Source organism: Capra hircus, chromosome 19 (assembly GCF_001704415.2).
Source record: "Capra hircus breed San Clemente chromosome 19, ASM170441v1, whole genome shotgun sequence".
Taxonomy (NCBI): Eukaryota; Metazoa; Chordata; class Mammalia; order Artiodactyla; family Bovidae; genus Capra; species Capra hircus.
The window spans coordinates 32,563,049-32,623,921 of record NC_030826.1 but is presented as its reverse complement, the minus strand read 5'-3'; the positions used below and the strand labels follow the sequence as shown (position 1 = coordinate 32,623,921).

Below are 60,873 nucleotides of genomic sequence, written 5' to 3'. Positions count from 1 at the left end.
GAAGGCAAAATGTTCTCTGAGCCCCCAAATATCACACAAGTGTCCACAGTCTCGTGTCTCTACACCCGCCAGGAGAGAGGGCAGATTCTCAGAGCCCCCAAATGTCCGGAAATATGGACTGGTGAATTCCAGATCTATTGAATCAGAAACTCTGGGTTGGGGTCTGGCAATCTGGGTCTCAATAGACCCTCCAGGTGACCACTGAATAGGGGTTTATTTGCCTCTCTGGGGCAGAGAACCCCCCTGCTACCTGGGCTAAGGCCCAGAACCCAGTGGGCGTTTACAACCGGACCAGGGGTGGGGGGATCCCATACCAGGGTTTGAGGACAGCACCCTGCAGCAGGCTGAGCTCCAGGGGGATGAAGAGAAGAGGGCAGGAGCCTCTTTTGCTCCTCTTCTGCTCAGGGTGGGGACCATACCACCTGCTGACATCACAATGCCCATTTACTCTGGCCGTAGGCTCCTGGACCACCTGGGGCAGTGGAGAGAGGATGGCTGTCGGCCACGAGTAGAGGACCAACGGGGAAGTAGGGTCAAGGACACGGGGATGTTTGGGGGCGAAAATAAGCCCCGGGAGGGAGAGTCACCAGGCTCCTGAAGGTAGCATGGAGAAGCACAGAAACCTCTCAGGTAACTCGGGGGTAGGGTCCTGTCTCGCCTTGGAGCACCAGGGGTTCCAGAGAGAACAGTCAGGAATGAATGCGGAGCAAGGTCAGCCTGTCACAGCAGCAGGAGCCCTTCTGCTGGGCGTCGGAGCCTCTGTCTTCCTCCTCCCCTGCCGCCCACCCCTGGACTCTAACTCTACTGAGGTCTGGATTAACTTTGCAGGAACTTAGGCCTGTCTTTTAAAATGGTCAGGTGACTCCGCAAGGCAGCCAGGGCAACAAGTCTATTTGAACAGCAAAGAAACCAAAACAAACACACGAAATACACCTGCTTCCTCCTTAGGGGTGGGGGACAAGGCTCCTATAGGATTTCCTCCCCACCCACCAGGAGCTCAGCACCCAGGACATGCTACACCCGGATTGGGGGAGGCCTTGACGGTTAAGGACCTATAGGAACTCGGAGGGGAGAAGGTCGTGACAGCCACACAGACAGCAGGTTTTAGAAAAAGTGATGATGAATATTCCAGTTGCTTATTGAATAACAAAGAACAGGAGGAAAAAGCGTGAGTACGTAAACACAGCAGTCCGTAAGCATTCTGATCAGCGTGGACACAGTGTGGATGGGGGAGGGGAAGAGGCAGGGGGGCTGGGCTCAAACCCAGGCCCCCAAAGGCCACCTTGTCTGTGCCAGCAGCTGCGGATTTGCATGTGTTCGAGGTGTGAGGAGCTGCTGTGGGAGAAGCAGGAAGGGAGGGGAGGGGAAAGGATGAGGGGGCCAGAGTCCTGGGTTCAGTTCAGACTACCCCGTGTCCGGGAGAGGGTCACTGGCCAGCCTGGGGTCAGGGAGCCGGTTCTGTCTGCTTCACCCGCTGCGTCCCAAGGTCACAGTCTTCCTTCAGGCCTCCAACCAGCACTTCCCTCCTTCCTTTTCGGCTGAGTTAGTTTGGGGTGTCTTCTGAGTTCTCCCAGCTGGGGCCTGTGTAGAGTACAGGGACGCTTCCTCCCCAGTAATGAATGGTCGGGCCCACATGGCCTGGGTTGGAATGTAGGGCAGCCATTCCGGTGCCTTCTCTTTGCCCTCCTGGTGCTGCCATGAGGGGTCTGGAGCCCTGGGATCCCCCCTCCTCCCCTAGTCAGAGCGGGGGCCCTCGGTTGCTGTACTGGAATGGGTTATTGTGTGTGTGTCCTTGTGTCTGTGTGGGCATGTGTATATACGTGTTTGTGTGTGTGTTGGGGGCTTTCCAGGTGGATCAGTGGTAAAGACTCCACCTGCCAATACAGGAGACTCAGGAGATGTGAGTTTGATCTCTGGGTTGGGAAAATTCCCTGGAAGAGGAAATGGCAACCCGCTCCAGTATTCTTGCCTGGAGAATTCCACGGACAGAGGAGCCTGGTGGACTATAGTCCATGGGGTGGAAAGAATCAGACGTGACTGAGCGTACACAGATATTTGTGTTTGTGTGTGGATTTCTGTTGCCTCTATGTACTTGTGTGTGTCTGGTGGACTCCAGTCGCCCATGGACACGGCTGAGCATGCACACGTGCACGTCTGTATGTGTTTGTGTCTGTGTGTGCGTCTGTTGCCTCTGTGTACTTGTGTGTGTCTGTGTGTACATGTTCATGTGCATTTGTGTATATCTGTGTTCCTATGTGCATTTGTGTCTGTGCTTGTGTTTTTGTGTGCATCTGTGTATATGTGTGTGTGTGTACACACATGGGCCCAACCCCTGCACTTTCGAGCCCCTCAATGGTGGTGCCCCCTGTCCTTCCTTGTCAGGCTGTCAGTGGGGCCGTGGGGCTTGGTGGATGGGCGCCAGGCAGCTGGGCCTGGGGGAGTGAGGAAGGAATAGCAGCTGGTACAGGCCACTCCCTGGGGAGTTTTGGCAGAAAAAGGAGGAAAATAGAAGTCAGGGAAGCTTGGGGTCAAGGGAAGAATTTTCTAGAGGAGGGGAGACTTGGGAATGTTTGAAGCAGAGAGGGAGGGGCATTTGGAAAATGCTGGTGATTGGGGTGAAGAGTGAGGCCAGTGGGCGGGGCGGGTGAAAGGGGCCGAGCGTGGACAGTGGACGTCAGCACTGCTGTGGTCTGTCTCGGGCCAGTCACCATGCGCCCAGATTGCTTACACCCCCAGCATCCATGCTGTCGATGTCCCCAGTGAGCGGTGACCTGCAAAGGGCGCAGAGAGAAGATGCCAAACACCATGCCCAGGCCGGGAGCTGGTGTCTGCCTTTAACAGGCTCAGCATCTCCTGGGACAAAGACGTATCAGCCTCTCGCGCCTGAGGGCTTGCCTGGCCCATGGGTCTTCACTCCTCTGCCACCCTTACCCTCATCCCTGCCCCACCCCCACCCCTCCCTCTCTTCACTGGAGAAAAATGAGGCCAAGCGAGGTTGGTAATTTGCCCAAAGTCACACAGCTGGCAAACAACAGAACTAGGACAGAAACCGAGCGCCCTCTGACCCCAGTGTTCGCGCTCTGGGCGAGTGTACCGCGTTGGGTTCCCAGCCCCTCTGGGAACTCTGACTCCGTTGCCTGCTTGACCTCCTGTCGCTTTGCCCACTCCTGACACGGCCCTTCACTGTCCAGACCTCAGCCAGGCCATGTGCCAGTTCTGGCTTTCCCACCAACTCCCGGCCCCGGCTTCTTCCTCAGGACCTCAGGATCTTCTCCCCCCAGTTCCCGTTTTCCTCAGGCTACCAGGTCTCTGGGGATGGGACAGACAGGTGTGTGGGAAGTCAGGCTCTGAGGAGGGGGCTGATGACGGGCGTTTCCAGTCGGATGGGTCAGTGTCAGATCTGATGGTACCCGGTAAACTGCGTGGTGGGCAGTCCGCTGCAGAGAGAAGATGGGAAGTTGCTTCCACGGCTCATGGAGGCTGGTGCTGCAGGGAAAATGCCCAGAAATCAACAGAAAGGAAGGAAAGGTTTGCCAAGTTGCTGTGAGGGATGCTCACGAGAAGACTCTTGAGAGTCCCTTGGACTGCAAGGAGATCAAACAAGTCCATCCTAAAGGAAATCAACCCTGAATAGCCTTTGGAAGGACTGATGCTGAAGCTGAAGCTCCAATACTTTGGCCACCTGATGTGAAAAGCCAACTCATTGGAAATGACCCTGATGCTGGGAAAGACTGAGGGTAAGAGGAGAAGGGGGCAACAGAGGATGAGATGGTTGGATGGCATCACTGACTCAGTGATGAATTTGAGCAAGCTCTGGGAGATTCTGAAGGACAGAGAGTCCTGACATGCTGCAGTCCATGGGGTCACAAAGAGTCAGACTTGACTGAGCGACTGAACAACAACAAGCGAGTGGTCTAGGTTAGGCATCAGGAATATGCAGCAGGTCAGGCCAGCAGCCTGGGAAATACTTGGCCCATTTTGATTTTCACTTTTCATTGTTTATTTCTAACAAATAGTTATTTCACCATTGTAATTCTTAAAGTTTTTAGGAACATGCCAGAGAATGACTTTGTTCTGGTTTTTAGACTCTTGACTTTTGGTTGCAGAGAGACAGAAGCCAATTAGCTAATCACAGTCATAGGCTGTCAGCCAGGGCTTCTTGGAGGGGCCACCTGCAGGATGTCTCCAGCCTGTACTGTTCTCCAGCCACCCTGGAACCAGCATTTCACTCTTGCTCATGGAGACCCTGAGCCTCCCTGACTCTGTAGCACACTGGTTTTTCCACCACATCTGATCCTTTTTTTCTTCTTCCCAACTTCTTCAAACCAAGTCTCTTCTCTGATGCTAAAGAGAATCCCCTCTCCATATCTAGATGCACCTCCAACTGGTGGCCCTACAGCTGTGCTGACAGTGGGGGATGTAAGGGTCCCCCTGACTCTTCTCCACAGTCTCTCATCTCTCTTTTCACTTCCAAGTTTTGGTCCATTCCTGCCCACACACTCTGCTCCCTTTTCTGGCCCCTGCCATCGTTACATCCTTAAAACATTTTACCTTAATATGTGGTCTGCTGAGTCGCTTCAGTCGTGGACTCTTTGTGACCCCATAGACTGCAACCTGCCAGGCTCCTCTGTCCATGGGATTCTCCAGACAAAAATACTGGAGTGGGTTGCCATGCCTTCCTCCCCAGGATCTTCCTGATCAAGAGACTGAACCTACATCTCTTGAGGCTCCTGCATTTACAGGTGGGTCCTTTACCACTAGCACCACCTGGGAAGCCACTTTACATTAATACACTTTACAATCAGCTTGTGAGTTTCTATAGACACTTTCAACTTGGTTGAGATGACATTGAATCTACAGCCCAATGTAGGAGAACTGATTTTTTACAGTGAACATGGCATTTCTTTCCATTTATTCAGACTTCTAAACTAACACCCCAAAAAGATGTCCTTTTCATTATAGGGGCCTGGAATGCAAAATTAGGAAGTTAAGAAACACCTGGAGTAACTGGCAAATTTTGCCTTGGAGTACAGAATGAAGTAGGGCAAAGGCTAATAGAGTTTTGCCAAGAGAACACACTGGTTATAGCAAACATCCTCTTCCAACAACACAAGAGAAGACTCTACACATGGACATCACCAGATGACCAATACTGAAATCAGATTGATTATATTCTTTGCAGCCAAAGATGGAGAAGCTCTATACAGTCAGCAAAAACAAAACTGAAGCTGTCTATGGCTCAGATCATGAACTCCTTATTTCCAAATTCAGACTTAAATTGAAGAAAGTATGGAAAACCACTAGACCATTCAGGTATAACCTAAATCAAATCCCTTATGATTGTACAGTGAAGTGAGAAATAGATTTAAGGGATTAGATCTGATAGAGTGCCTGATGAACTATGGACAGAGGTTTGTGACATTGTACGGGAGACAGGGATCAAAACCATCCCCAAGAAAAAGAAATGCAAAAAAGCAAAATGGCTGTCTGAGGAGGCCTTACAAATAGCTGTGAAAAGAAGAGAAGCGAAAAGCAAAGGAGAAAAGGAAAGGTATACCCATTTGAAGCAGAGTTCCAAAGAATAGCAAGGAGAGATAAGAAAGCCTTCCTCAGTGATCAATGCAAAGAAATAGAGTAAAACAATAGAATGGGAAAGACTACAGATCTCTTTAAGAAAATTAGAGATACCAAGGGAACATTTCATGCAATGATGGGCTCAATAAAGCACAGAAATGGTATGGAGCTAACAGAAGCAGAAGATATTAAGAAGAGGTGGCAAGAATACACAGAAGAATTATACAAAAAAGATCTTCATGACCCAGATAATCACAATGGTGTGATCACCCACCCAGAGCCAGACATCCTGGAATGTGAAGTCAAGTGGGCCTTAGGAAGCATCGCTACGAACAAAGCTAGTAGAAGTGATGGAATTCCAGTTGATCTATTTCAAGTCCTAAAAGATGATGCTGTGAAAGTGCTGCACTCAATATGTCAGCAAATTTGGAAAACTCAGCAGTGGCCACAGGACTGGAAAAGATCAGTTTTCATTCCTATCCCAAAGAAAGGCAATGCCAAAGAATGCTCAAACTACTGCACAATTGCATTCATCTCACACACTAGCAAAGCAGTGCTCAAAATTCTCCAAGCCAGGCTTTAATAGTACTTGAACTGTGAACTTCCAGATGTTCAAGCTGGTTTTAGAAAAGGCAGAGGAACCAGACCTCAAATTGCCAACATCTGCTGGATCATGGAAAAAGCAAGAGAATTCCAGAAAAACATCTATTTCTGCTTTATTGACTATGCCAAATCCTTTGACTGTGTGGATCACAATAAACTGTGGAAAGTTCTGAAAGAGATAGGAATACCAGACCACCTGACCTGCCTCTTGAGAAATCTGTATGCAGGTCAGGAAGCAACAGTTAGAATTGGACATGGAACAACAGACTGGTTCCAAATAGGAAAAGGAGTATGTCAAGGCTGTATATTGTCACCCTGGTTATTTAACTTATATTCAGAGTACATCATGAAAAATGCTGGGCTGGATGAAGCAAAACCTGAATCAAAATTGCCAGGAGAAATATCAATAACCTCATATATGCAGATGACACCACCATTATGGAAGAAGGTAAAGAAGAACTAAAGAGCCTCTTGATGAAAGAGAAAAGGAGAGTGAAAAAGTTGGCTTAAAGTTCAACATTCAGAAAACTAAGATCATGGCATCCGGTTCCATCACTTCCTGGCAAATAGATGGGGAAACAGTGGAAACAGTGGCTGACTTTATTTTTGGGGGCTCCAAAATCACTGCAGATGGTGATTGCAGCCATGAAATTAAAAGATACTTACTCCTTGGAAGGAAAGTTATGACCAGCCTCGACAGCATATTAAAAAGCAGAGACATTGCTTTGCCAACAAAGGTCTGTCTAGTCAAGGCTATGGTTTATCCAGTGGTCATGTATGGATGTAAGAGTTGGACTATAAAGAAAGCTGAGCCCCGAAGAACTGATGCTTTTAAACTATGGTGTTGGAGAAGACTCTTGAGAGTCCCTTGGACTGCAAGGAGATCCAACTAGTCCATCCTAAAGGAGATCAGTCCTGGGTGTTCATTGGAAGGACTGATGTTGAAGCTGAAACTCCAATACTTTGGCCACCTGATATGAAGTGACTCATTTGAAAAGACCCTGATGGTGGGAAAGATTGAAGGCAGGAGGAGAAGGGGACCACAGAAGATGAGATGGTTGGATGACATCACTGACTCGGTGGACATGAGTTTGGGTAAACTTTGGGAGCTGGTGATGGACAGGGAGGCCTGGTGTGCTGTGGTCCATGGGGTCACAAAGAGTTGGATGCGACTGAACTGAGATATGTTTTTTTAATAATGTATAATTTTCTGCAGAGAGGACTTGCACATCTTTTGTTGGATTTATTTACTGACTTTGGCATTTTTGAAGTAATTGTAAACAGTAACATTGCAGACATTTGTCTCTGGCTGGTATTTAGAAGTAGTATGTTGTCTTTCCCTCCAACAAGCTTGCTAAACTCGACAATTCTAATAGTTTATTTGTAGATTCACTTGGGTATCTACAGATATAGTTAGAGTCTTCCCTCTGTGTCCTTGGGGGATTGTTCCTAGACCCTTTGAGGGTATCAAAGTCCATGGATGCTCAAATCCCTTATAGTTGGTCCCATATATGCGGGTTCAGCACCCATAGCTCCAAGGGGCAACTGTCTGCTAGTTACAAGCAGGTTTTAGAATCAAATTGACTTGCTTTTGAATTCTAACCTCAGCATTTGCCAACTGCAGGGCTTTGAGACAGTAGCTTGGTGTCTCTGAGGCTCATTACTCCCTTTACAGAATGGGGACACCATGTCACAGGTGAACAGTGGTAAGGAATGAATGGCGTGAAGTGTGTCCCTCTGGTGGCAGTGCTGGTCCTCCCGGGTCTCCATTTACATTATTTCCATCCCTGTCCCCACATCCGCCTTCCCCATGAACTCTGTAGCTCTCCCAGTTCTGGCTTTCACTCCCATCATTTTATGGAATCACCCTCATACACGCTCCTAGTGTCAGTGTCAACGGATTCATTTGGTCCTTGAGTTTCTTGATGCCTCTGTGGCCTTCACACGTCCATGTCTGTGACATCTTTTTTCTGACACTAAATGTGTAGCTTCTGACACCAGCTGATTCTCCCCTCCTCCACCACCAGCTGGGTGCCTACACGTGAATTCAATTCAGCTTCTGTCTACCTGGAGAGCATCAGACAGAGGGCTCAGTCTCACAAGACTGCCCCCATTTCAGTTCAAGTCCCAAGAGCCTCCTCTACTTCTCACTGGCTATAAATTTGGGGGTTCCCATCACCCCTTCCTCAGATTTGCTCATTTGCTAGAATAACTCACAGAACTCAGGAAATGCTTTACTGTTACTTTACAGGAAATGTTCACCAGGTTACTGTGGAGGATACAGTTCAGGAACAGCCAAATGGAACAGACAGAGTTTGGTGACATGCAGTTGGTCAGTTGCTCCGCTGTGTCTGACTCTTTGCGACCCCATGGACTGCAGCATGCCAGGCTTCCCTGTCCTTCACCATCTCCCAGAGCTTGCTCATACTCATGTCCATTGAGTTGATGATGCCATCCAACCATCTCATTCTCTGCCACCCCTTTCCCCACTCTGCCTTCAATCTTTTCCAGCATCAGGGTCTTTTCCAATGAATGGGCTCTTTGCATCAGGTGGTCAAAGTATTAGAGCTTCGGCTTCAGCATCATCCTTGCAATGAATATTCAGCATCATTTGCCAAAGGGACAAGTGAGATTTTACTTCCTCGGTCAGTACCTTTCTTTACAAATCCGCTCAGTCAGAGAGTCTGGCTGTATCCTCTCCTCGTTGCCCTTTGAAGCACTGGGTGAGGAGGGAGCCCTGGCAACAGCAGGGCCTCCAAGCAGAGCTGTGATGCGCCCAGGGCCGGCAGCTGCTGCAAGAGCCAAGAAATCTCGTCGTTTTCTTGCCTGCCCCTTGGCTTCAGAATAAAGTTTTAGAAACCACCCGTCAAGGGTGACCACACTGAGGTGGAAAAAGTGTTTCTGAAGCTGGAGTCAAAAATTTCCACTGACACCAGAGTTTGGCACAGCAGTTCTTAGTCCAGGCGACATTCACACACCATTTCTGTGACTTCCTGGAAGCCAACACGAACCTCTCAACCTTTCTCTGCTATCTGGTGGGGAGATGGCAGAGGACAGCTCTCCTGTGAACCAGCATCACCTTGTAGGCTTGTTGAACTCAGGTCCCGGCCCCATGCCAGAGTTTCCGATGCAGCAGGCCCGGGCGGATCAGAGGAAAAGCCTTGCCAACAAGCAGCCAGGTGATGCTGAGGCTGGTCCCCCGACCCCCTTGGTGACCTCTGGTCCGGGTCATACGCTCCTTGAGAGCAGGGAAGCGCCAGTGGGAGTCATCAATGTGTGCATGTCCCTTATGGATTGTATGCCATGCTCCTCTGTCCGTGGGATTTCCTAGGAAAGAATACTGGTTGCCATGTCCTCCTCCAAGGGATCTTCCAGACCCAGGGATCGAACCTGAGTCTCTTACATCTTCTGAATTGGCAGGCGGTTTCTTTACCGCTAGTGCCACCTGGGAAGCCCAGTGGGAGGCATCAATAAGTCCACTGAAATACGCCCTCTGTGCATCCTTTGGGGCTGAGGATGGGGTGAGAGCCGTGGTGAGGGTCAGGGCCCACAGGGTGGCCGTGCAGCTCTGTTGCTGCCCCTAAACTGCCTGGCAGCCCCGCTGGAGGTCCTGGGGCAAAACAGCTGTCCTCGGGTTCTGTCTGCATCATCTTGAAGCCTTCCTGACTTGCAGGGTTCCTCCTGAACTGTGACTGTCAGAAACTGTCAACAGTTCCAGTCAGGCCTACCTGTTGGCAGGGGCACTTTAGGCAGAGGGACGCTGTGACCCAAAGACACCTTCCTGGGACCCCCACGTAGCCCCAGGAAAAGTCAGCCCCTCGTCTCCCCACCCCAGAGCCAGAGAACACGGGGTGGGGCCGGGCCCATGGCTCCTTCAAAGCCAGGTGGATGCTGGCGGTCACAGCGAGCCTGGCACTTGCGGCTCCTGGTTGCAGGCGCTGCGTCCCTGCTGCATACACAGAGCCTCCTTTCTTCCTCCAGGAGAAGCCACTCTTTCATGGGCGGTGCAGTCGAAGGAAGTGGAAAGTCCCAGACAGAGCCTATGAGCCCCTCTGGGTCCCTTTGCCTCTTCTGGCCCCTCCCAAGGACAGGGAGGCGCGGCCTCTGCAGGTGGGCTGGGTCCTGCCCAGAAACAGGGTTTCTGGAGCCAAGGCCAGGATCGAGGGAGGGAAGGGGGAAGCCCCAGGCCTGGGCTCTGGGCTGGACCGCAGCCCCGGCCGGCCCTCCCGCCGTGGCCCAGGAGGGCCGCGCTGAGAAGCTGCTGATCTCCACCCCGCCGGCTCCACATTCCTGGATGCTGAGGGAGGGATCCCAGTGTTTATCCCGAACAATGTTTTCCTCTGTCTGAACCGACTGGGCGTTAAATTCTTCCAGATTTCTGGCTCCACGTCGTAACTCCAACGGGAGAGAAACAGGTTTACGGCAGTTGGCAAGGGTGGGAACGCAGGGTCGGTTCCTGTACCTCGTGTGTCTAGAATTTCCATGGGTGGATGGAAAGACTGCTGGCTGTTTGGTGGTGGTGGGGTGGGGGGGTAGGGGGGGCTCGCCCTGGCTCTGCACCCTGCCTTTCACATTTCCCACCCTAGAGGGCAAAGTGTGCTTTCTCTTCTGGAACCAGGCAGAAAGTGGGCAGAGTGCTGAAGGTCAGGGCTTGCTGTGCTTTCTTGGTTGCAATAAACTCAGAAGTTGGGCTCACGTGGAACTCATTTGGTGGGGTGCTGGGAAGCTGGCGTGCATCCTGGGTCCTGGGCTGCTGTGTGGGGAGGAGGTCAGAGCTGGAGAGAGAGAGAGGAAAAAAAACAACCCTACCTTCACAGAAATCTAGTGACATGAGGGCTAGACTGTTGGGTCAGAAAGACCCCAACATAGCTGGTTGGGTCTCAGAACCATGCTGGTCGGTGCCTGTGATGATCTGTGACTGTTACTGTCCTTTAACAGGATGTCCTTTAGCAGGATGATCACACAATAGGGCCACAGAGACCCTCTTCTCTTTATTAACGATATAGAGACCTTTGGGAAACCAGTGGGATCAATTCAAAGATAAAGGCACCCTTCCCTTTGAACACAATAACCTGGTTCCTGGTTTTTTCTCAGGGATGATTTGCTCTCTGCAGGGTCCTGGGTGAAGCCTCAGCCTTGGGGGCAGGTGCCCTTCAGCCTTTTGGATAGGAACAGCCTAGATCCATATCAGGCAGGGGGTAGATGGTGGCCTTGAAACCCCCAGTTTTCTTATCCTGTGCTCTCAGACTCTGAAAACCTACTCCTGAATCCCTTTCATGGTTTGTGTGTGTATGCGCGTGCATGAGTGCACACATGTGCTCATGCACACACAGTAGGAGAGAAAGGTGGCTGGCCAGCCACCCAGATCCAGAGCCCAAACAGCATTTATGTAGTAGAGGGGGTGGATGGGTAAAATAATTGCATGATAGAACTTGACTTTATAATCTGGCTGCTTTCACAAAGCCATTTTGATGCCAAAGTCATTTTTACTTGGTCTTAAACCACTAAAGCTACAGCTTTCTGAACCTCTCAAGGAACATGTGAAGAAAACACCCTGGCATCATCTCTGAGCCCCACCTCCACCCCTTCCCACCCCTCCCTGTCCCCTCTCTGCCTTGACCCCTCCAGCCACAGCAGTGTGTCCACAGCATCAAGATGGCCTTGTCCAAACTGGCTTTGTTAGACGATGGCCTCATTTCTGTGGTGTTTGATAGCCATGAATTATTTATGTACACATGCTCCCTTGTAGCAGGAGTTGCATTGTTCCCCAGAGATGGGAGCAGAGTAGAAGGAGGAACCGTGTACGGGAATTACCCCCATGGCTGGCAGAGTCCACGTCTCTGTTCAGTATCAGGAGTAGGATCCTTCCTTGGGAAGTCTGATATGGGCCTTGTATCAGTTACCTCTTGCTGTGTAACAAATAACCCCAAATTTAGTTTCTTAAAACACACATGTACTTCCCAGTCTCCATGGGTTGAGAATCTGAGTGGGACTTAACTGTGCCTCTGTCTCCAGGCCTCTCTGTGGGGGACAGTTGTGGTTTTGGCTGGGACTGTGGTCCCACCTGAGAGGCTAACTGGGGAGGGTCCCTGCCCAAGCTCACTCGCGTGGTTATTGGCAAGATCAAGTTCCTCACAGGTTGTGAAACTCAGGGCCTCAGTTTCTTGCTGGCTAGAAATGTCCCTAGCCATTAGCTTTCCCCTAGGGTGGCTTATAATAGGGTTTCCCTCTGATGTACAGAGACAAAGAGAGGCAGACACAGACAGAGACAGAGTGAGTTTGAGAAGGAAGCCAAGGTTTCTGTGTAATCCAATCGCCATTTAATGTCCCATCACTTTGATCACATTCTATCTGTTAGAAAGGAGACATTAGATGTGTGTGTGTGGGGTGGTTTCAGAGGATGTGAGTTCTGGGCAGAGGATATTTGGGGGCCTTCTGGGAGGCAGCCTGCCAAGGCTTCTGGGCCCAGTTCTGTTCAGTCTGTTCACCCTGTGGGCCCTGGCACCCCAGTGGTTCTGATAAGCCTGTGGCTGTGAGTGGCAGAGATAAACGAGTTTTACGGTCACCAGAGAGTAAGACACAATGTTCTGAAGACCACCCGGGGGCTGGTGATTCTGAGCTCCTGAACTGGTTACACTTGCCCTCCACTCACTCCTCTTGTCCCACCTCCACCCTCTGCTCTCTCTGGAATTCATCTAGTTCTTGTCTTGGGTGCCCATGTTACAGCATCATCTTGCTACCCACACACGCCCCAGTCACACATCAGAGAGGTATGTTCATGCCATTAGTTCAGGCTTCCTGATCTTCTCTACAAAAGCAGATAGTTTAGAACTTACTGATCATGACATCCTTCTCCCTGAATCAACTGGATTGGAGTAACATCCGTGGGACAGGGTGTTTCTCACGGAGAAAATGAAATTTGGAAGGACCGAGTAACCTGCTGAAGACTGGACCTAAGATGCAGAGCTGGGTCTCAGAACTCTCCTCCAGCCCACGTCCCCTTTAAGCTGCTCACATACCCAAGTCTCCAGATTGTTTCCAGCAGGAATCTGGCGAGACTTTTTGGCCCAGTTTGCTCATGAAGTCATCGCAGGCTGGAGCTGCAGTGGCCTGAGAAGAGAAACAGGGTCAGCTGGGACCAGGGGTGTTGAAGCTGAGGGTTGCCTAGAGGCATGCCTGGGGACATCGGGGGGTTGCACGGGGCATGTGTGTGCATGTGTGCATGTGTACATGTGTGTGTGTAGGTCATAGACCCCCCCCCCTTCACCTTGGGGATCAGGGCCGTGCGCATATATGTACATTTGGACTTGAGTGGCTGCAGATTGTCTGGGATGCCTCAGACCTGCTGGGCTCGGGTCACCTCCAGAGGGTGTCCTTTCTGCAAGCAGATGATATAAGCAGGGCTGCTGGGACCTAAGGAGTGGCATTGGTGTGGGGGTTGGGTGAGACTTGGGGACAGAAGTGTGTCCCCCTCCCGTAGCCCATCCTGTCATCTCCCCCTGCTCCAGCCTCTTCCTGGATGTCACAGTCCTGCATGACAGTCACCCAAGGAGGGTGAGGGCGGTCCAACCTGGGCTCCTACCTGCTTGACATAATGTGCCTCATGACAGAGCTGTCAAGGCCAGAGAAATCCTGTTACTGCCCCTAGTTTACAGACGAGGTCATCGAGCCTCAGGAAGTTTAAGTGTCCCACTGCAGGACACACAGCTGGGCAGCAGGTGGCCTGTCCTGCCCTCATACTCTTAATTGTACGTGCTGTGCTGTGCTTAGTTGCTCAGTCGTGTGTGACTCTTTGTAACCCCATGGCCTGTAGTCTGACAGGCTCCTGTCCATGGGGATTCTCCAGGAAAGAGTACTGGAGTGTGTTGCCATGCCCTCCTCCAGGGGAACTTGCCAACCCAGGGATCGAACCCAGGTCTCCTGCATTGCAGGCAGATTCTTTACCGTCTGAGCCACCAGGGAAGCCCACGAATACTGGAGTGGGTAGCCTATCCCTTCTTCAGGGAATCTTCCCGACCCAGGGGTCGAACCGGAGTCTCCTGGATTGCAGGCAGATTCTTTACCAACTGAGCTACCAGGAAAGCCCCTTAATTGTATACTTCACTCCAAACAACTGCTTCCTATGCACCTTTGTCCTGTTAGGCACATTCTCGTATGTTGCCTCCCGGAGATGTTGAAATAAAACATAGGTAGATGATAGAAGCACTGTGGGAGCGCCGAGGAGAGAGCTGGCTCTCATGCAGGGCTGCACGACGGTGGGTCTGCAAGGTTGGGCCTCTGTCAGGAGAGGATGTCCCCCCAACACATACCGTGGAGGGCCCGTTCCCGGAGAGTAAAAGCGCTCCGCGCACCCTTCCACTGTGCCAAGGAGAGACACATTAAAACCCTTGTTGAATTGGATTTCTGACTCAACAAAAACTCCTTTTGTCAGAACCTCAGAACTTCCTGGCACGTGACCCGCGCATATTTCCTATGTGGTAATGGATCGCTGTGGACTGTTTGTATATTGGTGCCTAGAAAAATTCATTAAAAATGAGTAACTCAGTATTTCTCTCCAATTTCAAAGACCCTTTTCTTGATCTTTGGGTACTCGATCTTTGCTATTTTCTCTTTTAACTGCAGGCAACAGTTTTCCTGCATATTCAGCTGTCCATTTCCCCTAGAGCACCCATGGTAGTTACATGATAGTGTATTTTACCAGTTTACCTTCCTCATTCTGTGTTTTTCAGAAACCTCTTGAAAAGAGCCACACCAGAGACTTTCAGATGCATGCACGCTGGAGAAACAGGAACCAGAGACGGTCAGAGTGAGGTGAGCAAACCTGGGGAGAGAGACCCCAATACCAAGTCATGCACAATGGGACAAAGGGCCCTGGTAGACCAGGCACAGATAAGATACTTGAGAGAAGAGGTGAGAGCAGGTATAAGGCCCCTGGGGGTGCTGATCGGCCTCCCAAAAGAAGAGTCAAAACAGTCCTGGAAGGAGAGATGAAGGGGCATCTGAATTTTTCATCGTTCTGAGGGAAGAAAAGACCACTCCATCCTCTAAGAGCAGGTGGGAGACTGCCTGGGGCCGCCTCTAGTAGCAGTGACATCCCTGTGTGTGGTGGGCATGCAGGGGATGGAGCACATGTTGGATCAGACAGGAAGGGAGACGCAGCTTCCGAGGAAAAGCGGGGTTGGAGTTCAGTCTGTTCAGGCCCTGTGGTTTTCTGTGTGAGACAGGGTTTCAGTGAAGCCTGAATCCTGGACTTGGTGGCTTCAAGCCAGTGTCTTGGGCTCATTTCTGGGCAGGGCTTCCCAGGTGGCACTAGTGGTATATCCTCCTCCCCTCCCTCCGCCGCTTTGCAGTAGACATAAGAGATGCAAGTTCGATTCCTGGGTTGGGAAGATCCCCTGGAGAAGGGCATGGCAACCCAGTCTTGTCTGGAGAATCCCGTGGACAGAGGAGCCTGGTGGTCTATGGGGTTGCAAAGAGTCAAACACGACTGAAGCGATTTGGCACGCATGTATGTATGTGTATATGTATATGTATATAAATATGCTGTGTAGTTCAGTCGTATAAGACTCTTTGAGGCCCTAGGGAGTGTAACTCATCAGGCTCCTCTGTCCATGGCATTTCCCAGGCAAGAATACTGGGGTGGGCTTCCAGTTCCTTCTCCAAGGGATCTTTCTGACTCAGGGATTGAACCCCTCTCTCCAGCATTGGCAGGCAGATTCTTTACCACTGTGCAACCAGGGAAGCCCATAGGTTATGTGTACGTTGGGATAACTGACATCTGAAGAAGGTGGCCACATTAGCTGTTTGCTTCCAGGCAGAGTCTCAAATGCAATCACCTTTTTTCTTTTTTTAAGAAAAAAACAAGATAGGGATTTTAATATGATTAAGTGAAGTCGCTCAGTCGTGTCCTACTCCTTGTGACCCCAAGGACTGTAGCCTACCAGGCTCCTCCGTCCATGGGATTTTCCAGGCAAGAGTACTGGAATGGGTTGCCATTTCCTTCTCCAGGAGATCTTCCCAACCCAGGAATCGAACTGGGGCCTCCTGCATTGCAGGCAGATTCTTTACCAACTGAGCTATGAGGGAAGCCTCTTCATATTTTATTCTTTTAATATGATTAAAGTGAAGTTAAAAAAAAAATCAGGTGAAACATGGCCTTATAAAAATCTTCTAATTAAGAAAAATATATAGGTAAACAGGCAAAAAAATCAAATTAATATTGTATAAGGATACATAAATAAAATTTTGCTCATCATTATTATCTAAAATATTAACTTTTGAAAAAGCATTATTTCTAGGATTTGCTTGATATTTATTATTTTTTCCTTAAAGATATTTTAAATGTAAGTAATATATGCCAGGTTGAAAATTCACAGTGTTCATTAAGAATGAAATGAAATTTGATTTCCCGCTTTCACTCTCTGGTCTCCAGGTCTGTGACTTGAAGGGTAATCAATGTTAGCTGTTAGCAAGTCACCATCTTTAAAGCAAACCCTGGGTTCCTGGTGCTTTGAGCACTGTAGAATCGCGTGGTGGGACCCACTGATTGCGGCCCACCCTGGAGATGCCTGTCTGTCCTCCCATTGTTCCAGTGGAGCAGGGCTCCCTCTCTCTGATTGATTGCACTCTGTGAAGCCACATGGTTTCATGGTCCCTTTACTCCTGAGCCAGCTGTCAGGCAGAGAGAAGGTCCCTGGGCACACACTGCTTCACGCCTTTCATGTCTGATTTCCTGAGTACGAAGGCAGGGCTGATTCCTGCTGCCTGTCTTTTCATCTTTCCCAGCCGTCTTGCCTGTTGGTGTACCCGGCCACCGAAAACGTCCACGGAAGGAAAAGGTTGAACAGTGTTCCTCTGATTGTGCCTGTTTGGCTCATTTTGGAAATTTTATTTAAAAATTTGAACCTTGATCTCTAGACAGTATTAGCCACGGGTGCTGTTTGTTGAATGAGTCTTCATATTACATTTAAATTGGGAATTTTACTATTTATCATTGAATAGTCCTCAGATAAATATGAAATTTAGATTTGTAGTTTTACCCAAGGCTCAGTTCTACTTCCTGCAGCCAAGTGTTTATTCTGCCAATTCAGCATCATGGTTCATAGGCAGAAACCCTGCAGCCTGTGTGAGCTGCACCCAGAGAGGAAGGTGGGCCCGAGTAGAGACGCACTTCACTCGGGACTTGAACTCCTCAAGGACTCAGCACAACCATCTATCTTCTCTTCTTGAACCTGTTTTGTGCTTTCCCACCCTGACCTGGGTTGAGTTGGGAAGCTTGTGATCTGGCTCCTCAACGAGCCAGGTGCTCCTTGAACCGAAGCTCCAGGCCTGGTGCGTGGTGACAGTGGACCCCCCATCTGCAGAGTGGCTGAGGGGACTGCTTCTGGTCTCTGCAGGAACTTCTCTTCTTTTATTTCTGGTGACTCAGATGACACGGGCTGGTTGTGTTTGATGTGTTATGCGCATGGGAGACACATGTGCTTTGTAGACCCTTGGCACTGTGAAGAGTAGACCCCTTCCCTCTACCCCCCAAAAGCAAGAGATGAACATGGAGAATCCACTGTGGGTTCTCAGGGAGGGTGGGGCCCACACCCCTTAGAAGTGCTGTGTTTGGGGCTCAGTATGGATTTGGTGAACACCTGTACCCGTGCTTGAACTGGTGTGCGTGGCAGTGGGCACTTCAAATCTGCTTCCACTTCTGGTGTCCCTCAAAGTCCGCGTGTAATCATTAGAGAACATGGATGTGCAGAAGCGTCTTCAAGAAGCAGCGTGTCCCCCTTCTCCCTCCTGCCACTGTGATAAGTCAGTGATGCCAGACCTGTGTCAGAAGATGGGCACTTCGATGAGGCTCCTGCCTCCTGCCCCAGGGTGGTGCCCACCCCCTCATCCCCTGCCCCGGAAAGAGGCATGGTCTCGATCAGGACGAGCTGATAGCTACCAAAGCTGCTCATCGTGTACAAGTAGGCTTTTTAGCAGAGCTCATAATGGGCTTGTTTCTCCTCTCTTGGAGTAGGCATGTATTTGAGGTTGAGAAGGTGACCAGCAAGTTGTCTCATAGGAAGGGGGCAGGGGAGGCAAGCTTGCCCCTCCCCACCCCTGTCCCCTCTGTCTTAGCTCTGGAATTCTCAGGGCTTCCCAGTATCATATCAGGATCTCCTGGGTGCCCCCTGGAGCCTGTCAGCTCCATAGTGTTGGGTGGGGGGATGGGGCAGTGTGAAGAGGTGGAGGGAGTCTTGGTAAGAGGGTGGTGGGCTCATGGTAAGTCTGTCGGGGGGCCCAGTGCTTCCCTAGGCCTGAAGTGCGGGGCGTCAGAGAGTGTTCTCAGCCTGTAAGACCAGGGTCCGCTCAGGATGAAAGTCAGCATGGGAACACCACGCGGCACCAGGCTGGTTCACGTCTTAGAGATAAGACCCCCAGGACACTTCTGCCCTAAGTGGAAGCTTCCTCTTCAGACCAAAATAAATGCAGAGTAACCAGAAGGCAGACAAGGAAACGGGCAGGCCAGGGAGGAGACCGGAGGTTGAGAAGGGTAAGTGCAGAGGTGGAAAGAAACTCTGCACCAGCTTCCTGCTGGGAAAAATATGGTTCTCCATCCGTGGGGGGTGGGGGTGGGGGTGGGAGGCCGAGGGGGTCAGACAAACTCCTTGGATGGCTCAGGGAGAAGAGGGAGATGAGATGCAAGCAAGACAAGATGCCTGCAGGCTGAAGCAGAGCAGGGGGCAGGCCAAGCAGAAGGAAGGAAGTGGGTCTACTTTCCAGGGAGCACTGGGCCCTCCATTTGGCTTGGCCCTTCCCAGGTGGTGCTAGTGGTAAAGAACCCACCTGCCAATACAGGAGACATAGAGATGTGGGTTCGATCCCTGGGTCAGGAAGATCCCCTGGAGGAGGGCATGGCAACCACTCCAAAATTCTTGCCTGGAGAAACCCTATTCTTGCCTGGGAAATCCCATGGACACAGGAGCTTGGCAGGCTATAGTCCTTGGGGTCACAAAGAGTCGGACATGACTGAGTGACTAACACTTTCACTTTTTTCACTTTTTCTTTTGCATTCTGTGGGGGCACAGCTTGGGAAACACTGGATTAAGACACTGTCCTGCCCATCAGGGGTGTGCCTACAGCACTATTTTCACAGTGTTTGTGGGGCAAACAATCTGAGTGTTTGGGGTGGATTTGTACCCACTGATTCATCAGTCTTGCCTGGAACCCATGAAATCCTTTTGCAGGATGGTTTCCTGAGATAAGAATGTGGCTGGTGGCCATGGACAGAGTGTGAACCAGTTCTGCATGAAAGCACCATCCTTAGCCCCCACTTTGAGACACTGGTTCTTTAATCTTCCTTATTCCAGTATTAGCAGGTGGTGGTGGGAATGCTCCACTGCCCTTAATTTAAAAAAAACTTTTTAAAAGATTTTTATTTTGATGTGGAATTTTTAAAAAGTCTTTATTGAATTTGCTCTGCGGTATTGCTTCTGTTTAATTTTTTTTGTTTTTTGTTTTTTTTTTTTGGCTGTGAGGCATGTTATAGTAAAGCTCTGACCTTGGAAATGATTTACTTTATAACTACAGTAAGATTGATGGTGGCCCTGTCGAGAGCTCCCTTCCCTGCCTTCCCCAGTGGCTCCTCAGTGGGGAGGGAAAAGGGGCAGAGAGTCTTGGAATTGCTCACCTGAGGGGCGTTTCCCGCCTGCACAAGCCAAGCCTTGTGTATGTTGCAGCTGAAAGATTTAGAATCGTCATTCAGCCTCTAACAGGGCTGCTAAGAGTAGGTCCTCCCACTGGCAGCAGCACCTGGGCGTGACTTCGACATGCACGTTCTCAGGCCCCCAGAGCCGGCGGCAGACCCTGCCTCCCTGGTGCGGACCCTGCTGGTGTGTTTTCCCAGCCCCACCCCCTAGGGTTCCCATGAAGTGGCACTGCCCTGGACCCATGGTTCTCAAAGCAGGGTCTCCTGGACACAGCTCTGGACTCACCCTCAAGCTTGTTCAGAGCCACTCAAATTCTTAGTCCCTGGGTGTTGACAGGAGGCAGTGGGCATGCTCCCTGGGCCTTCCCAATGCTCAAGGAATGAATCTATAAAGTCATCCATTCGCCGATGTGCATTTCCGGGACTTGGAAGTAGAGAGGAGCTGAAAAGGTCGCTAAGTGGTTAATAATAAAAGCTCACCAATCTTCCTTGCTGAAGATTTGAGTTGTGGCTCTGGACCTGGGCCCAGGGATGTTTTAACAACCCTCCAGGCGGATGGACCCCTGAGAGGTTTGAGAGTCCCTAGACTGCAGTTACCATTGGTCATGTTGGGCAGGAAGGCAGCCTTATTGCAGCCTCTGCCTGCCGGCCTGAGGTTGACTCCAGGCAGCTGCCCATCTCTGCTGCCCCTTCCCCTGATAGCAGGCCAAGGGTGCTGCCAGGGAGACGTATTCTGCCCAATGGCAGTAACGTGCTCACTTGGGCTCTGGTGGAGAAGTCGTGGTTTTGAAGTGGGGGCGTTTCTTTCTTCACCTTTTCCCTAGTCCAGCCTTGATGTAGCCCCCAAGCCAGCCTCGCACTGGGTCCTCAAAAGCTGGCAGGCAGAAGGTGGAGGCCTGGACCTGGCCTGCCCTCCCCGCATGCCCTGGGCTCAGCCTGTCTCTCCGGCTCCCAGAGGCTCCTCCTTGTCTCTGAGCCGACAGAGGCCCTTGAGCTCAGGCTCCCAGGGAGGCTGCTTGCCGCTTTCTTCCAGGACTCTCTGTGGGAGTCCAGGCTTACAGCTGTTTTTCTCCAAAGGTATCTAGGCCTTTGCTGTGAAGAATTCGGTAAACATGGAGAGGCTCGATGCAAGAAAGATGAAGATGGAAGAAGGTAAAGCTCAGGTCTTCACAGTGGGTGGGGTTGGCCGAGGTTGGGGCGTGGTGGGGGCGGGGGAGACGCTGAGGTGGCTGCTCTTGTCACACCGGTGCGAGGATCTGGTGGCTTGGAGAGACAGAAGGGGCAGGTCTCTGGGTAGTTTCATCTCTGTCCTGTACAGTGGATTCCCTAACCCGCAGGACCCTGGAGTTTTGTGTCTGCAGGCAAGGATGGGTGGTCACATCTGTGCCCGGAAGCTTGGATGCTCTTCTTCTAGAGCGAGGTGACGTCACGCATCCTGTCTCCCCCCAGGCACAGTGACACCCTTGCTGGGACCTGGAACCTTCCACGATGCTCTTCCTCATGGCCCTGTCTCCGAGGAGCTCTCATTTCCCCACAAGGGAGCCTGGGAATCACTTTAGAATCTGCCTTTTCTCTTGAGTTATAGTGCTTTTCACTGAATTCAGGCTGAACCTTTTAAGTCCCCTGCCTCTCCAACTCATATCAAAATGACCAAAGGACTATAAAATTCTGCGGGAGGGAAATTTGGAGGCCTTTCTTCTGGACCAAGTGAAGCTGCAAAGGAAAGAAAGAAGATCTGACCTGAAGGACTTGGTATTCACAGAGGGATGGGCTGCTTGGCAAACTAATGGGTGGATTTTCCAGTAAAGCTCCCCCCACCCCAGACACCCAAAACTTCTGGCCAGCAGCTAAAGTGAAAAGCTTATGTATGTGTGAGCCTGTGAGACTTGAGTTCAAACCCACCATGTGCTAGCTGAGCAGGATGGACAGCCTTGGGCTTGTCCTCTCTTAAAGGGAGATGACATCCATTATCAGGTGTAACAAGGATTAAGTGAAAAAGGCAGTGAGACTCAGCCAAGATGTTCATAGTTGCTGTTCACTGATTACTCTGTGCCAGGTACTGTGCTAGATAAAATCTTTACATATGTTGCTTCCTTTAATCCACAAGAAAGCTCTTTGGGGTTGGTCTTTTTCTAATCACTGCTTTACACACAAAGCAGCTGAAGTTAAGGAGGGTCAGAGACTTGCTCGAGATTCACAGATAAGAAGAGGGGGTGGAGAATGAATTTGAACTCAGATAGTCCAAGTGCAAAGCCCATGCTTTCAACCCCTGAGCTACACTGTTACAAGTCCTTGACTTACATTACTTTATTTCATCCTTCCTATAGCCTTATGGTAACCATTTTTACTGGTGAAATGACACAGGTTTATAGGTTAAACAATTTGATGTATGCAAAGATTTGAAACCAAGCCTGTTGGACTCCAAGGTCCCACTCTTGACAATTGTTTTCCTTAATTAATATACTCTGTGGAGTGTCATTCTGTCTCCCAACTTTACAGATTTTCCAGTAAAGCTCCCCCCACCTCAGACACCCAAAACTTCTGACCAGCAGCTAGAGTGAGAAGTTTATGGATGTGTGAGCCTGTTAGATTTGAGTTCAAGCCCACCATTTTATTCCCACTGAATACAGGGGGTGGAAGGGCTATCACGCCTGATGGGGAGAAATCCAGACTCTGATTCCTCTGATCCCTAAAGAATGGAACCATTGCCGCGAGTGCCTCTAAACTGCCTGTTTCTCTTTGCCAGTAGAACTCACTGAGAACATCGGGCTCCCAGTGAATCTGCTTGACAAACACGACCCGTGGCCAGCCTATGTCACATACACCTCCCCGATGGTGAAGAGACTCATAGAGAAGAGCAAGGCCAGAGAGCTGGAGTGCCTGCAAACGGTGGAGGAGAGTCGGCGGGGGGGCAAGCAGAGCAAGCCAGCCAGCCTCATCCAGCTGAAGAGGAGGAAGTCTTCCAAGTCCTCGGGCACTGCCACCTTCAAGGACCTGAGGTCCGAGACCATGCTGTCTGTGTGGGGCCCCCTCACCATGTCGGCCATGGGGCCCCCGGGGGTCCCAGAGCCCCTCCACCTGCACTCAGACTCCAGGGCGAGTCCCACCACCGGCTACAACAAGATCATCTTTGCCCGGGCGCCCACCATGAGGACGCTCCCTTACACGGCCGGGCGGCCGTCGGAAATGTTTTGCCTCTAGCCAGAGTCCCCGCAGCTGACCCCCGAGCTTGTATGGCAATTAAGCGCCGTTTGCCACACATTGTGTGGCGGCCCTTGCGTTGGAACTCGCCCCTGCTGGTGCAGAGGTTGGCTGAGATCAACCCCAAGGGATGGGGGCCATGGGTGGGCAGGTGCTCTCCCTTTGGCAGTGCAATTTAAGTGGGCCTGGGAATGCCAGGCTCCAGTTCCTGGTGTAGATGCTTAGGACCCAGCTGAGGACGAATCAGTTCTGGTCCAGGCAGCAGACAGAAACCACACCAGAGAGCAGGCCACTGAAAAGGCAGAAAGAGGGTTCAGAGGGCGTGGATGGAGAGGCACCTGCAGGAAGCAGCCTGGGGCATGCACCCAGGGAAGATGCAAATATATTAAGCTAGACGCTTGGTGATGGGCAGGTGGGCTGATCTCTGATTCCTGAGGTGGGCTAACGAATGCTTCTCAGCAGACGCTGGTGTCCTGAGCTCGGAGGACAGCCCTGTGGGGTGGCACCCCCGCCTCTTGGCTCATGGACGCACATGCTTGGTTCCAAGAGTGTTGGGGAAACCCAAGAGGGGCTCAGATGTTTCTGGAAGGAGTTGACACCGCCCAAGTGAATGAGTATTGCTGAGGACAGGAAGCCAGCAGGAACCAAATCTGGAGCAAGTCCCTTCTTCCTCCTCCAGTCTTGACGTTCCCTCTGGCTCTCCTGATAGGCAGAGCCTAACTGGGAGGGAAATAGAAATGTGGTTTGCAGCAACCTAAATCCTGCGTCTCGAAGCAGAGTGTGAAAGGATGGACTTAGAGCCAGGGAATTAAGCTTGAGTCCTTGCCCAGTGGGTTCTAAGAGATCCCACCTTGCTGTCCCATTTGGTTCCTGAACCTGTATTGGGAGGTTTCTTCCTTGGGGCGGGTGGGGGGGGGGGCTTACAAAGTGGCTATGGGGGTCCAAGTGTCCGCTGCTGAGAGATGGGGGATTCTGTCCCCTGGGCTTCTCTGAGGCTTGTGGAGCAGAGCTGGCGGGGAGACAGCTCCGGCTGGACCCCAGCTGTGCTTTGTCAGACAGCTGAAATCGGTCCACCCATGCTTGGGCTATTTCCAGCTGGCCTCAGAGCAAACGATGCTGTCCTCAGTCTGGAGGCAGACACACTATGTGTTTAGTCACAGAGGGGACCCAATGCAACAGGCAGACCACCCAGTCTCGGCTCTGGGGCTCCTGCACTGAGCGTAGCTTCACTGATCGCATCTCTCTTCTTTGCCTCACCCAAGTGTCTGTGCTTGTGTTAGTGAAACGGTTAATACTCACCCAGCTTCTCACAGAGACACAGAAGATGCAATGAGTTAGTTGTTGGAAAATGTGGAAGCTGCCGTGAGAATGTGCCCTCTCCACCCAGGAGCCCTGCAGAAACACTTGGCTGCACTCTGGCTGCAGTGAGCTGTGTAGAGAGTTGCACAAGTTAGGAGCTCCAGATCCATTCCTGGGTCCGCAGCTCTTGGCCAGAATGAATTCTTACAAAAATAATATGATTTACAGTGAATCTGAATGACTGTTTTCGGGTCCACAGAACATTTACAGACTTGGAAGCGAATGATGAATTCCTAACAAAAAATTTTCTTTTCTCTATCCCTTTATAGGAGTTTATAGCTAGAGTATACTTGGGAAGTGATGGATTATAGATTTTCATTGTGTCAGTGTTTGCAGGGGTTTGGGCTGATTTCTTTCCATTCCTTTGAAGGTAGAGTTGTTACATAGTGTTTTGTTTTGTTTTTGGTGGCTGTTGCTTTTTAAATTTCTAGGTGTTTCACAGTTTTTACAAATATATACTCTCTAAATGAATGGTTGTTTTATAGATAACATTGCTTAGATTAATTCTCAGTCTGTTATAACACACAAGCAGGAGCTAAGCACACCAGTACCTTACACTGTGATGAGAATGGTTTGTGTCTGTGGCTGCAGTCCAGACACGGTGGCTTCTGGGGCTGTTTTAAGAAAGAAAAACTCTTAATTGCTTTGAAAGGGAGGAGTCTGTTCAAGGCCAAACTGGGTTCATAGGTCCAGCCACTTCAAGGACTTGCCATGTTGGCTTGAGGACCAAGGGGGCTGCCTGGAAGGGGTTCTCCTGGGGAGGCAGCTGATGGACGGAGTAGCTGGACCAGTGATGAAGCCTCCGTCACTGGAGGAAGGAGGGTGACCCTGAGGTATCGAAGCAGCTGTTGCTTAAATTTGTCTCCAGGCCCAGATGCCTGACTAGAGGTGAGGGCCCTGGAGCTGAACTTGTGCTAAACTCGTGGAGGACTCTTGCTAAAATCCTGGGAGGCCCTGAAGTAATGACAAAAAGTGGGGGAGAGACTTCTTGATATCACAAGGCACCCACGTGCAGGTCCCCGCCCTGGGCGTGGACACGAAGCTGTGGGTCCGTAGAGCCCAGTAGATGCTTGGCGGGACTGGACTGGCTTTGTTCATGAAGCTGGGAGACTTCCCGGTGCTCCCAGGGCCTGCAAGCAGCCTTCCAGCTGCCTGGAGTCGGCCCAGCGGGTGGGGCTTGGAGAGGAATGTGGATTCTTCCGAGTGCAACCTCAGCCGCCTTCTGAGTGGAGGGCCTGGGGGAGCTCAGGTTCCTTTGGATGTGCTGGACTCACAGCACATGTGGAGTCCTTGGGAGTCCACAGCCCGTAGCTGCCGCCTCTTTATCTCCACAGCATCTAGAAAGTTCTGTTTGTCAGGGGAGCTGTTTCGTCTCCCCACTCTGGCTGGTGTGTATCTTTTGTTAGCCCTTCTGTGCTGCTCAGTAACTAAGGACCCCTCTGCCTCTGACACGTTGAGTAGCTGTTTTTGAGCAAATTCTCTGGCTCCCGTGCACGATATGGTTTTTGTCTGTTTGCAGATTTCACAGTTGGTGTTTAAACAGTTGACGTTTACCTTCAGCTGAGCCTGTGGTCCTTGCCATTCAGGGGTTGGGAGGGGTGGGGGTGGGGAAGGTGGGCTGTAAGGACAGACGATCTGGCAGTTCCTGGAGCTGGGGTGTGCCAGCCAGATGTTTGGGGGTGGCCCAGGGATCCTCCAATTGGAAAGGGAGGCCAGGGCGGGGCCTAAGGCCAGGCGCTTAGTGGAGCCGGGGACTTAACTGCCAGCGCGTGTGATTACGAATCCTTCTGGTCCATTAGGGGGCCTGAGGGCCTTGTGTGGGAGGCACAAAAGCCTCACAGTCCCCTTAGTCCTTTTTTTCAGGACAGAGATAAAATAATGGGCCCCCTGAGGTAGGGGTTTGGACCCCTGGGCTTTGATGGGGGCCCTGGGAGGGAGAGGGGACACAGCCCAGGAAACTCAACCAAGGGCCAGCCCCACGTCCCTGGAGATGGCAAGCCAGCGGCAGGAACCCCAGCCCTGCAGCCTCACTCTGCGTGTCCACAGAGGTGGTAGGAAAGACTGTAAAGTGCTCTGTGGGATGTGGGTGCGCCCGTGTGCCTGTCCTGCCCCTGTGGCTTTCTTCAGCTCTGTCTGAGTCAGTCACTCCTAGAAGCTTCTTGGAATCCCCACCCTTCTGGAGTGATGGGCGTGTGTGCAAAACCTGCACCTTATCAGTGATGAGACCGAATGGGAGCTGGAGGGGCAGTAAACAAGGGCCTGGGATTTACCAGGATCCAGTGTTGCTGAGCCTTGGCTGAAGCTCAGCTAATCAGGAAATCTTCCCTCTTCCTTTCTCACTACCCCCTTCCCCAGCCCCAACTCTCACCAGGGACGCAAAGCCTCAGCCACCTGCCTTCGTTCTAAGTTGCTTCAGTCCGACTCTTCGCGACCCCATGGACTATGGCCTGCCAGGCTCCTCTGTCCATGGGATTCTTCAGGCTAGAATACTGGAGTGGGTTGCTATGCCCTCCTCCAGGGGATCTTCCGACCCAGGGAGGGAACCCGTGTCTCTTACATCTCCTGCATTGGCAGGCGTGTTCTTTACCACTAGTGCCATCTGATTAGGTACTTGGAACTCACACTGTGCTGCCCTAAACCAGTGAGGCATGGCTGGGCACATGCAAGGGGCTCCCTCTGGGGCATTGGGATGGGCATGGGGGGCAGGCAGGGGATGTGGGAACATCCCAGTTTTAGGTGGAGCCCACCACTTCCCCCATATTCTGTGCCTTGGTCCCGACCACGATCCAGTTTCCACATGGGACAGGCAGGATAAACAGTGATGTGGAGATGAACTTGGACTCGGTGCCGAGAGCCCCATCTCTTCTCCCAGGCTCTCTGTTCCAGGGCAAAGAATTCCCTCCCCACCCAAGGCCTTTCTAGGAAGCTCCTAGTTGTGAGGGCCCAGGAAGGTTCCAGGTAACCCACTTCCCCTTCAGGTCCAGTCTCCAGCCACCCGGTAACCTCCGTCATTTTTGGTAGACAAGGCAGGCAGGAAGCTTCTGCATTTCAGACAAGTCAGAATGGTTCCTGTGGGTCCGCCTGTCGGGAGGGGTGTTGCAAAGAGACGAACTGGTCCCAGGGAAAGTGACCACTGGAAGGGCAATTGCCCTGTGGGCCCTGAGTGCACCAGGCCCTCTGTGCCCACTTCTGTGTGTTCCTGCTTGTCCAGGTCCATTCACTGCCTGGGGGCTTCTGTCTGTTGTCCTGGCTAGAAGGGAGCCCTTCTGGGACTGGACCCCAGCCCTCAGGTCCAAGTCCTGGCTACCTTCCCTGTACCCGGGTCCCCTTCCCCCCTATTCCTTCTCTTCCTCCTTGTTTTCATCACTGGCAGTCCTGCTGATGTGTCCTCATGAGGGCCAGGTGAGCTTGGCCTGTGGCTTTGACCCTCAGGGTCAGTGCTGGGTATCCTTTTGGAAGGCATCCACTCCTCCCTGTGAGTGGCTTTACCAGAAGCTAGTCCTTCATGGCGCATTCCTCAGGACCAACTCACCTGCCGCCGGACCAGCTGAGTTGGGAAGGAGGCTCTGAAAGTGTCATGAGAGCTGGACAAGGTCAGCCGTGCTCATGGTCATCTTCCCAGAACACGGCCCATGGCCTGGCACGTGACTGGAGCTCAATTACAAATAATTTACAACAGCAGTTCCCAACACCTGGAACAGAATGAACTGCGATGTATCTTTTGTAATGTCCAGAGGCTGGAGAAACCACTTGGCCAGGGTTGTGTGAAAGGTTTGAGGCAAGGGGCAGGCAGCTTTGCTGGAAAGCTCCTTCTGGTCCTGATGGTGTGATTCGAATAAAGGACCCAGGTGGTACCCTGGATGTGCCCTTCCCTGAAGGACATGGAGGAGCAGCAGGCACAGTCTCTCAAAATTCAACATCTAGTTACTCTGTCCTCTTAAAACGACCAGCCCATGCCCATCTGATGGAACTCCAAGTTAATGTGTTTTCTCCACCCTTTATCAGAAGGGATGTAAATTCACAGACCTAACACCATCTCCCTTTCCGACGTCGGCAGCCATCCAATGGGCACCCTACAAATATGTGCTGGGTGCTGGCTTGTGCCAGGGACCCCAAGGGGGCTCAGCGTGAGCGCGGCAGACACTCGGTCTTCCGTCTGGCGGTGCAGACCCTGGTCTGTCACCCTTGCATGTTACAGAGAAGCTTGGGGTTTGTGGAACGCTCTTGCTTGAAGCACCTGGTGTGTTCTCCCCAGGCTCATGACAAAGGGCTTAGGGAAGAGGCAGGATTAGTATCAGGACAGCTGCTTATGAAAAGGGGTGAGGTCATGTCGAATTTTTGGCCAAACTGAAGTTTGGCGGCCTGGTGAGTTTTTTGAACTTTGCCAAGCTGCCTTCAGTTTACACTTACCCGGCTGCCGTGTTTGTTTCTGTAGCACCATGGAGCTGTCCCCGGGCTCGGGAGCGAGCTTCGGGGTGTGGCGTCTCTCTCCCGGCCCGGCCCCTTGTAGCAGAACAGAGGCAGCACCCACATCTGCAGGCTGCTAGCCCTAGGATTCTTACCTCTAGCCTTCCTGGCTGGAGGGCTGGGGCTGGGCGAGGCAGCTTCAGATGTGGGGGGGCCCCTCCAGTGTCTGTACTTTCCCCACCGGGTGGTGGTCAGGTCCAAGCCCTTAGCATCTGGGCCCCTAGACATATGAGCCTCACCTGAACTTTCCCATGTCTCAAAACAAAGAGACCAGGTCTGGCTTTCCATGGTTTCTACCTGCCTTTCTGGGTTTTGGGGGACCCCTCTGTAGACCAGGGCGAGGGATGTCCTTTAACCAAGGGACGGGGCGTGGTCTCTGGCTCCACCTTGTCGTCGTCCTGGTCATACCTGCAGAGCCCTCCCTCTCTGCTTGCCTCTCTCCCTCCCTTTTCCTCCTTCCTTTCCATCTGATTTTCATTTTATTTTTTGTCACTGTAAAATGAAATGATGCTTGTTGTGACTCAGTCTCCCTGCGGTAGAAGTGACTGAGATGGCCTGGGCTGCACAAATTTTGGAGAAGCAGGCCCCTTTATGCTCAGATCCTGGGTCTGAGCCTCTGTCCTGAGGAGGTGAGACGTGCTCAGGTGCACCCTGGGAAGCTCGGAGCACTGTGTGCCACTTGAGGTCACCCTGGCCGTTCTCTCACTCCAGAGCCATTGCTCCGAAGTCCCAGGCCACTGCTCTCCCTCTTCTCCACTGGGTCCCCCTATGGTCTCCCAGGGCATGGCTCCCGCAGGTTGACACACATCAGTAAATCTGCCCTGAAGGCCTCGGGGTGGCAGAAACTCAACAGAATAAATTACAATTCTACTGGAAGTGTGTACTTTGGGAGGCCCACAGTCTAATTCTGAGTGGTGTTCCCTGGTGAGGACCAGCTCCACCTCCAACACGGATCTCAGGGCATCTCCGTTAACTCAGATTCCAGAACCAGTTCCCCCTGAATCCTTCATCTTCCCTTCCTGCATCAATAGCTTCCCTCTTGATCACAGAATGGCTGCTGGGGTACCAAGCGCCCCATTTCTAAGAGGAGGTTTAGTAGTTCTGAACTGGAGAAGGCAGTCCCAATGTTCAACAGAACACACTGCAATTAAGAGCTCAGAATGGTTAGCAGGGGGCTTTCGTCTAGTACTGTTTAGGGTCCTGCTGGCAGAATTCAGGCAAACTTTGCCTTCTGTTGTGCCAGAGTAGGGAGCTCCTGGCAGAACACACACTACCGCACCACCACCACCATTTCCACCTGCAAATCCATCACCATGACCGTGACCATCACCACCACCGACACCACCACCACCATCACCACCACCATCACCGTCATCATCTTCATCACCACCACCACCACCATCTCCATCACCACCACCTTCACCACCTCCATCAGGCCACGTCACCTCTGAACAAACTTATGAAAGTGCAGCCCTTATTTATTGAAAAATTACGAAACCAGCAAAGACACAGTCTCATTAAAGCTAAGCTAAGTCACTTCAGTTGTGTCCAACTCTGTGCGACCCCATAGACGGCAGCCCACCAGGCTCCCCCGTCCCTGGGATTCTCGAGGAAGGCCTATTGATAAATTAGAGAGAGGAAGACAAATACTGTAGAGTGTGTGAATGCTTAGTCACTCAGTCGTGTCCGACTCTTTTGGGACCCCATGGACTAGAGCCCACCAGACTCCTTTCTTCATGGACTTCTCCAGGCAAAATACTGGAGTGGGTTGCCATTCCCTTCTCCAGGAGATCTATCCAACCCAGAGATCGAACTCAGGTCTCCTGCATTGCAGGCAGATTCTTTACCACCTGAGCCATCAAGGAAGCCCTTGCTGCTAAGTCACTTCAGTCGTGTCCACCTCTGTGCAACCCCATAGATGGCAGCCCACCAGGCTACCCGTCCCTGGGATTCCCCAGGCAGGAACACTGGAGTGGGTTGCCATTTCCTTCTCCAATGCATGAAAGTAAAAAGTGAAAGTCAAGTCGCTCAGTCGTGCCCAACTCTTCGCAACCCCATGAACTACAGCCTACCAGGCTCCTCTGTCCATGGGATTTTCCAGGCAAGGGTACTGGAGTGGGGTGCCATTGGTAGAATCTAAGAATGCCGAACTCAGAAACGGGGAGAGTAGAGTGGTGGTTCCCTGGGGGCTGGGGGTGGGGGAGGAGTAGATATTAGTCCAAGGGTAAAACTTCCAGTTATAAGGTTGATGAGACCTAATGTACAGGATGCTGATTATAGCTGATAACACCATGCTAAATGTTTGAAGGAGGACTGAGGAATGCGTTCTGAGAAGCCCCAGTATGAGTGGGTGGGGTGAGGTGAGGGATCCAAGCAGAGGTTGGGAAGTGAGGGGGTGAGAGTGGGTCACCTCAGGACCCAAAAATGAAAGACCATTTCCCCCCTAAGAATGACCAACATCTACAGCAGGGTTTTAGGCAGGGAAATAGCGAGATCTATGAGAGGCTAAACTCTGGACTCCTGGCTCCCTGGCCCACTACCATGAACATTAGCTCACCAACCACCTTAAATATCAAGAGGCGAGGAAAAGGGGGATATGAGGCCCGCCTCTGAGGAGCAAAAAGTCTTATATATACATGAATTTTGTTCTCAAGTGAGAGCTATCCTCTCCCAAGTCATCCATGTGATGCTATGTCCTCAACCTGAGAAGCTATGCCCTGTTCAACAAGCTGGCTCTGCTTGGAGCCTTCTGAGCTCCACTCTCGTTGGCATTTTCTGATTCAGTTCACGGGCTGTAGCAAAACTCAGCTGCTCTAGGACCAGAGAATGAGGGAGGGTGTGTAAGAGTGGCTCCTTTAATCTCCCCCAATCATTCTGAAGATAAGGAGACAGAAGGTCAGAGAGGCCCAGTGATTTCGTGGAGGATTTGAAAGCAGTCCATCCTGGTCTTCCTGATCCACTGCTGACGTCTGCCATGGATCAGGGAAGGGGGCCTCTCCAGATAGCCCTGAGCACGCAGCTGGAATTTCCTTGTGGAGGGGGTGGGTGGACCACTATCTGCAATTCCTTTTCTTAAGAAAATCGCCAAATATAGTTTTAGCCAGAGATTTTGTTGAAACTTATTTTCCCAGCAGAGCACCCCAGGCAAGTCGTGTTTGGGTGCAAACCCTCCTTCCAAGGTGGTCCTAGTTTCTTGTGCTCCAGGAGAGTTTTTTGAAACATTTCCAAGCCCACCTGGTTCTCCTTTGCTGATTTCATCTTCATGTAGAATGAGTTAAAGACCAGCATACTTTACAAAAGACAGGGTGAAAACACCCATGGGGCAAACCACTGCCAGGACTTTTTAAAGGCAACATTCACGTCCCCTCCCCTGCCTGCACTCCAGGCACCAATAACTCTCCACCTGGAGCTTTCTCTCAATGCTCTGGAGGGGACAAGGAGTTAAGGTCCCGGGAAATGCCCTCAGTATGGCCAACAGGAGGGAGAAGACAAATGGCCCAGCTTCCTACCCCTCCCCCACTCCCCAGTTCGGACGTGTAAGTGAGGAGGTCCAAGCTGGTGACAGACGAGTATTTGAGTGGCCATCTGCTCAAGGACGCCCTGTGCCTCAGCCTGTGTTCTTCCTCTGCCCACTTCTCCACTCCCCTGTCTGTGTCTCCCGGGTTTACACCCCCCAGTAGGCTCCTTGTTCTCCAATCCTCATCTCAGAGTCTGCTTTTGGGGAACCCAAGCTAAGACATCATGCAGGCAACCCCTGGCTTATCCAGCCACCCAGGAATAAAGGAGTCCCTTTGCGGGGGAAGTTCTTTATTTTGTGTTTCACTCAGGGCACAAGGGCTCTTTGAAACGTGAAAAAAAAGCAAGGCGTGCATGTTTGTGGTCAAGAAACAAAAAAGACATCCACGGAATATGATGAGAAATCATTCTCTGCCCCCACCTCCCTGCCTGCGCCCTGCCGTTCCTCTGCCTGGAGGTGACCGCCATTAACGGTGGATGTGCATTCCTTGCATTTTCTCTGTGCGCTCTTAAACCCTGAAGTCAGGTCACGTCACATCTCCTCTCGGTAAGAGACCAGAATCCTTTGTACAACCAGCAAGCTCTTCTGGCCTCCTTTCTGTGCCTCTTCTCCACATTCTCCTTCCAGATGGCCGCTCTAGCCTGCCTGGACCGTCAGGCTTCCTTCTCTGCGCCCTCCTGGCTGAAACGCTCCGCCCCATCCTCACCCTTTCTCTCTGGCATCGTAGGAGTCTTGGCTCAAATACCCTCGTCTTGGTAAAGCTCCAGCCTGTCCCCTGCATCCCTCATATCTCTTCATTTTTTTCTCCATCACTTTCCGCCTGGTGGCCACCACCACCACCTACTTACTGCTTGTCATTCTCCCAGGAGGATACATGCTCAGGAGAGCAGAGGGTCTGTGTTGTGTTTACCACTGGGTCCCCGGCTCTTGGAACAGTTTCCATATCAGGTAGCTGCTTGGCAAAGCTTTGCTGAATGCGCACACTCCCCCCACCCCCACATGTTGTATGATACACAGTGTCCTGCTGGGTGCTTTTCCCACTTAGCCATCTTGGAGGTGTTTCTCTGGGCACATAGAATCACTGCATCCTTTTAAGCAGCTGCAGAATGTAATGTTGTGTGTGTCCACCATGAATATAGCTCTTTAGCCGGACATAGTGGACATTTGGTGGTTCCTGGACGTAGAGTTGCTGTGTCTCTGCTCACACGAGGGGCACATCAGCAAGGTGAATTCCCGGAGTGCAGCTGCCCTGGTTCATTCTTATCTGGACAGAAACTATTACCAAACTGACCTCAGAAAAGGTCACACCTATTCACACTCCCCCTACAGTTGTGAGAAGCCCTGTTTCCCCACTTCCTAATTGGCACATGTGTTAATAAATTTTTGGTCTTTACTGAAAGGCTTCCCTGATGGTTCAGATAGTGAAGGATCCACCTGCAATGCAGAGACCAAGGTTTGATCCCTGGGTTGGGAGGATCCTCTGGAGAAGGGAATGGCTAGTCCAAAATTCTTGCCTGGAGAATTCCGTGGGCAGAGGAGCGTGGAGGGCTACAGTCGATGCGATTGCAAAGAGGAGGACACAGCTGAGTGACTAACACTTTCACTTTTGACCTAATTAGTAAACATTTTACAGATTTTAATGTGCCTTTTCTTTCTTTGCATTTGTTTATTCACCATTTCTAACACACTCTCTCTGTGAACCATTTAAAAAATATATTTTACTGATTTAAAAAAACTGACTTGGCCTTTCACTTGTGGCTTTCAAGTCCTCTTTTTGTATTAGGCTCTTCAGTCCTTTGCTCATAACCCGTCTTTCCATTATTTCCCAACCTTTCCTTTGTATTTTGATTCCATTTTACTACTTTTGAAATGCATAAACTTTAAAATATTTATACAGTCAGCCTCATCAATATTTGTCTAATTCAGACCAAAAAAAATTTGTCTTAATTATAAAAGCTTTTTCCTCTCCTAATTGAATATGAAAAAATTACCTCAGGTCCTTTTCTAGTACTTTTATGGTTTTTCTGTTTTTAATTAATTTTAGTTTAAATTGTAATTAATTAATTTTAGTATCAAGGCAGGAAGGAGGATTTAGTTGAACTTTCCCTCTCTGGTGAGCCAGTTTCCCCAACATTTATTGAACAATCCATCTTTCCCTCAATGACTGGAAACTTGCCTTTCTTATACCTTAAATTACTCTACGTTTTCCAGTCTCTTTGGGGACTTTCTATTTCAGCTCATTGATCTGCCTGTCTGTTTGCCAGAGTCAGATTGCTTCCATTATGGCAGCTTTAACATCTCTTTTGTTGTCTGATAAGAGTAAGCCCAGAGAACCTTTCTGAAATTTCTTTCCTGATGACCACTGAGCCTCTTGGTGAGAATGAAAGTGATTTTCAGGTAGTACAATTGCCCTCTTTTCTCTTAGGTAGTGAGACTGGTGACTAGAAGGCAGGCTCCTTGACCCTTGTCACTGACAATCCTCTTGTTCCTGCCGAAAGGCTGAACTCCATAACAAGGTGAAGGCAGGGTGCCTGTATTCCCTCACCTCCAAGCAGTGATACCTGCCTGCCGTTTGAGGCGCTGAAGGTGTGCTGGGACTGGCTCACCTCCAGCAGGTGAGATGGGAACATCAGAACTTGAATTTGCCAACTCACGTAGTGGTCTGAAGGCCTACCCTTTCCGCTTCGGAAAGTGATACCAAAATAGAAGGGAAATGCAGTTCAGAAGGAAATTCCTCCTTCTTCACTCTTGGAAAAGGACTGGCGCAGATGATGCTGACAAATATTTAAGGACACTGAAAGCACAGAGCATGGGGCCGAGGCCTCGGGGCCGCCGCGGACCTAGAAGTGGTGCAGAGCTGCCGCCCCCACTCTGACAGCTCCCGTCCCTGGTCCCCAGCAGTGGGAGCTTGGTATGAAGTTAATGTTCGCAGTGGGTGAGGCGTGGGAAGCAAAACAGATACGAAGACATTTTTCCTTCTCGGCTTCTTTCTCTTAGACTATTCCTGGTTCCTCAGGAACAGGCTTCCATTGTGCATGCCCACCCTGGGCAGCTTGGCCAGGGTGCCATAGCCCGCCCCAGGAGACAGTGTGCCGAGCCCTGGGGGGCAGAGCTCGGCTCCAGAGTTGCAGCTACAAGACCACTCAGACCTCCCCTCCCAGCATGCCCTTTCTCCACCAGCGTCTGTCCTGCAGAATCACTCAAAACTCAGGAATAGTCCAGAGCTTGACGCTCAGAGATGAGCCCACTAGTGGATCCTCATACCCAACCGATGAGCAACATGTACAACTGGGCTCATCCAGTTCTCGAGGACCACACAGGTGTGTGTCTGAGATGGAGAAGGGTGGATGAGGATAACGGGGAGGGGGAGTGAAGGAGCTGCATTGTTGTTCATTCGCTCAGTTGTGTCTGACTCTTTGCGACCCCATGGACTGCAGCACGCCAGGCTTTACCATCTCTCGGAGTTTGGTCAATCTCATGTCCATCAAGTCGGTGATGCCATCCAACCATCTCATCCTCTGTTGTTCCCTTCTCCTCCTGCCTTCAATCTTTCCCAGCATCAGGGTCTTATCTAATGAGTCAGCTCTTCATATCAGGTGTCCAAAGTATTGAAGCTTCAGCTTCAGCATCAGTCCTTCCAATAAATATTCAGGATTGATTTCCTTTAGGACTGACTGGTTGGATCTCCTTTCAGTCTAAAGGACTCTCAAGAGTCTTCTCCAACACCACAGTTCAAAAGCATCAATTCTTCAGCGCTCAGCATTCTCTATAATCCAACTCTCACATCTGTACATAACTACTGGAAAAACCATAGCTTTGACTATACGGACCTTTGTCAGCAAAATGATGTCTCTGCTTTTTAATAAGCTTTGAGTACAGGTCAAGTGAGGGAAGGGCCCCTGCCTCTAGCCCACTGCCCAGTAAAGCCCTTACCCCCCTGTACTTCTGTGAGTGTTCAGCTCAATCAACAGGTGCTAGAGACTTTTGGTTTTTTGGTTTTAGAGTTACATTTGTACAAAACAATTTTTAAATTTTTTAAGAAGAAAGTGTGAACATAATATGTAAAGAAGTAATTACAAAACATTTTAATATAAATAGTGCAAGTTGTGGAAAAATTGTAAACCTGCCATCTAAAACTGATTACCCTTAAGAAAATTTCATGCTGGTTAACAGCTCCAGAGTGACTTGTTATAGGCTTTGGCTCATGCAGTGATGGAGGCCAAGAAGGCGCATGGTTTGCCCTCTGCAAGCTGAAGAATCAGGAAAGCCTGTACTCTAACTGTTGTTATTTAATTGCTCAGTCACGTCTGACTCTTTGTGGACTGCAGCACACAGGCTTTCCTGTCCTTCACTGTCTCCTGTCAATGCTTCTACTTTCCCCCTCTTTATTTGCCATGAAGTGATGGGACTGGATGCCATGATCTTAGTTTTTTGAATGTTGCGATTGAAGCCAGCTTTTTCACTCTCCTCTTTCACCCTTGTTAAGAGGCTCTTTAGTTCCTCTTCACTTTCTGAGTGGTGTAACTGAGTCCGAGTTAAAGATCTGGGAATTCGGGCACCAATGGTGTAAGAGCTGGTCTGCATCCCAAAGTCCAAGAACCAGGAGCATCAGTGCTAGAGGGCAGGGGAAGAGGAGTGTTTCAGCTCCAGCAGAGAGACAGAGAATTTGCCTTTCTCTGTCTTCTTATTCTATTCAGGCCCTCAGCAGGTTGGATGAGGCCCACCTGCACAGGTGGGGGTGATCTTTACTCCGTCCATGGATTCAAAGGCTAATCTCCTCCAGAGACACCCTTGCCACTGACACTCAGCAATGACATTTTACCAGCTCTCTGGGCATCCCTTAGCTCAGCCCAGCTGACGCTGTCACAGTTTATCCTCAAGGAGATCTGTCACAAGGGGAATTGTGGCATTATCTTCCCCGTGCCTGACAGACAGATATTGGCTGCCCTCAGCTACTGAAAAGAGTAAATGAAATGAGTTATGGAGTAGTAAGGACAGTTATGGTTGTTTTTGTTTACTGAGAGCTTCCCATGAGCCAGGCAGGGCTTAGTCACCTTGTATGACTTAAGATTTTACAAAACCAGAGAGGTAAGTACTCTTAATTGTTCCTATTGTCATAGATAAATCGCAGTTTAAATGCTAGGATTCAGCGAACCTAAAGAAATGCCTAGCTCCTAGAAAAATCTCAGTAAATGTGGCTGGAACAGCCACTCGTAGGGGCTCATAAGAGCTAACTGTATGAATACTTCCAATGCCAAGAACAGCTGGCCCCTTGCCGACTCCGCGACATTATGTTGGCAGCTTGAAATGGACCAGGGTGGGAGTGTTCACACCACAGAAATCAGCAGATACTACAAATCAGTTTTTTTTTTTTTTTCCTAAACAGCCCACTTCAGCACCATGACTACTTACTAAGATTATACTCCTATGACCTAGAAATCAACCTAGAATTGACCCCTACTAAAATCAATATGGGCTTCTTTCCTGGCTCAGATGGTAAAGAATCTGCCTGTAATGCAGGAGACCTGGGTTCGAGCCCTGGGTCGGGAAGATTCCCCTGGAGAAAACCAATACACTGAAAGAGGGGACTGGCCTAATTGGCTTAAGCGCTGGCAACATCTTTATCGTACTGATGATAAATTTCAATCAGGAAAGAATTTTACTCCTGTGGTCTTCAGCCTCAGGGGCAGGAGAACACCTTCGAGGGGTCTGTGCTCACGGGCAAATGGTTTGGGGAACCTCCAGGTACAGGTGTGATGTCAGGGACAGGTAAGTGGGTGTCACGGTGCCCTGGCACATGTTTTTCTGAACAGGTCCTTGAAAGCAAACATGCTGCCCGGGAGCCCACGTCCCTGCAGGAACTTAGGAAAGCCATTTGGAATGTCTATTCTTTTCCGTAAAGTAAGGGAATTTGATCTAGAAGGAGCTCCAGAAGCACCCAGCCCATCACTGCTCCCTCCATGCAGACTCTCTGTTCACAGAAAGTTCTGAAGACTGTGAATCATCGCCCAGGTGCAATCACCACGATTTTCATGATAACAGGTCTCCTTATTTTAGCACAAACCCAAGTATGTGTTGTAAGGAATAAAGCTGACTGGAGGTTTGGATGCAATGACTCAAGGGAAGAACGAGACAGACGGTGTGCACATCTTATCAAGCAAGCAAACTTCGCCCAGCACTTGGGGTGATCGCTGCCCCGCCTCCTGCTGCCTTGCAGTCCTTTGTTATCCTTTCCCCTGCCCACCTCCAGATTATGAGGTTCTTCAAGGGCAGGGCTCAAATTGTTTTCATGTCTTCATTCAACAAACATTCTTAAAAGCCTATTACGTGCTTCAAAGGGGATTAAAAGAAGACACGAAATTCTTCTGTTAGGAGCTCACTGGGAGGAGGAGTCAGAGAGAAGCTGGAGGCAGGATACGATGAGACAGACCCTGGCTGGGCAGGTGGAGCTTGAAGGTGCCGAAGATGCTGAGAAAGGGTGAGGTTAGTAGCGGGTGGTGACAGACAGGGCTAGAAGAATCTCTGAGGTGGGGGACTTGGGACTGAAACTGGCAGCCACGTGGCTGATGAGAGTTTACAAAGAGAGACAGCCCCCGTGCTCACAGGGAACTTGATGCGCTTGAAATAGTGCAAAAAGACCCCTGAGCCATGGCAGAAACGAAAGGCAGGAAGTTAGGAGCCTCCAGGGACTTCCCTGGTGGTCCAGTGGTTAAGAATCTGCCTTCCAATGCAGGGGATGCAGGTTCAGTCTCCTGTAGGGGAACTGAGATCCCACATGCTGCATAGCAATGAAGACCCGATGTAGCCAAATAAAATAAATGGGAAAAAAAAAAAAAACCAACCCCGAACAAACCCCACTCTCTTGCTTTAAAAAAAAAAACAATCTCCAAAGCTAAGATTGAGCTTGACATATACATACCACTCCCTGGAGAAGGAAATGACAACCCACTCCAATATTCTTGCCTGGAGAATTCCATGGACAGAGGAGCCTGGTGGGCTACAGTCCATAGGGTGGCACAGAGTTGGACCCAACTGAGTGTCTGAGCATGCAAACATAGATAATAGAACCTACTGTATATCGCAGGGAAACCTATCCAACACTCTGTAATGACCTACGTGGGAGAAAAATCTAAAAAAGAGTGGATATATGTGTATGTATAACTGATTCACTTTGTTGTATGCTTTAAATGAACACAACAGAGTGAATCAACTATATCCCCGTTAAAAAACAAAAGAACTCTTGAAAGCCAGGAAGGCAGCACATCCGAGTGGAGCCCAGGACACTGTGAGCTGAACTGAGCTGGCCGCCAGGCTGGGTGGAGCCCTGAAGGCTTAGGTCACCGTAAGCCCCATGGCTGAGCAAGGGTACAGGTGGGGTGCATCAGGTACTGTGCCCCCGACCTCTGGCCAGGCCGACTGCCTTGAGAGGCACATGCCATGCCTGGAGAAGGAGCTGTGAGCCTCCAGAGGGACTGTGGGCAGCTGGCCGCCCCACTTGGGATATAACCCAAGGCCTGGCATCCCTGAGCTTGGGGCCCTGGGCATACTCAAGCAAGCCAGACACCCAGGGAATAGCATTCCTCCTTGCACACCCCAGAATGGACGCTGGCTCTATAGAGTAGGTGCCTCTGAGTGGATGCCAGCTAGTCCAGCCCCTGACAGGTGGGAGTGAGCACCCCATCCTGAGGGCAATCAAAAATGCCAATCCGTGGAGGGTGTCCTGGAGGGGCTTCCTGCCTCAGACCAGTGTGCGGGTTCATGGAGATGGGGGTTGCTCCTAAGGCTGAAATTCTATCTCTCTGAGGAAGTGCATTCACTGTGACTGGAGATATTTGTAGACCCCAAGTCCATAAAGACAGCCCTGTAATGAGAGTGCTGGCAAGGTTGCCCGAAGCTCAGAAAGCCTCGCTAGGTTTCCCGTCAGGCCCTGCCTCACCCCGGGGCCCTGGAGCAGAGACATCTCACACAGGACATTCCATCACCTGTACGTAGGGCCCCTCCCCCAACCTCACAACAGGGCCCTCCTCCCCACCTCAGTCCCCTCAGCATGGAGCTCGATGCTTCCCAGAGAGAAAGCCCCGCTAAAGACTGGGGACAGAATGAGAATGGGTCCAGTATAGGCTTCCCAGGTGGCTCAGTGGTAAAGGAATCTGATTGCCAAGGCAGGGCACATGGGTTTGATCCCTGGCTTGGGAAGATCCCCTGAAGGAGGAAATGGCAACCCACTCCAGAATTCTGCCTGGGAAATCCCATGGACGGTAGCCCGCCAGGTTCCTCTGTCTGTGGGCTTGTGAAGAGTCGGATGAGACCGAGTGACTGAGCCCACAGCGCAGGCAGCACCCATGTCTGTCCTGGAGCCACTCTGCTTGCTGCACCCCATGCCCACCCGCGAGGACCTTAAGTCAGGACGACGGCCCAGGGCCTGCTTCTTGCACAGCACACCTCCGAGGCCGGGCCCTGCAGCCACCTGGTGAGCTCAGCCCTTCCTTTCCCAGGAGGGCCTTCCACAGAGGCAGCCACATCTGCACAACATCTCGGTGCTCATGGCCTCTTCGGGGAGGAAGAGCCGGTCCTCTTGGCTGGCTTGACTTCGAAGCGTTAATTCGGGACACACAAGACCCGCCAAGGGCATTCCTGCCAGAGATCATCTCCATCCAAACAGTCCTCGTTTTTGACGTCTGAGCGTCTTCCCTAGGGACAGATCTCCTCCAGAGTTAGTTTCCTGTTGGCCTGAAGTGCTCTTTCTCATTAGGAATGAACTGTAGACACACGTGTCGAATCCATGTGATTCAGAAAAGGCATCATAGGCAAGAGGAATATTTATATTTAAAAAATTAAAAAAACATTTACTGATGTATAGTTGATTGACAATGTTGTGTTAACTTCTGCTGCACAGTGAAGTGACTCAGTTATGCACACATATATTCTTTTCCATGATGGTTTATCACAGGATATTGAATGTAGTTCCCTGTATTTTACCATAGAAACTTTTTGTTGGATATTTGTATTTTGAGTAATTTTATATGCATGTCAAAATCAGCTAAATCAGTGGCATATATACATAAGTATATATGTAATTAGTATATTATGCTATATATAATATATTACAGTGTAATACTATATAATGCATATATATATAATTTATTATATGTGTGCTCAGTTGCTCAGTCATGTCTGACTCTTTGTGACCCCATGGATTGTAACCTACCAGGCTCCTCTGGCCATGGAATTTTTCAGGCAAGAATACTGGAGCCGGTTGCCATTTCCTCTTCCAGGGTTATAGTATTATCCTATGTTATATATGTGGTGGTGGTCAGTGGCTCAGTCATGTCTGACTCTCTGCAGTCCAATGGACAGTAGCCCACCAGGCTCCTCTGTCCATGGGGTTTTTCAGACAAGAATACTGGAGCGGGTTGCCATTTCCTCCACCAGGGGATCTTTCCGACCCAGGGATCAAACCCCTGTCTCCTGCGGCTCCTGTACTGGCAGGCAGATTCTTTATGACTGGTACCAACTGAGAAGCCCCCATACTACATATAATGTTATACACATTATATACCATTATATATAATACAGTATATTATAAATAATATATATTGATATTATATATAGAATATTTATTTTATCTACTCTTTGTAATCATAGAGACCTTTCTTCCCATGAAATGTTGTTGGGGTGAAATCAAGCAGGTGAAAGCTGGGTGGTCTGCTTGAAGGCAGGGAGAAGGCTGGGACCGAGGGGGAGGGAGGGGCTCTGGAGCTGTTCGGGCTCACCCCCTTTCCTGCAGGAGGCTGAGCACATGCTGGGAGCTCAGTAGGCAAACCACCAGTTCTAAGAAGCCCTACAATTACGATCCTCTAACATATGATTTAAAATCTTTCCCAAATGTAAATTGCTATTGTCAGGAGCTACAGTACCCCTCATCACCCCCTCCCCCCATATCCACACCAGGAATTTGGTTTAAAAAATTATTTTAAACTTTATATTGCTTTTTTTTTTTCTATGAGAGAACAAATAGGGTATTTTTATTTTTAAAAAATTATTTTATTTTGACCTTGCTAGGTCTTTGTTGCTGCACGTGGGCTTTCTTTAGTTGTGAGTGGCGGCTACCCTCTAGTTACAGTGTGCGGGCTTCTCACTGCGGTGGCTTCTCTTGTTGTGGAGCTCGGGCTGCAGAGCATGCAGTCTCAGTAGTTGTGGCTCCTGGGCCGAACGGCTCTGTGGCAAGAAGGATCTTCCCTGAACCCGTGTCCTCTGCATTGGCAGGCAGCTTCTTAACCACTGGGCCACCAGAGAAGTCCAGGCCTATTTTATTTTGCTTCGTTTTGGCCACACTGTGCAGAATGTGGGCTCTTATTTCCCCAACCTGGGATTGAACCTGTGTCCCTTGCTTTGGAGGCTCAGAGTGTTAACCACTGGACCGCCAAGGAAGCCCCAGGAATTTGGGTTTTCAGGCCAACTGTTTGCTCCTCCTGCAGAACAGGGGAGCCTGTTGGGCTACAGTCCACGGGGTTGCAGAGAGTTGGACATGACTGAACAGAACACAAGAGGATTGATGTTTTTACAGAGGCAGCACTGACCGAGGGCTTCCTTGTCAGCCCCCATCTCTCCATGTCAATGCACTGTTGGCTGCTTTGGACATTGAGGGGGCATCTTAGTGGTCTGGGTGGGGAGGAGGTGGGGGCGGGGAGGGCAGGAGAAGGAATTGGGTTGGGTAGGCTTCCCACAGTACTATACACAGGTGACGGATTGAGTAAAACAACAAAGACAAGTTTTTCAAGGAAAACAGCTAACTCATTTGGGACTAATTACGATGCCTAAGAGGGATTTTGAATCTTGGGAGGGTTGTCCTTAACTGAGCTCAAATGATATTCTCTGCTGACTGTTAATTTAGGCTTGTAGAGTCATTCTAACTTCAAGTTTAAAAGTCCTGCACGCAACAGCCAGCTGCCAAAATTCACTAATGAGGATCCCAGGGGCCTATGGAGGGTGTTGGGGTGAAAGCTTCAGGCTTGATTTATGGCTTCAGGGTAGTCGATAAATCTGGGCAAACTTGAGGAACCACCCACATTTGAGGGAACTTTTAAAAACCAAACTTTCTGGGATTTTTGCATCACCGCACAAAAATTTCCTATGACTTAGACAACCAAGAGGGAAAACAATACTGTTTTTCATAAGCAGTTGAATCTTTTGCTCGGGGAGCAGAATCATGCATATATGTCCACCTGCCTTTGCCAAGGTCAGGTGCAAGACCACTGAAGCTGCTACCTGGCAATGTGTGTGACTGTTGGCTGTGATGGAGGCAGACGGTCTTAACGCCCCAGTGGCTGAAAAGGAGCAACACTAAGACATCTGTCACCTTGGATAAACATTCCAGGCCATCCAGGGGCTCCCGGGCAGCCTGGGTGAATTTCAGAGGGAAGAAATATCCACCTTCAGGGACCCCCCCCCCCATTCCCAAAAATGGACCCTTGATACCTGTGCATATTCATGATTGGATAAGAAAGATATTCCCAGCCCTGCAGCTCCTTCCTCCTCCTCATTGACACTGAAGTCAGCCCTGGGTGGCCATTTTTTTGGGGTGCAGGGACCCCCTGCCCTGCCCTGCCCGACTCAGCAGGTTGGATTACATGTGCCCTGTCCCAGGAAGCACATGGCTGCTTCAACTGCACAATTGGGCTCAAAAGGTCAAGCTCCTCCCTTAGTTTGTACAGGACAAACCTGGCATGTTTATGAGCTGGTATGAAGAACTACACCCCCAAATGCCAATCCCACCGCCTCCCCCCCACCATGTTAAAGTAGATCTAATTTGCCAGTTCAGGTTTCAGCCCCCACCTTCCCAGCCCCATCCAACTCCAGGCATGCATATTTCCACCTAGATGTTTAGCTCCCTGCCCCCGACAGTTACAAACATTTTTGATCGCAGCCACCTCTGTAATAACAAGTTGAGTTCCACCTTTAGGGGGCACACAAGATCCATCTGGGGATGGGACATGCCTGAGGTGAGGCCTGGCATGAGCTGGGCCCCACCTGCCCCAATGCCCAGCCCATTTGCTGAGCGCACGCCCTGCTTCTGCTTTTCTTGAAGGCTGATCACCCCAAAGGTGGCCACCTGGTTCCTGCTCACATGCCCAACAGCTTGTTGGTTCTTCCTCCTTGAATAGGGTGACTAGTGAAAGAAAGACATTGATCTTTAGGCTAAAAGGCCCTGATTTTTAACTTTTTAAACACTGTGGTATAAAACATGTACATGAAGTTTACTATCTTAACCATTTTTTTTGGGGGGGGGGGTGATTCCCAGGTGGTGCTTCCCTGGTGGCTCAGACAGTAAAAAGTCTGCCTGCAGTGCTGGAGACCTGAGTTCGATCCCTGGGTTGGGAAGATCCCCTGGAGAAGGAAATGGCAATCCATGCTGGTGTTCTTGCCTGGAAAATTCCGTGGATGGAGGAGCCTGGCAGGCTACAGTCCATGGGGTCACAAAGAGTCAGACATTGACTGAGTGACTTTTACCAGGTGGTGCTAGTGGTAAAGAACCCGCCTGCCAATGCAGGGGGACTTAAAGAGACATGAGTTTGACCCTTGGGTCAGGAAGATCCCCTGGAGCAGGGCATGGCAACACTTTCCAGTATTCTTGCCTGGACAATCCCATGGACTGAGGAGCCTGGTGTGCTACAATCCATGGGGTTTCACAGAGTTGGACAAGACTGAAATGACTTAGCAAGTAGGCATGCACATTGTACTTAATCTAATAGATGCAAAATATGCTCATTTCATCATGGCAGCAACATAAATGTTTTCAATTTGATCTTTCACACCATTTCTGCACACTAAGCTCTAGACACCTGTGTGTGTTTTGCACTTAGCAGCATCTCGGCTTGGATGAGCCATGTTGCTCAGTGGCCATGTGTATTGGTCAGTTCAGACCTAAATCAAACCTTACAGCTCACCTCTGCGAAAACCTATTGTCCGAGGAACTGGCTAATTCCACCGCCCTTGGTGCTCAGGTGGGCCATAGCTTGGGCTGGCTGAGAATGGGGGATACACCAGCCTCGATATCAGGGTTCCGTGACCTTGGGAACCAGTCCTTGGTCGGCAGCCGCCTCCCCAACCCTATTCAGTGGCTCCCACATCAGAGCTTGTCTAGAGGGTCAGGGAAGAAGCATGTGCCCTGAGATGCACGTGGACCACTTTGGACAAGCAGAGCCAGCAGCAGCAGCTTTTAAAGGACCTGAAATGGACTCCAGGCTGTAGGAAGGGAGTGGAGCTCTGGAAGCTGGTCCAGTGGCCTGGACTGGAGGGACTGGGGATTCTGCACTAGTCCTCTGGGCTGACCTGCGGGCCTCCAGCATCAGGGCCAGACAGAGCATTCCTCCCAGGACTTGGCAGTGCCGCCCCCATGCAGCCACCTCTGGAGATGGCTGGAATGCCAGCAGCCCACGGGCCTCCTGTGTCAGCAAAAAGAGCCCTGGAGATGGGTGGCTGGATAAAAAGTCCTCTGTGTGCCATGGTGGGGGGGGGGCGGGGACAATGTCCACGACGGCCCACGCTTCCATTATGGGGACATTTCTCGCTCTGCTCTAGGCTCCTGAGAGAAGTGCAGATTTTCTGCAGAATTTGTGGCTTAGTGGGCTTCCATGTCTACTGTTTCCTTGGAGAGACTGATATTCAGAGCCTGGCCCTCTACTCCCCGTCCGCATCCCCCACAAGTCCTGGCAGGTGCAGAGCGTGTTTTGAGCTGGTGGAAGGAGTCCGTATATTTTGCATTGACCGGATGAAATATATTATGAATGAAATATATTATGATTCATTTCAGTTTTTATTTATTTTTATTTAAAATATTTTTTGGCCATGTGGCCTGTGGGATCTTAATTCTCTGACTGAGGATTGGACCCGTGCCCTCTTCAGTGGAAGATCAGAGTCTTAACCACTGGACCACCAGGGAAATCCCCATTTCACTTTTTAAAATGTTTATTTTTATTTTTTAGGGGTATAATTTTTTAAACTGCAGTACAGTTGATAACAACGTTGTGTTAATTTCTGCCATACAGCAAATTGATTCAGTTATACATGTATGTGTTCTTTTCCATTATGGTTTTTCTTAGGATATTGAACATAGGTCCCTGTGCTATACCGTAGGACCTTATTGCTTATCCATCCTATATGTAGTATGTAATAGTTTGCTTCTGCTAATGTGTTTGGATATAATCTTATTATACAGTCTCAACAACTCAGTACAGACTTCAATCATAGAAAGAAAAAGCTTGTGTTTAGTTTCACATCTTCAACATTTTTTAAACTTGGCATAATTTACGTTTTGATCTAGATGCCCACTTCCACTTTTTAAATGGGGCTGCTTGAAAGTTAAAAAGCAAAGCTGGGACTCACATCTTCTTTCTTCAGTGGGTGCTGGGTGTTATGACATCATAATGTCTGAGTTCCAGTATCACCTATCAGTTCAGCTCAGTTGCTCAGTTGTGTCTGACTCTTTGCGATCCCATGGACTGTAGCACGCCAGGCCTCCCTGTCCATCACCAACTCCCAGAATTTACTCAAACTCATGTATCACCCATGGGCCCTCACAAAACAAAAGACTTGGAGCAAATACTTTCTCTGGGCCTCCATGTCCTCTTTTGTGAAATAGGGGAGTTGAATTAGCTAACATCTGAGCCTCCTACAATTCTTTTCCACTTCTCTGCTACCCACTCCAGTATTGTTGCCTGGGAAATCTCATGGACAGAGGAACCTGGCAGGATATAGTCCCTGGGGTTGCGAAAAAGTCGGACATGACTGAGCGACTTACACTTTCTGCTACCCAAATAACGTGGGTGAACTGGGAAGCAGTGCCGGTCGGCCCAGCCTGTCTCAGTTCCTGCAGGAGGTTAGGGTCAAGCTCACCTCTCAGATCAAAGATTAAATAGCACAGTGTTGGTGAATGGATGTCAGGGGCATCTTGGGAGCTTTTATTTATTCATTAGCCAAAGCCTGCTGAATTCCCCGAGGACAGTTCTTCCTTTGGAAACCTGACCTCCCCGAGTCCCATCAAAAACCCACCCGGGAGAGGGGATGTATCTGAGAAACCCCACTGGCGGCCAGCCCGTGAACACCTGGACTGCTTCTCAGAAATGGATTTCAGGGCCGGGAGCAGAGGCATTAACCACCTCTTCCAGAAACACTCCTCCGGCAGTCTTTTAAGAGCTGGAGGTGGGGGTGGCTACCTCTGGGCTCTTGCTTATGCACGCAGACATTGAAATAAATATTTCAGATGAGCAGAGAGAAGGGCTAGAAGAAGCCCAGGTCGTCTGCACGTGTTTCTCAGTCCTCTCTGCCGACCCCTAGTCCACTGGCCGGTCATCACTTCCTTCCCTGCTGGTTGCTTCTTTGCCTTACATACCTTGACCTGTCTCTCCTTCTCCGGAGCAGAGTCTGGTCTGGTGTTGGGTGTTCCCTTGCTCTGGCCCCTCCCCCAGCCCAGGCTCCCTTCTCCTACAACCCCCAGATCCATCCAGCCCAGCCCTGCGTCCTGGCCCAGGATCCCCTCTGCTGGAAATGCCTTTTCCTCCAGTTTCAAGCCCTGGAATCCCACCCATCTCTGTGTTCTTAGCTTTTATGGCCTGGAATTCCCCCACAGTCATGACCCTTTACTGTGGGCTTAGTCTGTGCCAATTTGTTTCCTTCATCCTGCAGACAACCACACCCAGTGGGGCTGTCCCCCGGGGAGGGTAGGTGAGGGAGTTTGAACCCAGTCAGTTGGCTCTGGAATCCACACAAGTGGCCCCTGAGTGGACCACTTTCCCGTCTGCCATCTTCTCGGTCTGCTGGCTTTCCGAATAAAGTCGCTATTCCTGGCCTCAACGCCTCCTCCCCCGTCGTGCAGTAAGCAGAGTGACCTTGGTCTTGGTAACACACACAGTGTCCCCTTGCTCCTGCCTCACCCCGTACACATCTTTGTCCTGCTCTCCTCTTGTCAGAAGAACACTGGGTCAGATTGGATGAGGGCACAACCCCGTGAGCTTATTTTATCTCTACTCTCTCTTGGGTTCATCTCCAGACACATCACATGCGTAGGTGGCAGGAGGAGGAGGCCAGATGTGAATCTGGGGACACAACTCAGCCCACAGCAGCAGGATCGGGGTCAACTCTAGACTGCAGTGGTGTAGGTGATGCCTACCCTGATTCAGCCCTGAGTCCCTCCCGGTGCTAAATCCTGCTCAGCACTAGTAAGGAGACACTTGAGATTTTGACCAAGTCTGGGCCTTGAACCACAACAGCCTGAGGGTCACTGTGCATGGCAGGAGCATGAGTGACTTCATTTGCTTTTACCTGGATGTTTCGTGTGTCATCAATCAGAGCATCACTGTCACCCACTCTGCTTCCATCTAGAAGAGAGTCTCAGAAGGCCTGGGGGTCCTATGGGCTTTGCAGGAGGTCCTGGGATTAGGGAGAGAGGTTCAGGCAGAGCAGACAGCCTGCATGCGGGTCTCAGAAGTGAGGGGGTGTGGTCGGACGCCCTTGTGTGTGAGCACAGGGCAGTGAAGGCGGAAGAGTGACAGCTGACATCCCCAGGTGCAGCTGCCGCTTGGCTTTGGGATATTATAGACTTTGGCTCAAGGGGCTGGGTCTCTTGGCTTCTCATTGTATCAGTCAGTCAGTCAGTCAGTTCAGTCGATCAGTTTTGTCCGACTCTTTGCGACCCCATGAATCGCAGCACACCAGGCCTCCCTGTCCATCACCAACTCCCAGAGTTCACCCAGACTCATGCCCATCGAGTCAGTGATGCCATCCAGCCATCTCTTCCTCGGTCGTCCCCTTCTCCTCCTGCCCCCAATCCCTCCCAGCATCAGGGTCTTTTCCAATGAGTCAACTCTTCGTATGAGGTGTCCGAAGTACTGGAGCTTCAGCTTTAGCATCATTCCTTCCAGAGAAATCCCAGGGTTGATCTTCAGAATGGACTGGTTGGATCTCCTTGCAGTCCAAGGGACCCTCAAGAGTCTTCTCCAACACCACGGTTCAAAAGCATCAATTCTTCGGTGCTCAGCCTTCATCACAGTCCAACAATCACATCCATACATGACCACAGGAAAAACCATAGCCTTGACTAAACGGACCTTAGTCGGCAAAGTAATATCTCTGCTTTTGAATATACTATCTAGGTTGGTCATAACTTTTCTTCCAAGGAGTAAGTGTCTTTTAATTTCATGGCTGCAATCACCATCTGCGGTGATTTTGGAGCCCCCCAAAATAAAGTCTGACACTGTTTCTACTGTTTCCCCATCTATTTCCCATGAAGTGATGGGACCAGATACCATGATCTTCGTTTTCTGAATGTTGAGCTTTAAGCCAACTTTTTCACTCTCCTCTTTCACTTTCATCAAGAGGCTTCTTAGCTCCTCTTCACTTTCTGCCATAAGGGTGGTGTCATCTGCATATCTGAGGTTATTGATATTTCTCCCAGCAATCTTGATTCCAGCTTGTGTTTCTTCCAGTCCAGCGTTTCTCATGATGTACTCTGCATATAAGTTAAATAAGCAGAGTGACAATATACAGCCTTGACGTGTGGAAAGTCCAATCAGACTTTAAGATGCGGAGCTGGGCTGTGAAAGGGCAGAGGGCGGTGCTGATAAAGTGCTGATGAGCTCAGAGTAGATCCAGACCCTTCCTCAGGTCTGTTGAGTGGAGTATCTGGGGAAGTTCATCTAGGGTCCTGACTGATGCCTTTTTTTTTCTTTTTGTATAATAACAGCTAATATTTATTGAATGTTTATTAAGTGTGGGTAACTATTATAAAGCTTTTATTGGGATTATCTGAATTAATGCTCAAAACAAGTAGTTGTCAAACTAAGGCCTATGGGCCAAATCTAGTCCTTCATCTTTTTATTTTTTGGTGGGGGGTGAAGTTGTTTCACAATGTTGCGTTAGTCTCTGCTGTACAATGATGTGAATCAGTCATATGTGCATATACGCCCCCTCTTAGACCTCCCTCCCATTTGCACATCCCACCTCCAGGTCACCCCAGAGCACCGAGCTGAGCTCCCTGTGCTATGCAGCAGGTTCCCACTAGCCATCTGTTTACACACAGCGGTATAGAGAAGGCGGTGGCACCCCGCTCCAGTACTCCTGCCTGGAAAATCCCATGGATGGAGGAGCCTGGTAGGCTGCAGTCCATGGGGTCGCGAAGAGTTGGACACGACTAAGCGACTTCACTTTCATTTTCACTTTCCACTTTCATGCATTGGAGAAGGAAATGGCAACCCGCTCCAGTGTTCTTGCCTGGAGAATCCCAGGGACTGGGGAGCCTGGTGGGCTGCCATCTGTGGGGACAGAGTCCGACACGACTCAAGTGACCTAGCAGCAGCAGCAGCAGTAGCAGCAGTGTGTATCTGCCTATGTCACTCTCCCAGTTCATCTCACCCTTCTCCCACTGCCCCCACGTCCATTTTCTACGTCTGCGTCTCTACCCCTGCTCTGTAAATAGGTACATCTGTACCATTTTTCTAGATTCCACATATACGCTCTTTTTTCCCTTTTAAGTAAGAAAGATATACCACATCTGGCTGAACTGTCCCCAGGGCTCCCTGTCTTGGTAAATGTCACCACACATGTGCCCAGTTCGAAATGGGACCACCGCCCAGACTCCTGAACTGCTTTTTCTGGAGCGAATGCATCCCCAGATCCCAGTGAGTTCACCTGCTGCAGGCCTCGTGGGCCCTGCAGGACCACGCACAAGGCTCCAGCCTCTCCCTGGGGACCTGTGGGGCTGGGTTTCCTGCTGGCCCGAGACCCCTCCCCTGGGATTCCTCTTACTCTCATGATCATCTTTCCAGAATGTGAATCCTTCCCTTGCCTGGGAGTTTCCCAGGGCTCTCCACAGTTCTTCAAGGTTAGTCCAAACTGTTAGGTGACCTCCAAGCCTGTGTGAGCCCAGGGCCATGTGGCTGGTGGTTTGAGTTGTGCCCTTGGCTTGGTCCGCATCTGCTGCCTTTGTTTCTCTAAACCTCACTCACCTTGCTCAACCCCTCATCTGGGGTCACATACAGCTTTCTACACCCTTCAGCAAAGTACGGCCCTTTGGGACTTCTGGTGCAAGAGGGCAGGTGGGACCCGTATTCACAAAACTCCGTGAGCATCACTGAGGAGGGGCTGGGAAACAAAAGGCTCACATCTGTAAGGGTAAAGAAGATGAGAGAGGAGTCAACTGCAGGGACATTTTGGAAGGCAAAGATAGGGACACACAGCAAGTGATTTTGCAGATGTGGGAGGCTCACTGCTAACCCTGGGTGAGAAAAATGAAGCCCAGTTTCCAGCCCAGAACTCCCCAAAGCCTCAAGAGTGGCAGCCCCCATGTGCCTTTAAAAGTGGATGTCAAAGTACATCATTCCTTGGAAAGCTGTTTAAGAAGAAGTAAGATAGTCTTTCCCTACCTCCCCTTTCCTCCTTTGCTCTGTTCAGCAGGTGACCACCTGGCCCACAGGCTAATACAAAATCAGATGTTTTTCTCTCTGGAAATGCTTCAACTGCAGGTTTCTGGACAGGAGGACACTAAACACAATGAGCCAAAATGCAAATGGATGTTTTGGAACTCTTCTTGCAGGCGTTGAGCTGGATCCTGCAGAAGCTGGTGGCTCTGAATTGATGGAGGTATTTAGCACAAAGGCCAGGGAAGGCCAGTTGTGGAGGAGATGGTCTTGGCTGGAGCCAAAGAGGGATGGTACGGGGCAGACAGGAATGGGAAGTTGAAGTGGGCTCTCAGGGCAGCAATACTGTCAGGCTGGGGACTCTGATTCAGTGAGAAAGATCCTTGCTGGCTTAGCAAGCAAGACATGGAATGATGGACATGGGACTTCAGCAAGACTTTTCTGAAGCTGAAGATCTAGGCTGGGGCCTGGGGAAGCAGGGAACCCAGGAAAATGCCTTTGACAGTAACTAAGGAGCTGCCATCTATGGGGTCACACAGAGTCGGACATGACTGAAGTGACTTAGCAGCAGCAGCAGCAGCAGCAGCAAGGGGTAGGAGGGTGCGGGTGAGGACAGGGATGGGATGGGAGTGAGAAAAAAACCACAAACCCAGAAGGCAAAGGCTTGTCTATTCCCGTGACCCTGCCCATCAGCTCTCCTAAGACACTGCCGAGCTTCATAAATGCAGATTTTTTGGCAGGGAAGAACACTAGATTTGTGAAAACAAAACCCCAGCTCTTTGAATTATTTGAAGGAATCCCAGCCAAAAAGATAAATGAACTCGACCTTAGACAAAAAAAAAAAATTTCTCTTAAGAGATTTTTTTCAGTCCATTAGCAACCTTTGTCCACCCCCAGAGCACTGGATGTAGTGTCCACACAGGGAAACATCCAGGAAGGCAGTGAAGTCCCACTTGCTGTCATGAGGCCTGAAGTCTCCATGAGGTCCTCTGGGCCCCATCCTTTCCCACCGTCCTTCCTTCTGGGCCCACCTCTCTCCTCTCTACCGCTGACCCGGTAAGGCAAGCAAGGCAAGCAATCGCTCAGTCGTGTCTGACTCTTTGCGATCCCATGGACTGTTGTCTACCAGGCTCCTCCGTCCATGGGATTTTCCAGGCAAGAGTACTGGAGTGGGTTGCTATTTCCTTCTCCAGGGGATCTTCCTGACCCAGGGATCAACCCAGGTCTCCGTAAAGAGGGCACGATGTACTTTGCAGGTAGTAAGCGCTCAATAAAACCAGCTGGTATTTTTGATCATTACAATTAAACCTCAGTGACCCTCCTGACATTGCTAATGGTTCAACCTCTGACCTGCAAAGAAAATAGGACTTGGAGTTGCTGGACATCACATGGCCTGTTGCACGAGCACAGTGGGTGGGCAGCACTGCTCCAAGTACCCAAGACATGAAAGCAACCTAAATTCCCATCGACAGAGAAATGGATGAAGAAGAAGTGGTACCTATATGCAATGGAATATTAATATTACTCAGCCATTAAAAAGGGTGAAATAATGCCACTGGCAGCAAGAGGGATTTACCTAGAGATTGTCATATCAAACGGAGTAAGTCAGGCAGAGAAGGAGAAATATCATATGACATTCTTTATATGTGGAATCTAAAAAGAAATGATACAAATGAACTTACAAAAACAGAGACAGACTCACTGACTTAATGAATTTGTGGTTGCCAGGGGAAAGGATGGGGGAAGGGATAGTTAAGGAGTTTGGGATGGACATGCACACACTGCTGTATTTAAAATGGATAACCAGCAAGGACCTACTGTATAGCATAGGGAACTCTGCTCAATGTTATGTGGCAGCCTAGATGGGAGGGGAGTTTGGGGGAGAATGGATACATGTTTATGTACGGCAGGATCCCTTTGTTGTTCACCTGAAACTATCACAATGTCATTAATTGGCTATTCAGTTCAGTTCAGTTCAGTTCAGTCGCTCAGTCGTGTCTGACTCTTTGCGACCCCGTGGACTGCAGCATGCCAGGCCTCCCTGTCCATCACCAGCTCCCAGAGTTTACTCAGACTCATGTCCATTGAGTCGGTGATGCCATCCAACCATCTCATCCTCTCATCCCTTTCTCCTCCTGCCTTCAATCTTTTCCAGCATCAGGGTCTTTTCCAATAAGTCAGTTCTTCCCATTAGGTGCCCAAAGTATTGGAGTTTCAGCTTCAACATCAGTCCTTCCAATGAATATTCAGGACTGATTTCCTTTAGGATGGACTGCTGGGATCTCCTTGCCATCCAAGAGATTCTCAAGAGTCTTCTCCAACACCACAGTTCAAAAGCATCAATTCTTCAGCATTCAGCTTTCTTTCAGAGAAGGAAATGGCAACCCACTCCAGTGTTCTTGCCTGGAGTATCCCAGGGACGGGGGAGCCTGGTATGCTGCTGTCTATCGGGTCATACAGTCGGACATGACTGAAGCGACTTAGCAGCAGCAACAGCTTTATAGTCCAACACTCACATCCATACATGCCTACTGGAAAAACCATAGCCTTGACTAGATGGACCTTTGTCAGCAAAGTAATGTCTCTGCTTTTTATATGCTGTCTAGGTTGGCTATAACTTTTCTTCCAAGGAGTGAGCATCTTTTAATTTCATGGCTGCAGTCACCAAGTGCAGTGATTATGGAGCCCCCCCAAATTAAGTCTGCCACTGTTTCCCCATCTATTTGCCATGAAGTGATGGGGCCGGATGCCATGATCTTACTTTTCTGAATGTTGAGCTTTAAGACAACTTTTTCACTCTCCTCTTTCACTTTCATCAAGAGGCTCCTCTTTAGTTTTTCTTCACTTTCTGCCATAATGATGGTGTCATCTGCATATCTGAGGTTATTGATATTTCTCCTATACTTCAAAACAAAATGAAAAGTGTTAAAAAAGAATGCTATTGACTAATTTTTTGGTCATCCCTCTTTATCAAAATTCCAAGATATGGCCAGTCTAGCGAGGGGCCCATGACATCTACAATAACATTGGAACCTTCTGTGTTTGAACCTGTTTTCAGTCTAGTTGTGGATCTGTCCCTTTTTCCCCCTTTTACTGACTTTGATATTGTGTAAAATATACACAGTGTAAAATTTACCATTTTAACCATTTTGAATGTACGGTTCAGCAGCATTAAGTGCATTCACATCGCTGTGCAACCTACTTCATGCATTTTAAGCCTCATCTCATGCCCACATTCTTTATGAGCAGCCAACTCTCTCTGCCCTGATGGAGAACTCTCATTCTAGCTGCAGTCTTGAACTTGGTAGAGCTTTAGAAATCAAGTTTCAACCTCCAACCGGAGGTAACCTTCTTTGTAGTTTTCTGACATCTGGTCTCAAGACCTCTGCTCTGGCCCACTCTGATAGAAATTCATCACTTAGGAAGCTCAACCATTTCCCTCCTTGGCCACCCCTGTGCCTGCCAGCCTGGCTGGCCCCTCTGTACTGTTGCCCACAGGCCCCTGCTCTGCCGATTTAAGCACATTCCAGGAGTTTCTTCCTTGTTCTACAGGAGAGTTTGTCAAATATCTAAAAAGGTGTGCAGTAGCAGAAACCCCACTGGCTCTGTGGCCAGATGGATCTGAGTTTCAATCTAAAAATCTATTGATGGGCCCCAGGGCAAATCAGTTCTTTTCTCTGAGCCTCAGTTTTTCCTTCTGTAAAATGGGGATCTTACCCTTAAGTTTTTGTGAGGCTAAGAAATGATGCACAGAAAACATCCAACATCATTCATGAGACACGAGAAGCTCTGGACACCATTTTTGTTTAAAGATGGAAAAGACTTCCCTGCATTCACATCCCCAGGGCTCCCTTCTTTCCCTCAGGTGACAAAATGTCTATTTATCTACAACTAGAGAAGAGGGTGACAGAAGACGAGATGGTTAGATAGTATCACAGACTCAATGGACACGAATTTGAGCAATCTCTGGGAGACAGTGAAGGACAGGGAAAGAAACCTGGCGTGCTGCAGTCCATGGGATCACAAAGAGTAGGACACAACTGAACAACAACAACGAAATCTGCAACTGGCCCCTTCCACTATCACTAGATTTACATCCGACAGAGTCTATGGTTCCCCACCTGCACTTCAAAAATAGTTCTGCACTTAAGCTGGACTAAATGATTCAAAGAGTCAGTAAATCAGAGGCAATACTCACCCACCCGTCGAATGTTCGTAACACTGTGTTTTTGCACAGAATTAGAGGGTCTGGGTATTGTTTACATAAATGACTATGATTATTTATGTAACAGCTTATGATTATGTAACAGCTTAGGAGCCTGAGATGGAATTCAGACGAGTCTGTGGAAGGGGGATGGGGTGGACCCTGGAGTCTGCATGTTCACAAGAGGGTGAAGGGCTTGCTGGGAGGTGCCCCTCCCCCGGCAGGAGCAGCCAAGTATGATAAGGATCTCTCTAGTCATTTTGAGGGAGGGTGAGTCTGTTTGGGTGTCACTCAAAGCCACTCCCAGAAGACAACAGTATTTGAACACACTTCTGCGTTCAAGGAAAAGTGAGGATCTGAAAGCAAAAACAAAAAAATATGGTATTAAAAATGCTGATGGAAGGAAAGAAATAAAAAAGTTCAGAGTGGAAATAAATGAAACAGAAACTAAAAAAAGAGAAAAGATCAAAGAAATTAAGAGCTGGTTCCTTGAAAAGATAAGCAAAATCAACAAATTTTAACTAGACAAACCAAGGAAAGAAAGAAGACTCAAATGAAGCAGAAGTGAAAGAGGAGATGTTACAGCTGATACCACAGAAATCGTTAAGAGACTACTATGAACAATTATAAGCCAACAAATTAAATAACCTAGAAGAAATGGATAAATTCCTAAAAACATGCAATTTTCTAAGACCGAATCATGAAGAAATAGAAAATAGGCTGATTACTAGTAAGGAGATCAACACAGTAATAAAAAAACAAAACAAAACAAGACTCCCAACAAGCAACAGCCCAGCACAGAGTTTCACTGGCAAATCCTATGAACATTCAAAGAAGATTTAATACCTTTCCTGTTCAAACTCTTCCAAAAAGTAGAAGAGGAGGGAAGACTTGCAAACATTTTATGAAGCTAGCATCACCCTGATACCAAAGCCAGACACTACAAAAAAGAAACTCTCAGGCCAATATCCTTGATGAACATAAATGCAAAAGTTATCAACAAAATACTAGTAAACAGAATCCAACAATACATTAAAATGATCATGTAACATGATCAAGTGGGATTTATTCTAGAGATGAAAGGAGAGTTCAGTATAGGCAAATCAGCCAACGTGGTTCATAAAAAGAAGGGTAAAAATGACACAATCATTTCAATTGAAGCAGAAAAAGCATTTGACAAAATTCAACATCAATTTATAATAAAAATTCTGAACAATGTGGGTATAGAGAGAACATAATTCAGCATAATGAGGACTATCTATGACAAACCCACAGCTAACGTTATAGTCAATGGTGAAAAGCTAAAAGCTTTTCCTCTAAGACCAGGAATAAGACCAGGATTCCCACTATCACTACTTTTATTCAACACAAATCTTAGCCACAGCAATTAGGCAAAAAAAAAAAAAAAAAAAAAAAAGAAAGAAAGAAAGAAAGAAAGTAAAGGCATCAAAAGTGGAAAGAAAGAAGGAAAATTGTCATCATTTGCAGATGACATAAAACTATATAAAAAACCCTAAAGACTACCAAAAAAGCTGTTAGAACTTATAAATAAATTCAGCAAAGTGGTAAGATATAAAATAAATATACAGAAATCTATGGTGTTTCTATACACTAATGAACTATCAGGAAAAGAAAGAACCCATATGGACCCAGCTATTCCACTCATGTGTGTTTATCTGAACAACAGGAAAACACTAATTCAAAAAGACAGCTATAGCCCTGTATTCATTGCAGCATTGTTTATAATAACCAAGGTATCGAAACAACCTAAGGACTTATTGATGGATAAGTGAATTAAGAAGACATGGGACACACACACACACTGGAATATTAGTCAGCCATGGAAAGAATGAAATCCTGCTATTTGCGACAACATGGATGGACCTTGAAGGTCTAAGTGAATATAAGTCAGATGGAGAAAAACAAATATTGTATGGTTTCATCCATATGTGGAATTAAAAAAAAGCCAAGACAAACTGACAAAACAAAAACAAAGTCAGAGGGGAAAGGTGTTGGGGGCGGGAGAAATGGGTGAAGACGTCAACCATATGGTGGTGGATGGTGAGACTAGAGGTGACCACTTTAGTGTACACAAATGTTCAATTACAGTGATATACACCTGAAACAACATCATCATCATCATCATAGAAGCTGTGCATAGACTCTGGGTCAAAGTTAGGAGGCTGGCCAAGAGTCAGGGGAGCACAGATCATTGTGATGAACATTGCCACAGCTGTATCCACTGCTGGTGTGGACAGGAGAAATTTCAGTGAGTTCAACATGGAATACTGCCGTATGGGTGACCAAAGTTCATTGGGGATATAATAAAAGAACACAACGGCTATAAGAGGGTAGGAAGAGCTGCGTGCTGGGAGGGCCAGGTAAACTCCTCTAGAAATTCAGGAAATGGGGAGATGGCTTGTGGAGAAGGTGACCTCCTGCCATACCACCATCTGTCTCATTCCTCACGAGTGTCTGTCCTGTCTAGAATATTTCTCACTCAACTCACATTTGCACAAAATACTTGCCCCTCTCCTCTTCTGCTGACCTTCTGCTTATCCTTCAAGGATCTCCCAACCACCATGGTGTCCAGCTTCTCCCAACTGTCTTGGGAAAACTGAGGTGGTCATTCCTCAAGGCTTACCACTGTGTTTGGTATCATTACATCGATTGCCAAGTTGTGGCTTGTTGTCTACACCTGATGGAGAAACCCAACTCGCAGTCACATCTGTCTTCGTCTCCCCAGAACCTTGCACAGTGTTCAGTATTTATGGATGCCCAATCAATATTTTAAAAAATATTTTATTTTATTTATTTATTCTGGCTATGTCAGGTCTTAGTTGCAGCACATAGGATCTTCCATCTTCCTTGCGGCATGTGGGATCTAGTTCCTTGACCAGGGATCGGACCCGGGCCCCCTGCATTGGGAGCGTGGAGCCAGCCACTAGACCACCAGAGAAATCCCAAATATATTTTCTTAACTCATTTACAGAAGAAAAGGGGAGTAATAAATAAAGAGACAGAAATGTTGAACGTGCCACTGATAGAAGAGTAGGTGGGTGGGATTCAATAACTGGATAGAAATCTGAGACAGAGAAAAGTATACTAAAACAGTGTTTGAATATTTTAAATAAATGTTGGCTTGGATATATAGGGACTATTGGTAAAATTGTTTTTGTCTCCATTCCTGAAGTTCTGGGGTCTGAGAGGTCAGAAATATAACACTGTACTTTGCCTAAACAAAGCCTTGGTTTTGCCATCTGCGAATGAGGGGGAGGTTGCTGGGGGAGGAGGAGGGGAGCCGACAATGGCTTTTTTAACACCCATATTCTGGTCTGCAGGGAGTGGAGTTTGCCAGGGAGGAAAGCCCTGGGGCCAGACAGCGTGAGTCATCCCTAGAGGAGCTGGAGTTACCCAGGGGTGAAGATTACAGAGCTTTCCCGCTCTAGGTGGCTTTTGAATCTTATCTTGGACATTCATTCCTTCACATATTTAAAAAGATACCCCCAGGTACCTGCCTTTCGTTCCATAAGGAGGTACCAGGCACCCAGAGGGGCTTCCCAGGTGGCTCAGTGGGTAAAGAATCTGCCTGCAATGCAAGAGACATAAGAAATGGGTTCAATCCTTGGATCTTCCTGATCCCCTGAAGGAAGGCACAGCAACCCACTCCAGTACTCTTGCCTAGAGAATCCCATGGACAGAGGAGCCTGGCGGGCTACAGTCCATAGTGTCGCAAAGTGGGGGACATGACTAAGTGACTAACATACACAGGCATCTGGAGTCGAGCTCTTAGCAAAGTCAGAGTCTAGTGGAGAAATGTTATTACAGGGTGATCATCCCAGTAGAATTCAGTAAGTCACCAAGTGCTGTGGGCACACAGAAAGAAGACAAACTACATCGGTTAGCTCAAGGTCCAATGCTGAGAACAGAAACCCTCAAAATACCAGTGGCCTACACTGGTTTGTATTTCTCTTGCACATAAAACATGTCCAGAAGTGGGTAATTTAGAGGTGGTGTGAAGGCTCTTGGGCATCAGGAACCCAGGCCTTTATCTCGTGCTCTGCCATCATCAACCTGCGGCTTCCTCGTCCTCTGGTCCTCTGGGGCTGCCCTCCCGGTGGAAAGACGAGCCCCTCCCACCTCAGGCAGCTCTTTTTGGCAGCCTTCCTTCCGGGAAGTCCCACGTGGCATTCCTGCTCCTGTCTCCTGGTGGTACCGAACTGTGAGGGTGGCTGGACGTTTGGTTGTTTTTCTTTTCCAGTCAGCACTGTCCCCAGCTACTAGTTAGGAGTCCTCTACCAGGGAGGGAAGGGAGAATGGATGGTGATGTGATCAACCTGTGTTTTTTTGCCACACTAGGGAAAGATTGGAGGCAAAAGGAGAAGGGGGTGACAGGGGGTGAGATGGTTAGATAGCATCACTGACTCAACCGACATGAATCTGAGCAAACTCCGGGAGACAGTGGAGGACAGAGGAGCCTGGTGTGCTGCAGTCCACGGGGTTGCATAGAGTCGGACATGATGTAGTGACTGAACGACAAAATCTCTTTTCACGGGAGTCCATTTGTGTTGTAAAATGATCACTGCTTAAGATTCCATGTGCCTGCCCCATAAAGGCAGGAATGCGTGAGCTGGGTGTCAAGACTGGGCTTTTGGAAGAGGTGGGGGCAGCCAGAGTGGTGGAGATTGTAGTCGGGCCTCTGCAAACTGGTTTTGGTGCTTGAATTCTGATGAATGCTGTCTCCCCTCTGAGATGGAGTGAAACATGCAGGGACATGGCAGCTATGCCCCTGTCCCAGGGCAGAGCTCTCTGGGGAAGCTGAAAGGGTGGCTGTACCTTTGGTCAGGAGGCC

The 60,873-nt window shown here is 49.5% G+C and overlaps 1 protein-coding gene across 2 annotated transcripts; it reads left to right on the top strand.

Annotated features, from left to right (window-relative positions):
* On the top strand, positions 480-23,881 carry CDRT4 (CMT1A duplicated region transcript 4). Of its 2 annotated transcripts, XM_005693590.2 has the most exons (4): positions 480-630; positions 14,907-14,988; positions 20,939-21,013; positions 22,608-23,120. In XM_005693590.2, the coding sequence occupies exons 3-4, from the start codon at positions 20,974-20,976 to the stop codon at positions 23,060-23,062; spliced, it is 495 nt and encodes a 164-aa protein (XP_005693647.2). In that variant the 5' UTR covers positions 480-630; positions 14,907-14,988; positions 20,939-20,973; the 3' UTR covers positions 23,063-23,120. The 2 variants fall into 2 exon arrangements, with proteins under 2 accessions (XP_005693647.2, XP_017919534.1); XM_018064045.1 differs by lacking the exons at positions 480-630; positions 14,907-14,988 and having other exon boundaries at positions 22,611-23,881.

Excerpts from the sequence above, each read along its gene's own strand:
- CDRT4 (XM_005693590.2), top strand. The coding sequence starts at position 20,974 with ATGGAGAGGCTCGATGCAAGAAAGATGAAGATGGAAGAAG. Across the intron at positions 21,014-22,607 it reads AAAGATGAAGATGGAAGAAG|TAGAACTCACTGAGAACATC; the intron begins GTAAAGCTCAGG and ends TCTCTTTGCCAG.